Source organism: Xiphophorus maculatus, chromosome 13 (genome assembly GCF_002775205.1).
Source record: "Xiphophorus maculatus strain JP 163 A chromosome 13, X_maculatus-5.0-male, whole genome shotgun sequence".
NCBI lineage: Eukaryota > Metazoa > Chordata > Actinopteri > Cyprinodontiformes > Poeciliidae > Xiphophorus > Xiphophorus maculatus.
Window position 1 is genome coordinate 25,947,861 of NC_036455.1, and position 69,557 is coordinate 26,017,417.

At 42.6% G+C, this 69,557-nt stretch overlaps 5 protein-coding genes across 11 annotated transcripts; 2 read left to right on the forward strand and 3 right to left on the reverse strand.

Annotated features, from left to right (window-relative positions):
- Positions 1-377: 377 nt before the first annotated feature.
- Positions 378-21,704, reverse strand: asns (asparagine synthetase (glutamine-hydrolyzing)). 3 transcript variants are annotated; one of them, XM_023345472.1, is made up of 12 exons: positions 21,617-21,704; positions 20,497-20,752; positions 19,029-19,266; positions 18,757-18,942; positions 18,585-18,686; positions 4,531-4,658; positions 4,270-4,396; positions 3,385-3,491; positions 2,342-2,442; positions 1,849-1,930; positions 1,608-1,763; positions 378-993 (listed from the first exon to the last, which is right to left on the reverse strand). In XM_023345472.1, exons 2-12 carry the CDS (start codon positions 20,743-20,745, stop codon positions 784-786), a joined length of 1,686 nt encoding a protein of 561 aa, XP_023201240.1. In that variant the 5' UTR covers positions 20,746-20,752; positions 21,617-21,704; the 3' UTR covers positions 378-783. The 3 variants fall into 3 exon arrangements, with proteins under 3 accessions (XP_023201240.1, XP_023201238.1, XP_023201241.1); XM_023345470.1 differs by lacking the exon at positions 21,617-21,704 and adding an exon at positions 21,207-21,563; XM_023345473.1 differs by lacking the exon at positions 21,617-21,704 and having other exon boundaries at positions 20,574-20,739.
- Positions 21,705-24,854: 3,150 nt separating this feature from the next.
- On the reverse strand, positions 24,855-36,403 carry anln (anillin actin binding protein). Its single transcript, XM_014475464.2, has 23 exons — positions 36,224-36,403; positions 35,151-35,301; positions 34,644-35,075; positions 34,250-34,560; positions 33,590-33,908; positions 32,727-32,929; positions 32,537-32,641; positions 32,185-32,293; positions 31,525-31,823; positions 31,319-31,449; positions 31,093-31,234; positions 30,615-30,750; positions 30,286-30,465; positions 30,057-30,183; positions 29,920-29,968; positions 29,790-29,843; positions 29,396-29,428; positions 29,282-29,300; positions 29,087-29,199; positions 26,795-26,884; positions 26,604-26,711; positions 25,911-26,083; positions 24,855-25,826 (listed from the first exon to the last, which is right to left on the reverse strand). The coding sequence occupies exons 1-23, from the start codon at positions 36,239-36,241 to the stop codon at positions 25,712-25,714; spliced, it is 3,417 nt and encodes a 1,138-aa protein (XP_014330950.1). The 5' UTR covers positions 36,242-36,403; the 3' UTR covers positions 24,855-25,711.
- A 2,668-nt stretch (positions 36,404-39,071) lies between these two features.
- Positions 39,072-43,672, reverse strand: LOC111610386. Its single transcript, XM_023344424.1, has 7 exons — positions 43,399-43,672; positions 41,603-41,953; positions 41,399-41,497; positions 40,930-41,256; positions 40,531-40,863; positions 39,562-39,873; positions 39,072-39,476 (listed from the first exon to the last, which is right to left on the reverse strand). Exons 1-7 carry the CDS (start codon positions 43,649-43,651, stop codon positions 39,397-39,399), a joined length of 1,755 nt encoding a protein of 584 aa, XP_023200192.1. The 5' UTR covers positions 43,652-43,672; the 3' UTR covers positions 39,072-39,396.
- Positions 43,673-43,840: 168 nt separating this feature from the next.
- LOC111610387 lies at positions 43,841-47,635 on the forward strand. Of its 5 annotated transcripts, none has more exons than XM_023344426.1 (6): positions 43,841-43,925; positions 44,015-44,047; positions 45,061-45,096; positions 45,240-45,812; positions 45,890-46,087; positions 46,180-47,632. In XM_023344426.1, the coding sequence occupies exons 1-6, from the start codon at positions 43,916-43,918 to the stop codon at positions 46,365-46,367; spliced, it is 1,038 nt and encodes a 345-aa protein (XP_023200194.1). In that variant the 5' UTR covers positions 43,841-43,915; the 3' UTR covers positions 46,368-47,632. The 5 variants fall into 5 exon arrangements, with proteins under 5 accessions (XP_023200194.1, XP_023200195.1, XP_023200196.1 ...); XM_023344427.1 differs by lacking the exon at positions 43,841-43,925 and having other exon boundaries at positions 43,971-44,047; positions 45,240-45,500; positions 45,570-45,812; positions 46,180-47,629; XM_023344428.1 differs by lacking the exon at positions 43,841-43,925 and having other exon boundaries at positions 43,971-44,047; positions 46,184-47,635.
- A 6,962-nt stretch (positions 47,636-54,597) lies between these two features.
- kiaa0895 (KIAA0895 ortholog) lies at positions 54,598-63,408 on the forward strand. Its single transcript, XM_005816135.2, has 7 exons — positions 54,598-54,850; positions 56,028-56,674; positions 57,344-57,487; positions 58,157-58,289; positions 59,316-59,621; positions 59,707-59,804; positions 61,376-63,408. Exons 1-7 carry the CDS (start codon positions 54,826-54,828, stop codon positions 61,532-61,534), a joined length of 1,512 nt encoding a protein of 503 aa, XP_005816192.1. The 5' UTR covers positions 54,598-54,825; the 3' UTR covers positions 61,535-63,408.
- Positions 63,409-69,557: the final 6,149 nt, after the last annotated feature.

Sequence of the window (69,557 nt, forward strand, 5' to 3'; positions counted from 1 at the left end):
ATTCCAAAAAAAATATTTTTTTTGTAACCCAGTGTCATTATCCCAAAATAACTGATGTTCCTTTAGCCATGCTGAACAGAAGGGAGAGCTCAAACAAATCAGCTCTACTCAGTTTGTTGTATATTATAAAGTAACAGACTACATCGTGCATTTCTGATAAGGAAATATGAAAAAACATTTTAAATGGAGAACATAGTTATAGTGTAACTTTATCTCACTTTACGTTTTGATTCTCTCATAGATCCTTACCCATCTGTTGTCTTCACTTGATGGTTTAGATTGTTTTATGATGTTTCTTAAGTTTTTGAAGCAACTTGTAGAAAGAAATGCTCAGTAAATACCATCATGACAAAGAACCAGAGCCTGACAGAGGACCCTGATGTGATTCATGGAATTTGCTTTTATTTAACAGATCATTAGGCAGGTGGTCAGCTTCAGCTTCCTGTGGTGAACATGAGACAAACCGAATGCTGCAGAGCTGCCAGGAGCTTCACACCAACAGAGGGCGAGTTGGATGATTCTAGGTTCAGATGGACTAACGGAGACCACCACGCTGTTCCTCAGAGCGCTAGCAACAAATTGTAGAAAAATAAACAAAATCTGAAGACTGAAGCTGTCTTAGAGCTTCTACACAGCATCATGGGCTGCTTATACAGCTGTGGACTAAAGGCAGAGACAACGTGGAGTCCCAAATTCAGCTCGGTCTCCAGCTGACCTCTGACCTCTGACAGCCAAAGCAGCCTGACATCTTCATAGGCAGAAACACACAGAAGCTCCGGCCAATCACTGCTGTTTGTCAGGCTTGTAGATGGACAGGGTCCGCGCTGACGGGTCAGTGGCGCTGATCCAACGAGGCATCCAGTAATGGGACAGCCACTGGGCCCGGCCCGGGAAGAACTTCTCAAACACCTGTCTGTAGTAGTAGGCCTCTTTGGTCTTGGGGGGGTTGTGGGGAAAAGTCTGCTCAGACTTCTCCATCTGGCTGTCGTTGACCTGGGGAGCACACAGACCGGTTAGAGTACGGGCCGGCCACAGGTTCAGAAACTACTTCCTGTTGAGAATTCGCTCGCCTCGCAGGCAGTGGATGAGCCTGTTAAATGCTGCTGTAGCTCATATTATTCAGGTTTTTTCAGTTGTTGTGGTTGGTGACAGTGGGCAGGACTGATCTCCTGTAGGGGTCTGTATTACAGGCCTGCTACAGAAGCCTCTGACTGAAGACAGCATGTTGTAATATTACTGTATCCAGAAGAGGAATGTTTGATGTTTTTCACTTTATGAAGCATCCTCCTATGTAGAACAATCTCTAGAGCTCCTACAACAGTCCCCCAAACAGACCCAGTCATTTTAGAACATGTTTGCTTGACATGAGGGGCCACAGAGCAGACAGAACGAAGTGACTAAAGCAGGGATCAGTCAAACAAATCGCAGCAGATTTTATCTCATGAAAATAATGAGAAATGTAAGACAGCAGTGAGTTTAGCAAACATTTCCTTTTCCAGACTATTAAAAACCCAGGCTGGTGATGTGAAGTGAATCTCAACATAAACCTGATGCTGTTCATTAGCTTTAGCCTAGCTCACTGTCAGTGTTGGTAGATTAACACGTACCACAGAGTCCAGATGCTCCTGCAGGTAGGTGTACCAGGACTTCTTCTCAGACGTCATACCGTCACTGAAGGCTTCCTTCCGTCTCCACAGGATCTCATCAGGAATCAAGTTCAGGCCTTTGAAAGAGTCTCTGAGGAGGTGTTTCTCCACTCCGTCCTGCACACACAGGTCAAGCAGCTTCATCAACGCAGCAGCAGAGTGATTCTTCTGCTACACAGAACGGAGCATCTGAGGAACTGACCTTAGGAGTTCTCATCTCCTCAGGAAGGGAAAGGTAGTAGGACGTGAATCTGTGGTCCAAGAAAGGCACTCTGAGCTCCAAACTGAAAAAACAGAGATGTGTTACTATTAACTGTGTTCATTCAACTATTTAGAATTACATGCTAATTACATGCATGTGGCAGAGTCCCTTGAAGAAGTCAGCTGGTAAAGGAGAATCATTCCATTTTATACTAGACAGGCCAAAAAGAGCAGGAGCTTCTTAAAGAGACAGATTGATATTTACAGTATTTTTATAACAACTGAAGGTAGCATAGGAAATACGTAATACTGCCCCTTTAAGCACATCCACTTATTCTCTTTGCCCAGAACCGTAGAGTGTTTGATGGAGACGATTATAACCAGGTGTTCTTACACTGATCGGATGCTATGTTCAGTTAGCATAAAGTCAGCTCATTGTCTATCTAAATGGTTTCAGTGTGGAGTCGTAGCCGGTGGGGGTGTGCAGGTCTTACCCGTGTGCAGCGGTGGTCCGATCAGCACGAAGAACATCGAACAGGTAGAGCTCCTTTAAGAGGCGGACGCTGTCCTCTGCTCCTGCTTTGGCACTTGGAGCCTGGAGGAGGAAAGAGTCCAGTTAGCAAAGACTCAGCTGAATTTGAAATCCTCCCTTCACAGCTCTGCTAGTTACATTGGCTATAAAAAGTATTCACCCCCTTGGATGCTTTACCCTGTTACCTGCTTTTTTATGCTATCATGACAACAAAATCTGGCTTTTGGAGAAAAAAAGAAACAAAACATTTAATGCCAGAGTAAAAACTGATTTCTAAGAAAATAATGGAGAAAAAGTCATTGAAAACTATAAGTCAGAGAATGGATGCAAAAAAAAATCTCTAAAATCCAGAACATCTGCTGGAGTTCAGTTAAATCAAGACACGAAAGAAAGTGGTTCATGTATAAATCTGCTTTGATAGGGTCGTCCTCCCAACCTAAGGACTAGTCTACATGAAGAGATTAGTGAGAGAGGTCACCAGGTTACCATGACTACGCTGAAGGAGCTCCATGCTGCAGCAGCAGAGATGGAGAGACTCTGCAGACAACCAATGGTTCTTCATCAGTCAGAGTTTTATGGGAGAGAGGCGATGAGGAAGTCACTGATGAGAAAAACTCACATCGAGGCTGGACTAGAGTTTGTTTGCCTAAAGGCACGTGGGAATGATTAATTTGTAAAACAATAAAAAGATAAATCATAAAGGCGGTGAATGCTTTTTATAGCTACTGGAGATTCATGCAGTAAATAAAAATACAACTGAGTCACTAATAATACTTCTGGTTACAACATAACATGACTCTGGACTGGATTGTGATGATTTCTATTCAGTGGAACTGAAGTGACTGTTACTTTAGTACAAACATACTGTAAATCACATGTTAAGCATATCTGAGCTGAATGATGAACCTCGCCTGGAACACTTCAGAAATCTCAACATGCAGTTGCTCAGCAGAGAATCAGAGCTGGAGGCTGGTGGTGTAACGGACAGCTTCCTGGAGAACTTACCTTGTGGAAGTAAAGGTAACCCTGAGTCAGCTCATCAGAGCCCTCTCCAGAGAAGATCACCACACTGTCTGTCTTCTCCCTGATGTACTTCGATATCAAGTACATCCCTGCAGCAGAGGAAACAGAACCTTAATCTTAGCAAGTTCACTTTTACTGCTTCAATGCCTTCAAACTTTACAACATTAAGGAGTGGTTGGACAGCAGCAGTAGCCAGCACCCTGTCTGGCTCTCTGACCTCACCGCGTCTCACTGGATTTAAGGTCAATTCAAAAAAGTCGCTCGGTTGGAAAGAGGAATGTGGTGATTGTGAGCACATCAGTCACATCAGAAAACTCTCCAGGCTGCAGAAATGTACAACCACAAGTTATTTTATTAGCAGTCTGGGTGTTGATTCCCCTGCAAACAGAAACCGACTTCCGGCCGATCTGTAGCGGCTTTTTGACTCATTTCTACTGAGGGATGACGAGACGGGCAAAAATAGGAAACAAATCATATTTTGACCGTTTTGAACATACATTGCATAGATATTTATTATTATATATATACAGCTGTGGAAAAAATGAAGAGTCCACTGCACCCTTACCCCAGTGAAAACCTCCAGGTTATTCCACCAAATATTGATTTATGAACTCTTCTTGAGTTAAAACATCAATATTGTTGTTTCTAAATGAATTTGAACCTGTTTTATTTGCATTATTCGATGTCTGAATGGGATGCATCTGTTTTGTTATTTTGACCATTTTCTGCAAATAAATGCTATGTTTTTGCTTGGAAATTCAGAGACATGTTGTCAGTAGTTCATAGAATAAAAGAACGACATTCATTTTACTCAAACAGCTGTTGGTTAAAGTCGGGAGGTTCTGCCTGCTGCCAGCCATCACTCACCAACAGAGGCTCGGACAGTGGTGATGTCATAGGTCTCCAGGTGGAAGATGACCTCCTCCAGAGCTTTGACTCCTTCCTCTGCTGTGAACTCCACCTTGTGGTGCTCACTGCCGATGTGAGCGGCCACCTGACAACACACAGGACAAAACAGAGGCTGACTGGAATCATCAGAATTTAAACAGTCAATAATTGGAGAGTACAAAAAAGTTTCTTCCATGAATCAACTGCAGATGATTTAAGTAGAAAAATTGCTAAGCTGACCTTTTCAGCAGCCATGACATCAGGACTGTCCTCAGAGCCGATGGAAAACGTCTGAATGGAATACGGCAGCTTCTCCTCTTTGGACAGCTTCAGCAGCATGGCCGCAACCAAACTGGAGTCCAGACCGCCTGGCCATCCAACGACACAACAGGAATGATTCCATATGTACCACCATATTGGATCAATAATTCATTCTCTCAAAAGGAAAGAATGGTCAAAAATGTCCATTTTATTACACCATCAGTACTGAGAAAAGTATTTTCTTACAGATTTCTTTCATTTTTGTTGAAATAAAATAAATCTGTCTGAAAACACTACAGTTTCAGGTCATCAAATAAATTTGTACGCAAGACAAACATTACCCGAGTAAAAAAGAAAACCAGTTTTAAAATTAGGATTTTATTCATTAAAAGGGCAAAAAGCTCCAAGCCACCGCAATACTATATGAAAAATCAATTATATCCTAAAGCTAGTAACTTTAGCTAATTGTGCCACTCTTAGTGAGCGTCAACAGCTACCAACTCTAACTGACCATGAGTGGACGAATTCTGACCCACTCTGCTGCTAGCATTGCTTTATTTCAGCAACATTTTAGGTATTTCTAACTGGTTTAAGGTCAGCATGTCAGTCAGACTAGTGAAGACTTGACAAAACCATTCTGTTTTTAGAACCAGTCAGGGGTGGATTTGCTGGTGTGTTTTTGTCCTGCTGGAGAACCCAGAATGCCCTGTGCTGTAGTCCACTTCCTGCGTTTGGAGCGCTCTCTGGTTCGCTTGGTGTTCATATATGCATTCTAACTGCACCAGAGTTCACTTCAACCAAACCCAGACCGACGTTTGTAGGAGAACCAGAGTTAAATTCTTTGGTCCGCATCAGAGTTCGACTACACATTCACACTTTCCCAAATGAACCGGACTTTCTAGACAAACCGCCCAGAGTTTTATTAAAGCGGACTGAACAGGGCTGGTGTTCAGTCATCAACACACTAGAGGTGTGTTGATGATTTCTTGAGACTGGTTTCACATAGATCATATCTGGGTGTGTTTAGTGAGACTGAGACAGCTTTGGGAAGCATTTTCCCTTCATGGATGAAATAATCATTTAAACTACATTTTTAAATGTACAGTCATATTCGATAAATAATATCTCGATTAGTTTCATTTGTCAGGTTAAAAATACCTTAAGGCAGAAATTAAACATACTTTTCATTAAGCCCACATTTCTGTTTGCAAAACTGCCTTATATTACTGGTCAGATGTAAATATTCTAATGTAAAATGTCATGTTTTCATTACTTGTAAGCAGAAAATGATCATCATTAAGAGAAACGTAGGTGTTAAAACATCAGTCTGACTAATCTCTGCATTTCACTTGGTGATGGAGTTACTGAAATAAATGCACTAATGTAATAAAACTCAAAAACAATCAAAAGCAGAAGAAAACCATATTTTTTTCCCAGGACTGGACATGAGGAAGTGTATCTGTGCCTTTAAAACAAATGGAGCCTTCAGTAAGGCTGTGGGGAAAACTGTTCAAGAAGCAAACGTAATCATCTCAATAACACTGGCACTGTGTACAGAAAATACAACAAGCATGTTTCATTATGCATGAGATGAATATGAGGACGTCAGGAGCCACAGAGGCTGAAAACCTGTAACTTCTGACGTCACAAAGGCTGAAGACCTCTGTGACGTCAGAAGTCAAAGAGGCTGAAAACCTCTGTGACTTCTGACGTCAGAGGCTGAAAACTTCTGTGAGGTCAGAAGTCAGAGACTGAAAACCTCTGTGACTTCTGACGTCATAGAGGCTGAAGACCTCTGTGACTTCAGCCTCTGACGTAAAACCTAATGACGTCACACAGGTTTTCAGCCTCTGTGACTCCTGACGTCACAGAGGCTGAAAACTTCTGTGACTTCTGAGGCCACTGAGGCTGAAGACCTGTGTGACTACTGACGTCATAGAGGCTGAAGACCTCTGTGACTTCTGACGTCACAGACGTTTTCAGCCTCTGTAACATTAGAGGTCTTCAGCCTCTGTGACGTCAGATGTCACAGAGGTTTTCAGCCTCTGGGACGTCAGGAGTCACAGAAGCTGAAAATCTCTGACGTCAGGAGGTTTTACGTCAGAGGCAGAAGTCACAGAGGTCTTCAGCCTCTGTGACTCCTTACATCACAGACGTTTTAGGCCTCTGTGACTTCTGACGTCACAGCAGTTTTCAGCCTTTGTGATGTCAAAAGTCACAGAGGCTGAAAACCTCTGTGACATCAGCAGGTTTTACGTCAGAGGCTGAAGTCATAGAGGTCTTCAGCCTCTATGATGCCCGAAGTAACAGAAGTGTTCGGCCTCTGTGACGTCAGAAGACACAGAAGTTTTCAACCTTTGTGACTCCTGAGATCACAGAAGTTGTAAGCCTCTGTGACGTCAGAAGTCACAGACGTTTTCAGCATCTGTGACAGAGGTCTTCAGCAACTGTGACGTCAGAAGTCACAAGTTTTCGGCCTCTGTGACGTCACAGGTCACATAGGTCTTCAGCTTCTATGACGTCAGAAGTCACAGAAGTTTTCAACGTCTGCGACTCCTGAGATCACAGAAGTTGTAAGCCTCTGTGACGTCAGAAGTCACAGATGTTTTCAGCCTCTTTGACTTCTGACGTCACAGAGGTCTTCAGCCTTTGTGACGTCAGAAGTCATAGAGGTCTTCAGCCTCTGTGACGTCAGAAGACATGTTTTCAGCCTCTGTGACGTCAGAAGTCACAGAAGTCTTCAGTCTCTGTGACGTCAGAAGTCACAGAGAATTTCAGACTGTGACTTTTGATGTCACAGAGGTCTTCAGCCTCTGTGGCTCCTGACATCACAGAAGTTTTAAGCGTCTGTGACATCAGAAGTCACAGAGGTCATCGGCCTCAGTGACGTCAGAAGTCGCAGGTCTTAAGTCCTTGTGACGCCAGAAAACATGTTTTCAACCTCTGTGACATCAGGAGGTCTTAAGTCAGAGGCTGAAGTCATAGAGGTCTTAAGCCTCTGTGCCGTCAGAAATCACAGGTCTTCAGCGTCTGTGACGTCAGAAGTCACAGACGTTTTCAGCCTCTGTGACGTCAGAAGGCACATGATTTCAGCCTCTGTGACATCAGAAGACACATGTTTTCAGCCTCTGTGACGTCAGAAGTCACAGAAGTTTTCAGACTGTGTGACTTCTGATGTCACAAAGGTCTTCAGCCTCTGCAACATCAGACGTTACAGAGGTTTTCAGACTGTGTGACTTCAGACGTCACAGAGGTTTTCAGCCTCTGGGACGTCAGGAGTCACAGAAGCTGAAAATCTCTGTGACGTCAGGAGGTTTTACGTCAGAGGCAGAAGTCACAGAGGTCTTCAGCCTCTGTGACTCCTGACGTCACAGACGTTTTCAACCTCTGTGACATCAGAGGTCTTCAGCCTCTGTGACTCCTTACATCACAGAAGTTTAAGGCCTCTGTGACTTCTGACGTCACAGCAGTTTTCAGCCTTTGTGATGTCAAAAGTCACAGAGGCTGAAAACCTGTGTGACGTCAGCAGGTTTTACGTCAGAGGCTGAAGTCATAGAGGTCTTCAGCCTCTATGACGTCAGAAGTCATAGAGGTCTTCAGCCTCTGTGACGTCAGAAGTCACACGTCTTCAGCCTCTGTGACGTCAGAAGTCACAGAAGTTTTCAACCTCTGTGACTCCTGAGATCACAGAAGTTGTAAGCCTCTGTGATGTCAGAAGTCACAGACGTTTTCAGCATCTGTGACATCAGAGGTCTTCAGCAACTGTGACGTCAGAAGTCACAAGTTTTCGGCCTCTGTGACGTCAGAAGTCACAGAAGTCTTCAGCCTCTGTGACGTCAGAGGTCACATGTTTTCAGCCTCAGTGACGTCAGAAGTCACAGGTCTTAAGCCTGTGTGACGCCAGAAGACATGTTTTCAACCTCTGTGACATCAGAAGTCACAGAGGTCTTCAGCCTCTGTGACTCCTGACATCACAGACGTTTTAAGCCTCTGTGACGTCAGGAGGTTTTAAGTCAGAGGCTGAAGTCATAGAGGTCTTAAGCCTCTGTGACGTCAGAAGTCACAGACGTTTTCAGCCTCTGTGACGTCAGAAGACACAGAGTCTTCAGCCTCTGCGACGTCAGAAGTCACATGATTTCAGCCTCTATGACAACAGAAGACACATGTTTCCAGCCTCTGTGACGTCAGAAGACACGTTTTCAGCCTGTGTGACGTCAGAAGTCACAGAGGTCTTCAGCCTCTGTGACATCAGAAGACACATGTTTTCAGCCTCTGTGACGTCAGAAGACACATGTTTTCAGCCTCTGTGACGTCAGATGGCACAGAAGTTTTCAGACTGTGTGACTTCTGATGTCACAGAGGCTGAAAATCTCTGTGACGTCAGGAAGTTTTACGTCAGAGGCTGAAGTCACAGAGGTCTTCAGCCTCTGTGACGTCAGGAGGTTTTAAGTCAGAGGCTGAAGTCATAGAGGTCTTACGCCTCTGTGACGTCAGAAATCACAGGTCTTCAGCGTCTGTGACGTCAGAAGTCACAGACGTTTTCAGCCTCTGTGACGTCAGATGGCACATGTTTCCAGCCTCTGTGACATCAGAAGACACATGTTTTCAGCCTCTGTGACGTCAGAAGTCACAGAAGTTTTCAGACTGTGTGACTTCTGATGTCACAAAGGTCTTCAGCCTCTGCAACATCAGACGTTACAGAGGTTTTCAGACTGTGTGACTTCAGACGTCACAGAGGTTTTCAGCCTCTGGGACGTCAGGAGTCACAGAAGCTGAAAATCTCTGTGACGTCAGGAAGTTTTACGTCAGAGGCAGAAGTCACAGAGGTCTTCAGCCTCTGTGACTCCTGACGTCACAGACGTTTGCAGCCTCTGTGACGTCAGAAGACACAGAGTCTTCAGCCTCTGCGACGTCAGAAGTCACATGTTTCCAGCCTCTGTGACATCAGAAGACGCATGTTTCCAGCCTCTGTGACGTCAGGAGGTTTTAAGTCAGAGGCTGAAGTCATAGAGGTCTTAAGCCTCTGTGACGTCAGAAATCACAGGTCTTCAGCCTCTCTGACATCAGAAGACACAGAGTCTTCAGCCTCTGCGACGTCAGAAGTCACATGTTTTCAGCCTCTGTGACGTCAGAAGTCACAGAGAATTTCAGACTGTGTGACTTCTGATGTCACAGAGGTCTTCAGCCTCTGTGGCTCCTGACATCACAGAGGTTTTAAGCGTCTGTGACATCAGAAGTCACAGAGGTCATCGGCCTCAGTGACGTCAGAAGTCACAGGTCTTAAGCCTGTGTGACGCCAGAAGACATGTTTTCAGCCTCTGTGACGTCAGAAGTCACAGGTCTTAAGCCTGTGTGACGCCAGAAGACATGTTTTCAACCTCTGTGACATCAGAAGTCACAGAGGTCTTCAGCCTCTGTGACTCCTGACATCACAGACGTTTTAAGCCTCTGTGACATCAGGAGGTTTTAAGTCAGAGGCTGAAGTCATAGAGGTCTTAAGCCTCTGTGACGTCAGAAATCACAGACGTTTTCAGCCTCTGTGACGTCAGAAGACACATGTTTTCAGCCTCTGTGACGTCAGAAGTCACAGAGAATTTCAGACTGTGTGACTTCTGATGTCACAGAGGTCTTCAGCCTCTGTGGCTCCTGACATCACAGAGGTTTTAAGCGTCTGTGACATCAGAAGTCACAGAGGTCATCGGCCTCAGTGACGTCAGAAGTCACAGGTCTTAAGCCTGTGTGACGCCAGAAGACATGTTTTCAACCTCTGTGACATCAGAAGTCACAGAAGTCTTCAGCCTCTGTGACATCAGAAGTCACAGAAGTTTTCAGACTGTGTGACTTCTGATGTCACAGAGGTTTTCAGCCTCTGGGACGTCAGGAGTCACAGAAGCTGAAAATCTCTGTGACGTCAGGAGGTTTTACGTCAGAGGCAGAAGTCACAGAGGTCTTCAGCCTCTGTGACTCCTGACGTCACAGACGTTTTCAGCCTCTGTGACATCAGAGGTCTTCAGCCTCTGTGACTCCTGAATCACAGAAGTTTTAGGCCTCTGTGACTTCTGACGTCACAGCAGTTTTCAGCCTTTGTGATGTCAAAAGTCACAGAGGCTGAAAACCTCTGTGACATCAGGAGGTTTTACGTCAGAGGCTGAAGTCATAGAGGTCTTCAGCCTCTATGACGTCAGAAGTAACAGAAGTTTTCAGCCTCTGTGACGTCTGAAGTCTTCAGCTACTGTGACGTCAGAAGTCACAAGTTTTCGGCCTCTGTGACGTCAGAAATCACAGAGGTCTTCAGCATCTATGACGTCAGAAGTCATAGAGGTCTTCAGCCTCTGTGACGTCAGAAGTCACAGAAGTTTTCAACCTCTGTGACTCCTGAGATCACAGAAGTTGTAAGCCTCTGTGACGTCAGAAGTCACAAGTTTTCGGCCTCTGTGACGTCACAGGTCACATAGGTGTTCAACCTCTGTGACGTCAGAAGACACATGTTTTCAGCCTCTGTGACGTCAGAAGTCACAGAAGTCTTCAGCCTCTGTGACGTCAGAGGTCACATGTTTTCAGCCTCTGTGACATCAGACGTCACAGGTCTTAAGCCTGTGTGACGCCAGAAGACATGTTTTCAACCTCTGTGACATCAGAAGTCACAGAGGTCTTCAGCCTCTGTGACTCCTGACATCACAGACGTTTTAAGCCTCTGTGACGTCAGGAGGTTTTAAGTCAGAGGCTGAAGTCATAGAGGTCTTAAGCCTCTGTGACGTCAGAAGACACAGAGGTCTTCAGCTTCTCTGACATCAGAAGACACAGAGTCTTCAGCCTCTGTGACATCAGAAGACACATGTTTTCAGCCTCTGCGACGTCAGAAGTCACAGAGAATTTCAAACTGTATGACTTCTGATGTCACAGAGGTCTTCAGCCTCTGTGGCTCCTGACATCACAGAGGTTTTAAGCGTCTGTGACATCAGAAGTCACAGAGGTCATCGGCCTCAGTGACGTCAGAAGTCACAGGTCTTAAGCCTGTGTGACGCCAGAAGACATGTTTTCAACCTCTGTGACATCAGAAGTCACAGAAGTCTTCAGCCTCTGTGACATCAGAAGTCACAGAAGTTTTCAGACTGTGTGACTTCAGATGTCACAGAGGTCTTCAGTCTCTGCAACATCAGACGTTACAGAGGTTTTCAGACTGTGTGACTTCAGACGTCACAGAGGTTTTCAGCCTCTGGGACGTCAGGAGTCACAGAAGCTGAAAATCTCTGTGACGTCAGGAGGTTTTACGTCAGAGGCAGAAGTCACAGAGGTCTTCAGCCTCTGTGACTCCTGACGTCACAGACGTTTTCAGCCTCTGTGACATCAGAGGTCTTCAGCCTCTGTGACTCCTGACATCACAGAAGTTTTAGGCCTCTGTGACTTCTGACGTCACAGCAGTTTTCAGCCTTTGTGATGTCAAAAGTCACAGAGGCTGAAAACCTCTGTGACATCAGGAGGTTTTACGTCAGAGGCAGAAGTCATAGAGGTCTTCAGCCTCTATGACGTCAGAAGTCATAGAGGTCTTCAGCCTCTGTGGCTCCTGACTTCACAGAAGTTTTAAGCGTCTGTGACATCAGAAGTCACAGAGGTCATCGGCCTCAGTGACGTCAGAAGTCACAGGTCTAAAGCCTGTGTGACGCCAGAAGACATGTTTTCAACCTCTGTGACATCAGAAGTCACAGACCTTTTAAGCCTCTGTGACGTCAGGAGGTTTTAAGTCAGAGGCTGAAGTCATAGAGGTCTTAAGCCTCTGTGACGTCAGAAATCACAGGTCTTCAGCCTCTGTGACGTCAGAAGACACATGTTTTCAGCCTCTGTGACGTCAGAAGACACAGAGGTCTTCAGCCTCTGTGACGTCAGAAGTCACAGAGGTCTTCAGCCTCTGTGGCTCCTGACTTCACAGAAGTTTTAAGCGTCTGTGACATCAGAAGTCACAGAGGTCATCGGCCTCAGTGACGTCAGAAGTCACAGGTCTAAAGCCTGTGTGACGCCAGAAGACATGTTTTCAACCTCTGTGACATCAGAAGTCACAGACGTTTTAAGCCTCTGTGACGTCAGAAGACACATGTTTTCAGCCTCTGTGACGTCAGAAGTCACAGAGAATTTCAGACTGTGTGACTTCTGATGTCACAGAGGTCTTCAGCCTCTGTGACTCCTGACGTCACAGACGTTTGCAGCCTCTGTGACGTCAGAAGACACAGAGTCTTCAGCCTCTGCGACGTCAGAAGTCACATGTTTCCAGCCTCTGTGACATCAGAAGACGCATGTTTGCAGCCTCTGTGACGTCAGGAGGTTTTAAGTCAGAGGCTGAAGTCATAGAGGTCTTAAGCCTCTGTGACGTCAGAAATCACATGTTTTCAGCCTCTGTGACGTCAGAAGTCACAGAGAATTTCAGACTGTGTGACTTCTGATGTCACAGAGGTCTTCAGCCTCTGTGGCTCCTGACATCACAGAGGTTTTAAGCGTCTGTGACATCAGAAGTCACAGAGGTCATCGGCCTCAGTGACGTCAGAAGTCACAGGTCTAAAGCCTGTGTGACGCCAGAAGACATGTTTTCAACCTCTGTGACATCAGAAGTCACAGACCTTTTAAGCCTCTGTGACATCAGAAGTCACAGACGTTTTAAGCCTCTGTGACGTCAGGAGGTTTTAAGTCAGAGGCTGAAGTCATAGAGGTCTTAAGCCTCTGTGACGTCAGAAATCACAGGTCTTCAGCCTCTGTGACGTCAGAAGACACATGTTTTCAGCCCTGTGACGTCAGAAGACACATGTTTTCAGCCTCTGTGACGTCAGAAGTCACAGAGAATTTCAGACTGTGTGACTTCTAATGTCACAGAGGTTTTAAGCATCTGTGACATCAGAAGTCACAGAGGTCATCGGCCTCAGTGACGTCAGAAGTCACAGGTCTTAAGCCTGTGTGACGCCAGAAGACATGTTTTCAACCTCTGTGACATCAGAAGTCACAGAAGTCTTCAGCCTCTGTGACATCAGAAGACACATGTTTTCAGCCTCTGTGACGTCAGAAGTCACAGAAGTTTTCAGACTGTGTGACTTCTGATGTCACAGAGGTCTTCAGCCTCTGCAACATCAGACGTTACAGAGGTTTTCAGACTGTGTGACGTCAGAAGTCACAGAGGTTTTCAGTTTTTGTGACGTCAGAAGTCACAGAGGTTTTCAGCCTCTGGGACGTCAGGAGTCACAGAAGTTTTCAGACTGTGTGACTTCTGATGTCACAGAGGTCTTCAGTCTCTGCTACATCAGACGTTACAGAGGTTTTCAGACTGTGTGACTTCAGACGTCACAGACGTTTTCAGCCTCTGGGACGTCAGGAGTCACAGAAGCTGAAAATCTCTGTGACGTCAGGAGGTTTTACGTTAGAGGCAGAAGTCACAGAGGTCTTCAGCCTCTGTGACTCCTGACGTCACAGACGTTTTCAGCCTCTGTGACATCAGAGGTCTTCAGCCTCTGTGACTCCTGACATCACAGAAGTTTTAGGCCTCTGTGATGTCAAAAGTCACAGAGGCTGAAAACCTCTGTGACATCAGGAGGTTTTACGTCAGAGGCTGAAGTCATAGAGGTCTTCAGCCTCTATGACATCAGAAGTCACATGTTTTCAGCCTCAGTGACGTCAGAAGTCACAGAGGTCTTCAGCCTCTATGACGTCAGAAGTCACATGTTTTCAGCCTCAGTGACGTCAGAAGTCACAGAGGTCATCAGCCTCTGTGACGTCATAAGACATGTTTTCAGCCTCTGTGATCTCAGAAGTCACAAAAGTCTTCAGCCTCTTTGACGTCAGAGGTTACATGTTTCCAGCCTCTGTGACGTCAGAAGTCACAGAGGTCTTCAGCCTCTGTGACGTCAGAAGACACATGTTTTCAGCCTCTGTGACGTGAGAAGTCACAGAGGTTTTCAGACTGTGTTACTTCAGACGTCACAGAGGTTTTCAGCCTCTGGGACGTCAGGAGTCACAGAAGCTGAAAATCTCTGTGACGTCAGGAGGTTTTACGTCAGACGCAGAAGTCACAGAGGTCCTCAGCCTCTATGACGTCAGAAGACACATGATTTCAGCCTCTGTGACGTCAGAAGTCACAGAAGTTTTCAGACTGTGTGACTTCTGATGTCACAGAGGTCCTCAGCCTCTGTGTCTCCTGACATCACAGACGTTTTAAGCCTCAGTGACGTCAGGAGGTTTTACATCAGAGGCTGAAGTCATAGAGGTCTTCAGCCTCTGTGACATCAGAGGTCTTCAGTCTCTGTGACTCCTGACGTCACACAAGTTTTCAGCCTCTGTGACGTCAGAAGTCACAGAGGTTGTCAGACTGTGTGACTCCTGACGTCACAGACGTTTTCAGCCTCTGTGACGTCAGGAGTCACAGAGGCTGAAAACCTCTGTGACGTCAGGAGGTTTTACATCAGAGGCTGAAGTCATAGAGGTCTTCAGCCTCTGTGACGTCAGAAGTCACACGTCTTCAGCCTCTGTTACATCAGAAGTCACAGAGGTCATCAGCCTCAGTGATGTCAGAAGTCACAGACGTTTTCAGCCTCTGTGATGTCAGAAGTCACAGAAGTTTTCAGGATCTGTGACGTCAGAAGTCACAGAAGTTTTCAGCCTCTGTGATGTCAGAAGTCACAGAAGGTTTCAGCCTCTGTGAGGTCAGAAGTAACATGTTTTCAGCCTGTTATGTCAGAAGTCACAGAAGTCTTCAGCCTCTGTGACGTCAGAAGTGACAGAGGTCTTCAGCCTCTGTGACGTCAGAAGTGACATGTCTTAAGCCTGTGTGACGCCAGAAGACATGTTTTCAACCTCTGTGACATCAGAAGTCACAGACGTTTTAAGCCTCTGTGACGTCAGGAGGTTTTAAGTCAGAGGCTGAAGTCATAGAGGTCTTCAGCCTCTGTGACGTCAGAAGTCACATGTTTTCAGCCTCTGTGACGTCAGAAGTCACAGAGAATTTCAGACTGTGTGACTTCTGATGTCACAGAGGTTTTAAGCATCTGTGACATCAGAAGTCACAGAGGTCATCGGCCTCAGTGACGTCAGAAGCCACAGGTCTTAAGCCTGTGTGACGCCAGAAGACATGTTTTCAACCTCTGTGCCATCAGAAGTCACATGTTTTCAGCCTCTGTGACGTCAGAAGTCACAGAAGTTTTCAGACTGTGTGACTTCTGATGTCACAGAGGTTTTCAGTTTTTGTGACATCAGAAGTCACATGTTTTCAGCCTCTGTGACGTCAGGAGTCACAGAAGTTTTCAGACTGTGTGACTTCTGATGTCACAGAGGTCTTCAGCCTCTGCAACATCAGACGTTACAGAGGTTTTCAGACTGTGTGACTTCAGACGTCACAGAAGTTTTCAGCCTCTGGGACGTCAGGAGTCACAGAAGCTGAAAATCTCTGTGACGTCAGGAAGTTTTATGTCAGAGGCAGAAGTCACAGAGGTCTTCAGCCTCTGTGACTCCTGACATCACAGAAGTTTTAGGCCTCTGTGATGTCAAAAGTCACAGAGGCTGAAAACCTCTGAGACATCAGGAGGTTTTACGTCAGAGGCTGAAGTCATAGAGGTCTTCAGCCTCTATGACATCAGAAGTCACAGAAGTTTTCAGCCTCTGTGACGTCAGACGTCACATGTTTTCAGCCTCTGTTACGTCAGAAGTCACAGAGGTCTTCAGTCTCTATGACGTCAGAAGTCACATGTTTTCAGCCTCAGTGACGTCAGAAGTCACATGTCATCAGCCTCTGTGACGTCATAAGACATGTTTTCAGCCTCTGTGATCTCAGAAGCCACAAAAGTCTTCAGCCTCTTTGACGTCAGAAGTTACATGTTTCCAGCCTCTGTGACGTGAGAAGTCACAGAGGTCTTCAGCCTCTGTGACGTCAGAAGACACATGTTTTCAGCCTCTGTGACGTGAGAAGTCACAGAGGTTTTCAGACTGTGTGACTTCAGACGTCACAGAGGTCTTCAGCCTCTGGGACGTCAGGAGTCACAGAAGCTGAAAATCTCTGTGACGTCAGGAGGTTTTACGTCAGACGCAGAAGTCACAGAGGTCCTCAGCCTCTATGACGTCAGAAGACACATGATTTCAGCCTCTGTGACGTCAGAAGTCACAGAAGTTTTCAGGATCTGTGACGTCAGAAGTCACAGACGGTTTCAGCCTCTGTGAGGTCAGAAGTAACATGGTTTCAGCCTGTTATGTCAGAAGTCACAGAAGTCTTCAGCCTCTGTGACGTCAGAAGTGACAGAGGTCTTCAGCCTCTGTGACGTCAGAAGTGACAGAGGTTTTCAGCCTCTGTGACATCAGAAGTCACATGTTTGCAGCCTCTGTGATGTCAGAAGTCACAGAGAATTTCAGACTGTGTGACTTCTGATGTCACAGAGGTCCTCAACCAGTGTCTCCTGACATCACAGAAGTTTTCAGCCTCTGTGACGTCAGAAGTCACAGAGGTCTTCAGCCTCTGTGACGTCAGAAGACATGTTTTCAGCCTCTGTGATGTCAGAAGACACATGTTTTCAGCCTCTGTGATGTCAGAAGACATGTTTTCAGCCTCTGTGATGTCAGAAGTCACAGAGGTCTTCAGCCTCTGTTACGTCAGAAGACACATGTTTTCAGCCTCTGTGATGTCAGAAGACATGTTTTCAGCCTCTGTGATGTCAGAAGTCACAGAGGTCTTCAGCCTCTGTTACGTCAGAAGACACATGTTTTCAGCCTCTGTGATGTCAGAAGACATGTTTTCAGCCTCTGTGATGTCAGAAGTCACAGAGGTCTTCAGCCTCTGTGACGTCAGAAGACATGTTTTCAGCCTCTGTGACGTCAGAAGTCACAGAAGTTTTCAGCCTCAGTGACGTCAGAAGTCACAGAGGTTTACAGACTGCGTGACTTCTGACATCACAGAGGCTGAAGACCTCTGTGACTTCTGATGTCACAGAGGGTGAAAACCTCTGTGACGTCAGAAGTCACACAGTCTGAAGACCTCTGTGATTTCTGATGTCACAGAGGTTGAAAACTTCTGTGACTTCAGCCTCTGACGTCAGGAGTTTTCAGCCTCTGAAGTCAGGAGTCACAGAAGCTGAAGTCACTCTGAAGTCTCTGTGACTCCTGAACTTAAACTTTCATGTTCAACTAATGGTTATTTTAGTTATAATTCTGATTACCATCTTAAAAAATATATTTTTTCATTTAAGACCTTTTTATGCAATCAGAAATACACTGAAATATACAAATAAGGAATTAATTCAAATCCTTTTTAAATATGAAACATTAATTTTATTTCCTAAATAGCATGCTTGATCAGCGGTAGCAAAGGATGCATCTGCAGCTGAAAATTATCTCTAACATCAACATTTGAAAAGCTGTGTCCTTTGTGCTTGACTTAACGTTAATGCGGTGTAGAGTTGAAAATGTGTTTTAGTGTGAGATAATTTTTTTGACTGAATTTGAACCAGGTGAAGCTAAAACTGCCACTTGATGAGTTTTGGGCAGAACGTATTTACAGACAGTTTTTCTTATCTCAAATACAAAATGTATATGTTTTTGTACATTTTGTCTTGAGTACTGTTCTGAGAATGTTGTTCTTTTATCGAATAAATTTTTTGAGTCTGTATACTCCAGTTAATGATTAATCAGTTACTAAATTAGTTGACAATCACTTCAATAACTGATTAATCACAATTAACCCCATTAAGTATTTCAGATCCTAATATTTGCGACTGTTTATTGTTAGCATTTAATTTATAAAAGGTTTTAGTTTTGTCTTCTGATTTATAGCACTAAATCAGAAAAAAGCGCAATGTGACTTGATGTAACGAGTAACGCGATGGTTTTGTACAAATGTAGTGAAGTAGAAAGTACACTTATTGTAAAATGTAGTGGAGTAAAAGTCAAAAGCATCCTTGATTAAATCTACCTAAGTAAAGTACAGATACATGAAAATTGTACTTAGGTACAGTAACGAAGTACTTGTACTTCGCTACTTCCCACCACGGCCATTTTCTGATTCAAACGGCAGCAGCTACCTGACAGCAGACAACCGATGCGTCTGTGGGCCATAAGGCGTTTCCTCACAGCGTTTTCAAACAGACTTCTGATGTTGCGTTTCACCGTTTCCTCCCCAAAATCTGGAACAACACATTGGTTTGGTTATAGATAGTATGACAGAAGCTGAACTCGGTAGAGGAAGTTTCTCACCTGAAGACAGTCCTCCCACCGTGTCGTACAGGGCGTGCGCCGGCTCTCTGGTACAGCAGTGAAACTGCTCAAACTGAACCGACTGAACTTTGCCAATAAGTTTCAAGTCAAAGACCTCAAAGTGGCCAGGGAGGAAGGGAACGATGCTGGCAGCGGTTTCCATAGAGTGGGTGATCTCTACAAGGCCTACGATCAGAAGTACAAGTTAACTCATGTTCACCGAGACAACCTCACTAGTTAGTTTGGGTAGCTGTTCTAAGCTAACCCAGGACCTTTGGCCTCTGAGCAGACTGCAAGGAAGCCATCGTCGGTGAGGAACTTAAAGAGCGGCCGGACGCCGTACGTGTCTCTCCCCAGGTGGACTTTTCTGTTGGCCGTGTCCAGCAGGATGAAAGCAAATACTCCATCCAGGAGAGAAGCCATCTTCTGGACTCCAAAGCGGTCGTACAGATGGAGCAGAACCTCACCGTCTACTTTAGTCTGATAATCAAAGTCAAACTTTGTCTTCAGCTGAAAGGACAAAAAGCAGTGGCAGAGTTTGTGATTTACCCTCACCGAAACCATCTGCAACTGTTAAAAATACATATAACAACATACAAATGCCAGAAGTATAACTTTAAAAACATCCTATTCTTAGCAAGCCAACAGACCAGTCTGGGTCCATTAGCTTGTTAGACCAAGGCATGAGAATCATTAACCACTACTTTACAGGCTAATGGTGGGGTACTTCACCATTAGCTTGCATACTTCATATGCATACAACACATGCATATGTGTTGGACTGTACAGCTGATTGGTCTTAAAAACTCTTTCCAAGTCTCTACTAATTACACTAGTAAACAACCAAAACATTGTCTGGGGTTTTTCATCTGTTTTAGGGCCGTGTTGATGAGCTGAATCCAAAAATAACATTGCTTTTACTCAATCAGGTCAATTTTCTGAACTATGGAAAAACATAAGCATCAAAATGCAGGACTTGTTCTCACATCTGGATAAGTTTCCTGAGAATCTGATCAATGAGTGACGAGCAGGAGGAGAGATTCCATCAGGACAGGAAAGAGACAGAGAATTTTACACAAGGAAGACGTGATGTTCAATTCACATGTACTTACCCTTATCAGTGTTTATTATTCAATTTACAAGTTTATATTTAATTAATAAACTGATAGAAAACTTTTTTCCCTAAAAACTTTTTTTGAACAATATTAACAGAAATTAACTGACAATGTCACAAAAATGTAACCAGTTTAGTCAGAAGATCAGATTTCTCTAAAATCAAATTAGAATAAAAATCTGACCTGATTGAGAAAAATGGATGTCATTTTCAGATTCAGTGGTGCCAAATAGTCCTAATTCAGTTGAAAAATAAAAATAAATAAATCAGACAACTTCCAAAACATTGTTTTTTGTAACCCAGTGTTATTCTTGAACTAACCTGAAGGCTGCATGAAGCCTGGAGGTTTACAGCTACCGAGTTTGCAGATATAAATAAAATAAATAAATAAATCCCTCTGTGCCTCAGGATGAGCTGGTTTTATGTTCTAATCAGTTTGTTACAATTCCACCAACAATGACTGTAGTATAATTAGTAGCAATGAACCCTAGAAGCTACTGAGAGATCGGTGGAGAGCAAACTCTGCTACTGCAAAGTTCTGTTCTCTGTTCTCAGATTCCATGGTGTTGGTTGGTTTGTAATGCTTGGTTTTTATAAAACCCAGATCAGTTTCACAGCTGTCTTACTGCTTGGTGGTTGTAAATCTCTCCGTTGTAGCAGAGCCACAGGTAAGGGAACTTCTTGACTCGAAGCGGCTGCATACCATACAGCTGGTCCACAATGGCCAGTCGGTGGAAGCCGAAGCAGCAGTTGGTGAAACCGTTGACATTTTCAAAGCGGAAAGCATCGGGGCCCCTGTGAGCGATCTTCATAGCACACGTGCACTGAGCCGACAGACACTCATCACTGCCAAACAAAGCCCAGATGCCACACATCTTCAGCCTGCAGAGGAAAGAAGGAAAAACAGGAGAATGTTAAAGAGATCTTGACTCTCTAACTCTGAGCCGTCCTAAAGGAATCCAACACTGAGAAGGAAGAGTTTCATTACTTCACATTTTTGAACCCAACAACTGCAAAAGAAACCTTTTGAACCACAGACAGCTATGCATTTTTTTATCAATCTGAAGATTTGTATTGATAACATCCATCAATTATCAATATCTGCTTCTTCAGGCTAGGTGTGGGCAACTCCAGGCCTGGAGGGCCGGTCTCCTGCAACTTTTAGATGCATCTCTACTTCAACACACCTGAGTCAAATAATGAAGTCATTAGCAGGATTCTGGAGAACTTGACTTCACTTAGGAGGTGATTCAGCTGTTGGATTCAAGTGTGTTGGATCAAGGAGACATCTAAGAGTTGCAGGACACCGGCCCTAGAGGACCAGGATTGCCCCCACCTGATAGGGGATAGTGCCCATCTCCAGCGGTCACTGGGCGAGAGGCAGAGCATGTTGAGACTTTATCACCAGGAAACACAACCAGGACGACGTAGAGAGATCAATCAACACATGCAGCTGCTCCATTCATGAACCCGCTGCTAACCAGCTGCAGCTTCCTCATAATGCAGCATCCCGTCTGCCTGCATCACTATCTTCTTCGTCCTCCTCTTCGTCGTCTCGCAGCGGCGAATTGAACGGCAGCAGGCTCTGCCTGTAACGGCTTCAGTTCACACATTCACCAAACTAAACCTAAACTCTTGACGCCCCGCTCCAGATCTGCATCATACAGAAGCTACTCATACCGGCTGCAGAGATTCAGCTCAGAGGAATCTCTATATCATTAACAGCAGAGAGGAGAGGGAACATACCGCTCACTTTACCACGATCCAAAACTATCTTCTGACGCTTCCTCGCAGCGATGGAACGATGACAAGCCGCTGCTGCCGAAGCGACAGGAGGCGCACATGGCATTGTGGGTTGACTCTTCAAAATAAAAGTGCATAAGCGACGAGAAAGATGGAACTGGGATTACATGTCAAACTTGACGACAAAACCGATCAAGTTAGAGGAACTAGATAAAAAGTCAGCTGTGAAGTGAGTGAGTTTCTCTCTAACTCAGACGGATCCAGGGCTTAAGGTTCTCGGATGGTGTTTTATTGTGAAATCCATCTCGTATCGCAAGCACCATGCAACAAAAAGTTATGTTGCATCACCTGAAAATGTATCTTTTTTTTTTTTTTTACACAATCTCTCTGAGAACATGGTGACATGTTAGCATGTACCCTGACGCAGGGAGTTTCCGCAGGTCCCTTCATCACGGGGCGGTACCGACCGGGGTTCTGTCTCTGTACCCGTTGGTCCAGCTGGTGCCTGTCTCTCCCCTCATGACGAAAGAGGGAGACAAACTCAATCTGTCTCAGGGCAGCTCAGAGGCACACTGGGCAAACACACACAACTCCCAGTCTGACCAGTTAACCTACCTTAAACTCAGCTTCAACTGAAACATAGCAGTTTACTGCTGGCTTTACATCACAAACACTGTTCCAAAGGGAACCATCCTCCTGAGACCCAGCAATACATTTTTGTCCTCTGTGGAGCACATAGGTTTTTTGTTCATAACTCTGAAACCATACATGCCGCTGTGTTAAATCCTATTGGTCCTTAGAGAGGACATCCTGGGCATCGAAATGTGTTCATATTTGCCCAAGAGAGTCCCGATGTCCTCTCCAAAGGACATACTCTAAAAAATAAATAAAAATATGTTTTGAAATTTTTTCAATTGTAGTGATGTTTTTTCACTCCAAAGAGTCATATAGTGTAAAAAAAAAAAGAAATTCAAAAACTTTTTTTTCTCTGGGTCTCAGGATTATATTAAGAGCAGAAATTAGAAACACTAAAGCAAGTTACAAATTAACATGCGCTAAAATTACTGCTCCTCATTGAGATCCCAACGTGATAATTAGCGATCATTAATGGATCAATAACCCACCTTCATCACAAATGCAGAAAAGTATTAATGTAACTCAGGAATAATTCCTGCCAACTGCTCCACTATATTGTCCTACAGACTCCTTTAGCTGCTTAACAAGGCGCCTCATAATTGCAGCTCTGAATGCTGCAAAAAACACTGAAAGCTATTTACCAATGAACTGTTTCCTCTGATCATCCTTGAGATGTTTCTACAGGTAAAATGGAGCCACCTGTGGTGAACTCAGTTGACTGGATTGATTTGGAAAGGATCACATCCGTCTATGTAAGGTCCCACAGTTGACCGTGCAGGTCAAAGGTCAAACACCAAGTATGAAATCAAAGGAATTGTCTGTAGACCTCATTCACTGGATTGTCTTGAGGCAGAAATCCAGAGAAAGATCCAGAAACATCTTTGCTGCGTGGAGATCCCAGTGAGCTGAACGGAGGAGGAAGCCAGTAGTCAGCAGGACTCTTCCTGGAGCCACTGCCTTCTGAACTGAGCCATCAGCTCAGAGCAGAAGGGCTTCAGGCAGGGAGGAGACCAAGAACCTGATGGTCACTCTGTCAAAACTCCACTCTGTGTCCTCTGACCCCAACCCAGGGTTTCCCTTTATGTATCATAAGCCAGGTGAAATGAGAATATTTCTTTGTGAACAAAGCATTATGTGTGGCATGAGCGTTTACATGTCAATACACTGACTCTGTGCTGATAAAGTTTAAGGATGTGACCACCAGTTATTAGCGGGTCAGTGGTCCAGTCCATGTCACACGAGTTTTTGTTTTTTTTAATCTTATTTTATTTTTTGCAATGAGACAATGCATCACACTGTGCTATCAAATGCTTTCAGGAAGAGTTGCAGTGTGCGGCCATGCGTGTATCAGGAAAACTCATCCCAAAAAGCTCAGGCAACCAAAACAGACTTTGTGGCGCTTATTAAAAACTCAATAGACACAAAATGGAAGAGCTACTAAAGCCACATAAATTAATTCTCCCTATTGGTCCCTCAGTATCCAGCAGAGATGCAGTACAGGGGGTTTCATCATGCAGGGCCGGTCCAAAGTTGTATGAAGCCTTAAGCAGAATTTGATTTAGGGGCCCCTTAGAACCACTAACAGCATTTCATCATGGATTTAGGAACATCTGGAACAGGGGCCTACTTTAATTGGCCAACCTTAAAAGCAATCAGTGATAATTGTAGTTCATCACTGATTTGCTCTGTATTTGTTGAGAGCTCAAACCCAAAGCATCAGATTGTAGCTATGGTAACAAACTTGCCAGCTCCTTAAAATCTTGCATTTAAATGTTAAACAATTTAAAATCTATGCTGAAACCATTAAATCAAATTTATCAGCATTGATATTCTTCAATGTTAAATCTCTAAATCTGCTAAAATGTTAACATTTAAGGGCCAGAGGATCTGCAGAGTAGCTGCTTAGTTCATTTATGCCATGGGCCGGTTGTTAATGTGATCAGCATAACATTGGCATTTTTTTTAGATTTACCAACTGCTGGTTTAATTTTGATTTAAAAGAAGAACAAATAATTGACATTCATTTTAGTTTTATTTTTGATTTGTTGGTTTTAGTCAAGCTGCACAGTGGCACAGTTGGTAGAACTGCTGCCTTGCAGCAAGAAGGTCCTGGATTCGATTCCCGGCCCAGGGTCTTTCTGCATGAAGTTTGCCTGTGCATGCTGGGTTCTCTCCAGGTTCTCCGGCTTAAATTGGTCTCTCTAAATTCTCCCTAGGTGTGTGTGCATGCTTGTTTGTCCTGTCTGTCTCAGTGTTGCCCTGCGACAGACTTTTGACCTGTCCAGGGTGACCCCGCCTCGCACCTGAAATGTTCGCCGGAGATAGGCACCAGTACCCCTCTTGACCCCACTAGGGGCAAGGGTGTACAGAAAATGGATGGATGTTTTTAGTCAGTGACATAATTACCCAGTTATATAACGTCTCTCAATACATGAACACAGAGGGCCGCCGGTGGATCACCTTGGCGCCACGACCAGAAGGCTTAGTAAGTTTTCTGGAGGACAGCCTGCCAACCCCTTATGAGAGACAGCAGGTTGCTAAATGAAACTTTTGATATCCACAAACAGCAGAGCCAGAAGCAATAAGACAAAACAAAAGCATTGAATATTGACAAACTTGTCATCATTGTTGACATTGTGAAAAAGACATTTTATCCAATCATATTCAAAAACTCATGATCAGCACCTGAAGGTGCTGTGAAAGGTCTGCTACACACGCTAAATCAGTAAACATGCTAAACCACTGAACAGGAAGAGCACATCGTCATGGATACCAGTCTAACAAGCTGGGAACAAGTCAAATATCCTGCCTAGAATGTAGTCTTCTGAATCTACATGTCAGCTGGCCATCTGTCAGATGGTTAGAAAGATCAACCAATCACATTTGTGCTGGTTGTTCTTCAGTGTAGCATGGTAACAGACCCCGCCCAAAATTTTTCACACAAATAGTCATTTCAAACTACAAAGTGTGGTGTAGAAACTGCATCAAAAATCTGTGCATCTTAATAAATTCCACAAGTCATAAAAGAAAATATATAAAGTATAAAGGTATGAAAAGCATTTCTGTTGGTTTGTGCGGTCATGCAGTATAAAGTGTGATGAAAGTCAAGCAGTTCAGGTCAGTAGTCACCCTGGAGGCTGGTACTGATCAACACATTGTACAGCAGACAGTCTGCATAAAGCAATACAATAAAAACAAGGCTGGTAATGAATATAATGGAATTCAAAGGCCCATCTCCTAAACTAAAACACTGTTCTGAAATGTCTCCAACATATGGCTTTAATAACCTCATCTAGTGGAGGTGATTGGTCATCTCCCATCAAATATCCACACTAAAGCATAAACCACTTCTCTTATTATTTATGTATGTATATATAAATATATATATTGCACACAAGTATTTTTAAGACATCCCAGAGAGCTGAACTGGCTGACTGGGTGGTGGGGGTGGGGTTGCTGTGGTTACAGAGGCTTGTAGCAGGCGGCCGGTTGCCACATCCTCAGATCCACTAGAATCTGGTTCAGCTTCTTCATCCACAGATTTCTCTCATCCTTGGTGTCAGCACTCAACCAGTTTCTGCAAAGGAAACCAAGAATCAGTCAACCAGACATGTTGAGGAAGAACCAGGCACCTGGGGAGGTCAGACTGACAGGAACCTACTTGGTAACACACATGGTGTCCATGCACTGACTGACTAGCGTCTCCTTGTCGTCCTCTCTCTGAGGTCTGACTGTGATGAGCTCAAATGTGTTTGGTCTGGCACAGAACTCTCGGTTAGCTGGCTCCACCTTCTTACTGGTGCAGTTGGCCAGGTTGATGTGACCAATAGGATTCTGGCAGGAGGAGAACAAACCATCAGAACTTTCTGACAGGGAAGCACAATCAACATTTTTTACTCCTGATAACGATACAGAATCCGCCCATACGATACACAAAAACAGTCATGAATTGACTTAAAACGTTTTTTGCTCCCCCGCCTAAAGACAGACATAATGTAATAAATTACAAATGCATTTAATAACTTTGCACCAGTACAGTACACTTAATACACCAACAGCTTCACAAGCTTGGTTAAACATGTAAAAACATCTTTAATTTGTTTCTCAGTGCAATTAGGAGGACAACAGTCGATGTAAATAATAAAATGAAACTGACTAAAACAATAGGCATTTTGTCACAGAGACCCCAACTACAATTTAATTTTTCCAATGTCAGCACTGATACAGGTATTAAAAAATTAGCCCCCCACAGCTCCTAGTGATCAATAAATTATTAATATCATCTCTACTGATCGGTGCATCGCTATCTAATGCCGTTTTTTCACTAAACACAGGAAGTTATGCAGAGTGATACCTTCCGCTTCTCGTCATCAGGATAGGTCCAGTAAGAGATGCAGTATCCTGACAGAACACACCATCTTCTGTGCCACGCTCCAAACCCACTTACATCTTCAAACATGGTCTGCAGAAACAACGACCCGCTGTGATCAGAACTAGAGCGGTACAAGTAGACCTGATGGGTTTCCACTTAGCTCAGCTACTCACCAAGAAGCTCCTCTCCTCCACCTTGGAGCAGCCCACTTCACACTGCATCTGGAGGTGGATGTGGCCCTCCAGAGGGCACAGGAACGGCACCTTCAAAACGGGGACAAGCACAGACGTCAGTCAGCTTAGAAAGGACGCATGGTTGGAAGTGGTCACATAAACAGGTGTGTGACAGTGAGTTGGTAAAGTACTTCAACTATATAACCCAGTAAATGTTTTATTAAAATTCCTTTGTGCACATTTCCACTGTAGGGTACAAAACCAGGCACTTCATGTAAAGGCAGCTAACTGATACAGTAGTGTGTAGGAAACATCTTGAAATAAAGCCTCAACTAAAGGGTCCCAACACAGGGGGGGCTTGAAGTCAACCAACCAATAGCACAACACTGATCCACCTCAGGAAGTGGAAATAAACCTGTAGCTGGAAACCAGGCCATTTTGATTCCAGAATTATAGCAACACAGCAGGACAGAATGCAGGATAGAAAGGTGTGTGAAGTTTGAACTGGGAGATGACTGAAGCAACATTGCAAACTTTAACCAGTTAGAAATGTTTAGCATTCTCCTAACACAGACCTCCTGCTTTGGGCTGGATGTAAAAAGTACCACCTTACAAATTTTCAAGATTATTTTCTTTCATTTTTTTTGTTCTTGGTATATGTATATAGGAACATTTATCCTGACTGTAGTGACATTTTATTTATAGAAACTGCAAATAAACAGCTCTTCAGAACTTCAGGGTGTGATACAAGGTTACTGCTCTTGTTGAACCTGGACCAACTTAAAGGAGATCAGCTCCTTTTTAAGATCTATCAGTAAAACATGGAACAGTGCACATCACTATACTAAATGCTAGTTATTCAAAGCAAAGTTTGAGAAACCTAGGACCTTTTTTTGGTGTGAATTCCCAACAATAGCCATCTTTATGCTTTTTTGGCATTCAGATCTGATTCTAAACTACTTGTGGTTTTAGAACCACAGGTTCAGGTGAAGCAGAATTTAGAGTCTAAAGACCACAAAGTGGAGTGGCCTCCTCTGATTCCTAAAGGAGTGTCCATCCAGCCAGCAAGTAAAAAAGCTAAATGGCGTCATGTTAAAACAACAAACAAAAACCAAACAATGACAAAATCCAATTCCACACTTTAAGTTTGGAAAAATACCAGTCTTGTTTCTTGTAAAACAGACAGGTGTATAAAGGCACAGAGAAAAAACCGACACACGAATAACTGTGATGGGAACTGGAGATGGTTCCTGCAGTGGAAATGTTAGTGATGGAGTCCGAAAAGAACCTTTACTGTGCTCTCCCACCCATCCTGATACACTAACCCCCAAAAACAAGAAGTAAGGAGGAACCTTGTTCTGAAACAAGCCACTGAGCAGTTCCCTTTCACTTCCTTCATATCTGATCTAAAAGAAACAAATCATTCTCTCTTCCTCTGCCGGTCAACACATGCACAGGAAGAGAGAACATATACAGAAACACTGAGGCTCTGTGGGAAGCCTGGGCTCAAGCACGAAGTTTAGAGAATTTAATGCAAAATAAAACTGTTCATAATCATACTAGAGCAGGGTGATAGAGCAATATAATCAATTACATTTTCAGTTTTGAAGATTAAATTTTGGAAACATGATTGTTTGCCCCACCAATGTGTTCCTTGTGTTTCCATAGTGTGATGTCAACACACCCAGGGCCACCATCTTGTTTAAGAAGCCTGTTTTACAGCTTCTGTTTATTTGAACTTTGAATCCAGATCCACTCTAGGATGGAATATTAAGGCCAGGCTAAGATCCATTCATTCATTCATTTTTTTATTAGAAGAATGAAATTATATTACTAAAATACAGGAGTAGTAATATGAGAATTAAGTTGTAATATTACGGGAACTCCTACACACAAATAAAAATTAAAATGAGGAACTTTGGGCATCTTGAAGTTGTACTTTGGTATCGGTTTTTAGGAAATACATCAGCATTAAACTCTCATTAAAGCAAACTTTTTTCTCATAATTTCAAGACATTATTTCTGCTAATATTGCATCTATATTTTGCTTGCATTGCCTTATATTCTCGTAAATTAAAAATTCTTGAAGCCCGTCATTAATACTCCATCATACAACTCACAGAAGGCCACTTTCTGAAAATCTGTACAATTTCTTTAAGAGGAAAAATAGAAAGATTTTTTATTTTTTTTAAAAAAAGATCTGGCATGAAAAAAATATCAGATTTTATTTTTAAGCCACATCGACCAACCTCATGTAAAGCATGAGAAAGGTGTGAGCAGATGTCTCCATACCTTCTCCAGAGGAAACTTGTTTTTCCCGATGGAGGACAGAGTGAGAGTGTGAGACCCGACCAGCACAAAGCTACTGGTGCGTACAGCGTTGGGACCGCCAGGACTGGCCACCACTAAACATAAAGAAACTTTCAGTATCTGAGTCAATGATTACTGACCAATTGTTCTGCTTCTGTCATGCACAGCTATACATACCTGGTGTCTGGGCGCTTTTCTGTAAGAAAATAAAACATTGATAAGTTAAATGCAGATAAATGATGATAGATTTACCTGCCAAGCATCTGAGGGAGCAGGAGGACAAAAACTCACAGTGATGGCCAGGAATCTCTTTGGAGTGATGGCCTGGAACCAGAGGAAGAAACAGTGGTTGGGATATGAAAGCCATTCAGTTCATTTAGATTAGAATGTTCCACTCCACAGGGTGACCACATGAGGTTGAACAGTAACAAAGTGTCCATTCCGACTAGGCCTGTCACAATAACAAACTTTACTGGACGATAAATTGTCCCAGAAGTTATTGCGATAAATGATAATATTGTTGATTTGAGACCATTTTATAGCAATACAATGGGAAAAGCATAATAATGCAAGATGACATTCTAAAGGATTAATGAACTTTAATTGATGAATGGAAGACATTTTAAATATCCAACATAAACAGAAAAAAAACTAATAAATTGAATTATGATTAAATGATTTCTACCTTTGATTTGTTGGGTTTCTTCTTCTTCTCACTGCAGATCTCACGTTTTTGTACCTGAAGGAATCCATGGCCAATCCATTAGCAACCAATATGAAGTATGAAGTTTCACAAGCAATAAAATGACACATACCAAACAGTAGACTTCCAAGTCTATTTTGAAGTCACTGGAGACATCAGACCTGAAGATGCCCAAAGAGAAGGAAATGTGATTAAAACAGGAAGGACTTCCTTTATGATCTTCCTACAGAAACCATCAGTGGGACTGACAGGGTGAACTTGGTGGGGAAGGTGAGTGTGTCTCCACTGAGGCCGCGGTGAGTGCTGGCTAACGGAGTGGCCACCATGTTCTCAGCTCCAGAGCGTATCATGATGAAAAATGAATGTTTAGTTGAGTCTGGCAGGGGAAATGCACAAAAAGCAGTGAAACTTTTAAACATCACAATAATCTATATAATAGGCAGACCGTGAGTGAGCAGATACAACGCTGCATTCTTACCAGGTTTGTTAGCAGTGGAACAAACAAAGTCTGCCTTAAGGGGAAGGCGGAGCTCCTGCAGGGTGATGGAGCCCTTGGAAGCAGATACATCAGCTGGTTCTGGAGGACAAGTTTTCTTCTGCCCTGCTGATTCTCCTTTCAGACGGTCCAGCTCTGCCTTCAAGACTTCTCTTTTCTCCGCTTAGAAAGTCAAAGGAAGGAAGAAAGTCAGGGATTCTTTTAAGAGGACTAAGTGATGATGACAGCTTTCACTTTCAGGTCACCTATATGATCTTTAACTAAAAGTAAAAAGTGAAACGACATGACAGTCAGAGTGTAGGTGAACTGACTTGCTAGGAGCAGCAGCCTCTCTGCCTCAGCCTCCACCTGCGAGCCTTTGCCATGCTCTTCATCAGTGCAGCAGTTGAGGGCCTGGCTGGCCTGATGGATCACAGTCTGCTGCAGGTTCACCTCACTTGTCAACATCTAGACAACAAAAAACAGCTCTAAGCAAACAGAGAACTTCTTTCTGGTGGAAATACTGGGTCATTCAGTATTTAAAAGAAGAACTCCCTGATTTAAGAAGATTCAAAAATCTGCAGACTTGGACTGTTTAAAACATTTAAAGTATAATTAACCCCCATATCAACTTTTTTGCTGATAAACGAAGTAGGCTATTTAAGCTTCCATCTTTAGATTTCTGAGCAAATTGTGACATTTCATGTAAATTACTGAGGGACGAGGTTATTCTCTCTCTCGGAGGTTAGTTAAACTTTAATGAGTATATGTTGCAGGCAGAATGAATCCGTCTGGGTTCCAGCTGCGTACCTTCATCCTCTGCTTCATGCTGAAGAGACTTGCTGCTCTGGGCTCCTCTGTTCTCTTAGAAACATCTTCCTTTCTCACAATAACCTGCTTCACTGCAGGTCTCTCTGGTTCCTTCACTCGAATGGATCTGTATGCATCAATGCTACACACACACAGCTCCCAGATTTAGTTTAAGGCTCCCCTTCCTCCAGTCTGCCAACAGTTGGGGTAACCTCTGTGTTCCTACCTATAAGGCAGCCTGTGGTCTTCGTCTGAGGAGTCGTTCCGTACCACGGTGGTTCTCTGGAACTTTCCAGGACTGCAGCTGTTCTCTGGGGTGTTGTTCTTCACCAGGAAGGAGCTGGCTGGAGTTGAGGTCTGGAGACAGCAGGGGGAGACAGTAAGCACCTCCCATCAGCTGGAGGCATCAGAAAGCTGCAGCATCATTCTCACCATGAGTCTTTTGTCTGGACTCTTCACTACAGCAGCTACAGTCTCTGCCAGAGGGGTCAGCAGGGACATGGAGGAGATATTTAAAGCATCTTCCTCCTCATCTTCTTGATCCTCACTCTGCTCCAGGATTCCGTCAAACAGCTCATTAATAACAGCTGAATTGATGGAGTGGTCCACATTCATCTCCCTCTCCTTGACCACTTCCTCCTCCTCCTCACTTAGCTTCTCTCCAGGCTGGCTGACCCCCCTCATGGGGCTGGAGGTCGAGACTGGAGGCGTCAGTGTGATTCCAGGACGGACTGTTAAATGGAACATGTTCTATTTCAAACCAAACTTTAAAACAAATAGTTCAGATTGTTTTTTAAATGTAGTTATTTTAACTAGTTATACTTGGATTCTTAGCATCTTGAATTTGTTGAAATGCAGAATGTAATCATGGTGGAGCCAAAAGAAAAGCCAATTACATGCCAAAATAACTCCGACTGCAAGCAACTCTTCACATTTACATCAGCAACACATTTCTACCATAGTAGGTCACAACTACGACCATCCAGGTTTAAATATAACCGTCAATAATTTCCAGAAATCATCTCATGAGATAAAAAGGAAGGGTGAACAGAATGATGTCAGATAACACCAAGACACGGGCTCAGTCAGCACCTGGAGGACTCTGGCTGGGTGTCGTCACTTCCTCACTAAATGGTGCAGTGGGTTCATCCTGTGGGTCACATGAGGAAACTTCCCTCTGAGTAGGTTTGACCAGCTGATCCTGCAGAGCACATCATCTGTTAAAGTCCATCCATGTTCATAGAAAGATGGAACTTTAATAATCATGTTGTAGCCTGAATGCTTTTCCTGAGATTTGAAGGATAACAATGACTAGAACTAACTAAAACTTAGACATTTTATGCTAATAAACAATTCACTAAATAAATAAATGAAAACCTGCAGTCAATGCTGTCAGATTTGGACAGTTGGGGACCAACAGAGTATGTGTGTATCTGAAGCCAACCTTGTTGTCAGTGTGTGTCTCGTCTGCCTGTTTGTCCTTGTTTTCCCACACAGTTTTCCCTTTCTGGAATCGGTTGCGGATCTGGGCCAGCTCAGACTCCCGCTCCTGATAACGATACAGGAGGATTTTATTTTATTGTTTTAAAGATGACTTCTCCTTGTTGTTGATGATGTTGTAGCATAAAACCTACCATCTTCTGCTTCTGAGTGAGCTCAGCAGTGGCTGTGTGTGCAGCCTGGGAGGCTCGGAGTCTCTCCTGGACCAGCTTGGTGTTTGGCGTGACTGATGCAGTACTGGGAGCAGACCTGGCTGGAGTGGGAGCTCTGGGTGGAGCGCCCTGCTCTTTGTGCTGCTGGCATCGCTCTCCAAAACGTTCCAGGAAAGATTTCACACCTGTTTGGATATAGATGCACCGTTCTGATACTGATTTATCTGGATAAGTTCTGATATTGACATAACAAAAAAACTACATTGGGTATTGTGACAAAGAGCCTGATCCTTAAGGCAGATTTATTCAGTCTTTGTGCTCTGAGCAACATCCTGCTTTACTATTTATTTTACATTTAGAATTCCTAATTGCACTTTCTGAACCATTTGAAAGGTTTGTTTGTTTTGACCAAGGTAGTCAAACTATTGATTTCATCAGCTTAAGTTTATTTTACATGAGCTGTTTTACTCCTAATTACACTGACTGAACAAATTAAAGTTGTTGTTTTTACATGTTTGACCAAGCTTGTGAAGCTACTAGTGGATATATTGGCTGGCAAAGTTATTACATTTGTAGTTCAGTAAATTTATGTCTGTGTTTAAGTTTTTCTGTATTGTTATTAGCTGATACTAAACCTCAGATATGTGTATTGGTATCTGAAGTGGAAAAAAACCATCTCTAGTTTGGAGTACAGGATATCAAGAGAGGATGGAACTTCTTAGTTTTGATGCATTTGATAAACATGAAAATAAATCAGATTTTTAAATTTTTCACCTCCTAAACACCAATCAAAGCTGATTTAAGCTTGAACCAGAAGATTTGGACCCCTGATGAGTTTGACTCACCTGGACCTCCAGCAGAGACGGGTTCCTGGTGGCCCAGTGAAGGAGACATGGTGGCTCTATCCTGGAGAGCTGGTCTTAGGGGGCTGGCGGTGTGGCCAGGGGTCCTGGGGAACAGCTGGGTCTTTAGTGGATTCTTAGGGGCTGATGTTGCTTCAGAGGATGTCACCTTATGTGGACTGGATGGGAGTGCTTCTTCCTGCTTGGGGTTCTTCAGGGGACTCTGCACAGTCTGAACGGCTGTTTTAGATGCAGAAACTTCAGCCTTTTGAGGGCTTGGAAGAATCATTCTACTGGACTTCACAGCAGATTGTGAAGTATCCTGAAAAAACAACAACAAAAAAACACCCACTAACTATAATAATATAAAAAAACAGCCTAGTCTTTGGAAATTACATATTGTCCAGCTACTGGTGCTAAATGCTAATATGAGATGTTAAAATCAGTCAAATCCTGTTTTCCACTGAAGCCTCAGCCTCTCCTCTGGTTTTAATGAGAAGCTGACTAGAATCAGCTCAAATCAGTGACCAGGGAGAGCTGAAAGCTTCAGAAAAACTGATCAGAAATCAGCCACAGAACTCTAACTGGTGCATCTCTACTTAAAATATATGAAGTAAAGCTTCAGTTTTCAGATTCACTGTGGAGACGTGAAGGTGCAGCTACCTGGTTCCTGCTGCAGGCAGACTTGCTGGCTGCTGCAGCTGAACTGCTCATGGCTGTAGTTTGCTTGGAGCCGGCAGCAGCAACAGCAGCTACTCTGACCGCAGGTCTGGGAACAGGACCAGGATTCCCTTTGGGAATGTGGGCGTGGCTGAGGTCATCCTCCCAGGACCCAATGGTGGCAGCCAGGTTGGCCAACCGGCCTCTCCGCCCAACAGGAGCTTCTGAAGGGGGAAGACTGGCAGGCGGCTGGACTTCTACTAGTCTCTTTGACAAGGTTGTGGGGGTTCTGTCTGGCACTGTGTCAGAAGAGTCTGGAGGAGAAGCAGCAAGGTCAGACTAGTTCCAGATTTAGAACCTGCCATTAATGTGACAAATCTCAGCCAAACACGTTTACCATCATCCCCATCCCAGCACTTCCTCTGCTGCACCAGCCTTTGAAGGCGTGACTTCATGCCAGCAGCAGAGAGAGTCGGGTCTTCCACCTGGTCCGGTTTGTTCCTGGGCTGACCTGAACCAGGGGGCTCTGTTGGTGCTTCACTTGTGCTTGGAGGGTCAGTACCCAGAGTGGCGGTCATGTTCTCTGGCTGTGCAGCTTTCAGCTCCTTAGGCTGACTCTGAACAGGTCGAGTTGAGCTCTGCTCAAGAGAGGAGGACGAGTAAATGCTGGCTGGACCCACAGGGGGTTTTTTGTCTGTCAGAGGGTCTGATGGTACGGGACCCCCAGCTCGGGTCATCACTGGAACCTGGTTCTCCTCATCCAGTGCCAACTGGTTTTCCTCTGAGCACCTGCGCTTGGAAGGGGAGGGCTTAGAGGATATCTGTGGAACTAGAAAGGGATTACAAGGAAATTTCATCAAACACCTTACATAACACCAAGGGCAATCTTAACAAAAGGACTGACCTTTATCAACAGTAGAATCAGCGATGGTGTTATTTGATTCAGTTAGAGGCTCCCTCGGCCTTTTGACCATCTGTCTGTTAGCTGCATTGGGACGCTCTGCTAGCTTCCTCTGCAGATTTTCCCTACGGGCCCGGGTCCGCTCCAAAAGTTTCTAGTTTGACCAACAGAATCAGAAAATCAGACATGCAGTATCCAGATCAGACAAGCATGGCCCACATGATGTTAAGATGTTTCCTTTGTGAATCGGATCAACAGACCTACAAACAACAGTTTTTGGTGGGAATAGAAAAATTAACAGCCAGACAATCAAAACACAAAAAATTCATGCACAGCAAACTCAGGGGTACAATAAACAACCATTAAACGACCTGACTAATTAATTAATATTTCATTTTTCAAAATAGGTTTGGATATAATAAGCATACTTTGGGGTTCAGATCCAAATTGATATTGCTGGATTTCTCACTTACACGCAACCAATAAGACTAAACAATTCTCTCTTCTACACAAAACCCTCCTCTCATTCCCCTTGCCAAGTTTTTCACAACCTGATTTACTGTACTGTGCAAGTCCTAACACATTCCTGAGTGCTGCAGGCCACCACAGCTTCACCAAGCCAACAGCCCTGTGTGGAAAATCTGAAATCACATTCTTCAGGAATGAGCCACGCCTGGTTGTGCCTAACTGTACAAGCCAGTTTATAGGACGCACAAGAAGAAAAAAAAACTCCAACTATCCAAAGTTTACACAGCAACAGTATCAGGAGAAGAGAAAGACTGAACCTCAAAATATTCAAAGATGTAATATGTTTAGACTAATGTTCCATGACTGTTGTTTCTGTTTTTGAGCTCAATAAATAACTTCCAATCGCTAAACTTATAAAACTTAACTACATTTTGCATTACTTATGACTTCTAACCGGTACCAGACAAAGAAACTGCAGTTGACGCATTCCCCTAGCAACTGAACTAATAACACAGCTGCGGGTTAAGTTAGCATTAGCAGGTAACATTAACGCTCCTACTATCCAAAATAGTCTTGCGAAAGAAAGTACATGAAATTTCTCAACTCACCTCAGTAAATGGGTCCATTTCGGACAGTTTGTAACCACTTGAGGAGTACTAACAAAACGGAGTGTTACCAGTTCTATACGCGCCTTGTGTGTAAAGAAATAACCTAACGAAGCAAAACGAGAAGTGCTCAGAAATCTTCTCAGCTCGGCTGCTCTTCCTCGACAAAACAACTTCTGTTCAAATTTGAATTTCAGCGCTGCCTCTACGGCGCATACTCCAAAACTTAAAGAAGCGCCAGACAACCAATCAGATATCACGGGCTGGACATCAGCCTTGATCAGCCAATCACAGCCTAGACGTGTGAAACAAAGGCAGTTTTTTTTTTTTTTTTTTTTTTTTTTTTAAACTTTATTTATTGTAATAAACAACAATACAAATGTACTGTGAACAAATCTCAGGAAGATAACAATAATTTACCAGGGGGAGCATAAAATAAAGCAAGAAGATAAGAAAACGACAATAAATATAAATATGTATAAAGGAAATAGCACAAATTGTGATACGTGTGCCAGATGTCACAGTGCATTAACTTAAAAGATAATCCAAAATTCCAAGTTGATTACAAGCCCGTATTGTTGATTCTGCTTTTTGATTAGTGGAGGATTGAATTGTTGATAAATAATGTTTAAGTTCGATCAAAAAAACTAAAAAATTTGGTTTTTTCTTCAAAAATTTGCATTTATGTAGGTGAAATTTAGCCTTAATAATTAGTAAATTGATAAGGAGACTCTTTACATTCATTCCTCCATTTTGTTGAAATCCAAATAAGACATTTTCCCAATATAAGTGAAAGCCTGCTGAAATTTTGGAATCAACAAAGTTACAAAAATGTTGCCAAAATATTTTAGAATGAGGGCACAACCAGAACAAATGAGTGACCGATTCTGGGCAAACAACACAGAAGGAACAGTTCACCTCAATGTTAGAATTGAATTTCTTTAAATAGACTTTAACGGGGTAGATTCGGTGAATGAGTTTAAAAGAAACTTCCTTTACCTTGTTAGAGAGAAGAAAGAGATTAGGGAGCAGCCAGACAAATTTCCAAGACACAGTAATATGAAAGCGATTCCAATAATGAACGACCACAGGAGTAGAGGTCACGTCCTTCAGAAACAGGGATCTGATTGACTTATTATTGTTACAAGGAAAAGGATTCAAACAAATTTTGCCAACAGGAGAATGTATGGGAGATAAAATGGGAGAGTGATAAACGATTCTCGGCTTCTGCCGAAATAACATACAGATCTTTGTAAAAACGGCACCAAAGACTTTGGCATATTCTCCAGGAGAGACAGGAAAACTGAACTTACAGAGAAATTCTTCATAAGTCAACAACAGACCATCACTGTTGAACAATTGGTCAACCAAAACAATGTTATTATTAAACCAAGAATCAAAAAATATAGTTTTCCTCTTATATAGAATGTCCTTATTATTCCAAATAAAGTATCGGTGAGGAGAGAAGTTATGCTTGTAGATGAGTAACCATGATAAAAGAGCCTGCCGATGAAAATTAGAGAGTTTAATTGGTAGTTTCGTTATATCAAAATTACAAATTAGAAAGAACTTTAGACCACCGAATTTGGAAAAAATATGAAAGGGTATAGTATTCCAGAAAGACGCTGGAGAATTAAAAAAATTACGGATCCAATTTATTTTAAAAGTATTATTTAAGATAGAGAAAGATAAGCAGTTAAGTCCTCCGTTTTCATATGAATTCATTAGAGTAGATTTTTTAATATAGTGAGTCTTATTTTTCCATATGAAGTTGAATAGCAGTTTGTCAATTTCCTTCTCATTTTTATTGTCAATGTCTAATGACTGTGCAGCATAAATTAGTCTGGAGAGGCCTTCAGCCTTTGTAAGCAGAATACGGCCACGCAAAGAAAGATCCCTAACTAACCATTGATTAAGTCTTTTTTTAGTCTTTTGAATTAGTGGGTCGAAGTTTAGGGAGCTTCTTTTTATTTGATCCTTCGTGATGTTTATACCTAAATAAATAACCTCATTCTTAACTGGTATAGCTTCAATTGAAGCTATAGAACAGTCCTTAATGGCCATTATCTCACATTTTTTAAGGTTAAGAGAAAGACCTGAAGCTTTGGAGAAAGTACCAATCTCCTTAATAGCTAAAGAGATTTGGCTCTGGTCTTTTAAAAATAAAGTAGTGTCATCTGCCAGTTGTGTTAAAGTAACCACTCTATCAGCAACAGTGATCCCTTTTAAAGGACCAGTTTTAATATGATCGGCCATTAGTTGAGCCACTAAAAGGAACAAATATGGGGAAACGGGACAGCCTTGTCTGATTCCTCTGCAGAGGTTGAATCTAGGAGAGGAGCCGTTTCTTAATTTGATGGAGCTGTTGCTGTTCTGATATAAAGTTTTAACAACAGAAGTAAAGAATTTCCCAAACCCAAATTTATTTAGACTCTGAAAAATAAACTCATATTCGACCGTATCAAAAGCTTTATAAAAGTCTAGAAATAAAATAAAACCATTATCACAAACAAGATCAGGATAATCTAAAATACAAAGGCAGTTTACAGTCCTATATTTGTCACGAGGCTGTCACAGCGTGCTTATATATATATCTATCTATATATATATATATATATATATATATATATATATATATATATATATATATATATATATATATATATATATATATATATATATATATATATATATATATATATATATATATAGATATATATATATATATATATATATATATATATATATATATATATATATATATATATATAAAACCAGAATCAAAACCAGGTTTCATCTTTAGTTCAAAATTTTTATTTTCTTTTCTAAAAAATAAAAAAAAATTGTAAAAATAAAAAACTATTTTCCTTTTACTTGTTTTTATTTCATGTAAAAAAATAAATAAAAAAATCCTGAAAACCCATCAAAAATAAAAAGCAGAGGTACAGGGTCCTGCGTCCTATCCAATCCGATGGGCTCTGTCCAGGGGACTGATGCTGTCAGGAGACAACATGTCTCTGGAGACAGAGGTCAGAGGTCAACCGCACTGTCCCTTCAGAGACTGGATCAGATTCTCAGAGAGCTGGAGGAGTTCAACTGAGGACGTCCTGCTGTCTTCCTGCTGAGGACAACGTCCTCATGTCCCTCCTGTCCCACTGGTGGACGCTGGTGACCGATTAGCTGGTCGGACGGTCCAGCAGAGGACAGTGTTCATTGGATGTCCCACTGATGTCCACAGCTGGTCCCTGGCTGCTGCCTGCAGAGGGACAGAGGACAATGAGGTCAGAGGTCAGACCAGTTCCCTGTTGGCCTGGTATCAAACGGTTCTGGTTCTGACTCACCGCTGACTCTCAGCGTGATGGTCTTGGTCCTCTTGATGTCCTGGGTCTGGACCCTGCAGATGTACGTCCCGCTGTCCCGCTCCGTTGGGTTCTTCAGGATCAGGCTTAGGTCGCCGACCTCTGACCCGGTCTCCGTCCGGTCTCTGTAGAGCTGGTTCTGGTTCTCGGGCCAGTCCAAACCAACCCGATGGACAGTCAACAGCGGTTCCGGTTCGGTGCGGCTCCACTCCACCTCGGTACCGGGAGGAACCCCCGAGGTTCTGAAGGGCAACTTGACCGAGTCCGCTCCCTGATCCACCAATACCTCACAGTCTGAGACAGAACCAACAGAACCATAAAAACCATCAGAACTAACAGAACCAAAACCAACAGAATCAGAAGCAACAGATCAGAGGTTCTACTGGTCTGAAACCAGAACCTGATTCTGGTTCGACTGAAAGTAAAATAATAAATAACATCAGTAGCATCTGGACCAGCAGATGGTTTGGTTCTGCTGGACCCAAATCGCTCCACTGGAAGGTTCTGTAATGAGTTTGATTAGGCAGAATAACGAACAGGAACCGTTTGACTTGATAAAGAGGTAAATATTTATTTATTCTTATGGATTTTTAAACGTTTTAACTTGATAATAACCATGAGAACTGGCATAAGGCCCAAGACCGTTTAGCTACTAATCACACCCCCCCCATGGGGTTCAGGTACAGGACACCGCCAATTTGTTCTATGGACCCACCACTGGCTTCCTGATGACGTCACCAGCAGCTGCAGTTCGTGCTGCAGCAGAACCTCCAGTCAAAGTTCTGCCAGAAGAACCAAAAGGTTCTGATCAGACAATCCGAACATCTGGACCCACCGGAACTCTAGAACCTCAGGACCAGATGGACACAACCCGTTCCCACTGACCTTTGACCTTCAGATAAACCTATTCCCACTGACCTCTGACCTGCAGGTTAACCCGTTCGTACTGACCTTTGACCTGGAGGTGGACCTGTTTCCTCAGCAGGATGTCTCCATCCTTACTGTGGACGCTGCAGGTGAAGGTCCTGCTGTCTCCGTCTGTTGGATATCTCAGAGTCAGGCTCAGGTCTCCGGATATGAGCAGATTCTGGTTCATCTCTGTTCTGGCTCTGTAGGAAGGACACTGCTCCTCGGGCCGGTCAGAACTGCTTTGGTACAGGTGGACCTTGCGGGTCCAGACCCGGTGGTAGCTCCACTCCACTACGGCATCTACTGGCAGTGGATTCGGGGCTCTGCAGGGCAGCAGGACAGACTCCACCCCCGAGTCCACCTCCACCTGAGGGACTGAGAGGACAGAGCGTCTTCAGCGTCTCAGAGTCTGGAGGACCTACTGTGGGCCGACCCACTGACCTTTGACCTGGAGCTCCACCTTCTTCTCCAGCAGGACCGCACTTGTCCTGCTGAACACCGTGCAGGTGAAGGTGCCGCTGTCCCGCTCCATAGGGTGTCTGAGCATCAGACACAGCAGGACGCCTTTCTTTAGCCTCTTCCTGATCTGGGTCCGGTCTGTGTAGACCCAGTGCTGCTCCTCGGGCCGGTCGGAACCGCTCTGGTACACGTGGACCTGCCGGCCCCTGCTGTCTGTCCACTCCACCAGGGAGTCCTCAGGGAAGCTGTCGATGGAGATACAGGGCAGCAGGACAGACTGCGCCCCTGATTTCACCTCCACCTGTTGGACTGAAAGGACAGCAGAGTACAAGATGAGCTGGATGGACAGCAGAACCGGACAGGTCTTCCGGACTGTTGAGTCCCTTAACTTGAAGCAGCTGAAAGTTTTGGACCAAATTGTCTGGTCCAAAAGTCAGATATTTGGACCGACCATTCTTCAGAAATTTTTTGAGACGCAGCAGCAGGCCGGCGATGGCAGCAGCAGTGACAGTCAGCAGAACCAGCAGAACCGTGAGCCAGACAGGAACTCCTGAGGACGAGACGAGAACGTGATGATGGATGCTCCAACCGTCTTCTCCAGCTTTGCTGATGGACCGTCATGAGAACCATCTGTAAGGTTCTGGTCTGGACTCACCTACTTCTCTCAGGACCTCCAGTGGAACCTGGGTTCTGGTTGAATTCCCCCCCACCCTGTTGATGGTGCAGGTGTAAATGCTGCTGTCAGTCAGGGTCGGCCTCGTCAGGCTCAGGCTCAGGTCTCCGGTCCGCAGGGCATCCTCCTCCATGGAGGTTCTGCCTCTGTAGCGTTGGTTCTGGTTCTGAAGGTCTTCGCCTCGCTGGCTGTGCAGGTGAACGGTGGACGGGTTCAGGTCTTCCCGGATCCACACCACCAGGTCTCTGTCCACATCAGGGAACCTACTGGAGCATGGCAGCACAACAGAATCCGCCCCCTCCAGAACCTGGACACCTGAGGCCTGAGGAGAACCTGCAGGACACAAGAGACACGGGTCAGAAACAAGGTCCACATTGGGTCAGAGTGGAGCTACAGCTGAGAATCCCTGAGGTTCTCTTGAATCTCTATAGATCGTCCTGGAGCTTCACTCAGACTCCAGATAGTCGCAAGATTGCCATCCCTGGAATCCAACCGGGCCTGTAGAACCAGTTCACTGGAACCCAGAGACCCTCCAGGTCCAATCGGGACTGTAGAACAGGTTCACTAGAACCAGAGACCTTACAGATCCAACTGGGATCTTAGAACCAGTTCCCTGGAATCCAGAGATCCCCCAGGTCTGACAAAGACCGTAAATTGGACTCTGTATTATCTGTAACTATGCCTGAGATTTCATTGTCCAGTTTTCCGATCGTCTACATTTCTGATGATAAATTCCTTCATTTCCCACAATCCCACTGGATCCTAGCAGGTTTAGTGAGCTAGTTGGGCGCATAGCCTTTCTGTCAGAGCAGCCAAGAGTCTCGCTCAGCCTTCTGTAACTGACTGCAGAGACTCTCAACCTTCTCGGCTTGGTGAAAGAAACAGTATGATGTTTTGAGAGATTCAGGTCGTTAATGTCTCCTGGTTTCAAACTGGGACCCAGTCCAGAACTCTCAGTTTCAAACAATCTTCTACCTGGACGATTTAATATGGCTGGTTCTGACCCACCTGGTACCCCAGCCTCATAGGTCTGGACAAATCTGGTTCCCTTATGATCCAACATCACTTCCTCTATTTCTTATTGTGTCTCTGCTTTGTCTTCACAAAGATGGCCGCTGGTCCTGATTAAGGTTATGCTGGAGGTTTCTTCCTGTTACAGGATAGTGTTTGCTCTCCACTGTCGCCCCCTGCTGTTCACGAGGAGTGATGCTCCATGTTCTACTGGGTTTCCTCAAACTTTTTTTTAACTGATTTGAATGATTAATTAAACACACTGTACTGATTGCTGGTATTATTTTTCTCATTTTCTTCTTTAAACATCAGAACTTCTACATAACGTCATTTATATTTGTAAATATAGATTGGCATTTATTGACACTTTAGAATATTAAATCTGGTGTTTTGATCAGTAGCTTATTTATAGAAAACTCCTTTACTTTATGAGTTATTTCCTGGATGGTTATTTTTACTTTTACTTCAGTAAAAACATTTTAAAGTGGCATCTACAGAGTTAGAGGAGAATTTCTGGGGACTCTGCACACCTGAATATAAATAATAATCTATGACTGATGACTGCATTTTCTAATAATGCTCAGTAGAAAATGTCCTGGTTTCATGGAGTGAGACACGGCAGTGAGCTTTAACTGCTGTTGTCCCACCTGTTGTCCCACCTGTGCTCAGGAATGTCACCTGAACCAGTCAGACTGCAGCTGCTCCTTCAGAAGTTGTCGCTACTGTTTGTCTCAGACAGAAACCCGACTGAGTTCGGTTGATCTTACCGAGCAGCAGGATGACCGTCAGTCCTCCCGTCTTCAGGAAGTCCAACATGACCACGATCTGTGGTTCTGGATGGTTCTGGTTGGTTTTGGACGACCCAGAGACGGACGGCTTCAGACTGAACTTCAATCTGGCGGGCGGAGCTTCAAGCTTTGAACTTCCAGTGAAGAAGAAAGAGGAAATAGCTTCACTTTGCTGGCCCAGAAGCTGGCAGGAGAACCAGTCCAACCAGAACCAAACATGGAAACGCAGCATTCAGCTTCTATTCAGTTTCTTTAAGGCTAAAAACCCAGCTGGTTAGAGTTTGATTAATAAATGGAACACTGTTCCACATATCTGATGGTTTTGGTAATGTTGACAGATGATAAAGTTTGTTATTCATAATTAATTTCTGTTTGATGTTTTTAGGATGTGAAACATTTTGATCTGCGGTGTTTTTGACATGCAGATGTGACATGTAACTCGGCTGCTGTCTCCGTCTCAGCTTCCTGTTCAGGCATCAGATGATGTCATTAGGTGATGTCATCAGGTGATGCTCAGTAACATCAGCAGCAGGAAGTAATGAAGTTGAAGACATCACTGTTGATCAGATTAACATTCAGATGTTCATCCTTCCAGACATGAGGACTCCGTCTGTCTGCTTGGCGATTGGTGAGTCCCACTTTGCACACCTTCACCACCACCACCATCTTCATCATCATCATGATTATCACCACCATCATCAGCTCCAGGTTCTCTGTAGGCTGCAGGCTTCAAAGCGGTCAGAGATCTGAGCATTTATCATTATAATGTTTTTATGGTTCTGTATATTTGATGGTTTAAATCAGAACCCAAATCCTTACTGCAGACTTGTGGCCCTCAGTCCAGATCTTGATCCAGAAAACAGACAGAAACCCGTTATGGATCCGTTCTGGGTTTTCAGGTCTGAAGAGCCAAAGCTCCATCAGTTTGGTTTGAACTGCTAAAGATGTGACAACGATCTGTTGATGGGCTTTAACTTGGCTAGACAGCTGCAGGTTACAAGTCAAGTGAGCGGGCTGCTAATTTTGGGTTAGCTTTGCATACTAATAGTTCACCAGGAAAAGAAAGATGGAGGATTAAAACTGTCAGACTGTCAGTTTATGGTTCACTGCTGATGGATTTATGTATTCTACGTCCAACAATACTAACTGGGTTAGGTACTGTTGGATCTGGCTCTGTTCAGCTCAGTGGAAACTTCTGATTCAGATCAAAGAAATGAAGAAGAAAACTTGCGCAGTGACCTGTTTTAATCACCATGGAAACCACTGCTGGACGTCCATCTTGTCCTCCGTTATCTGATGGTGGTTTGATTTCTGCTGATTGCAGCTTTTTCACCGAGATGTCTGATTTGAATCGGACCTGCACCAGATTCTGGTTTCCGGTCCCTCAACGTGTTTATGATCCAAATGACGAGCAATGACTGCAAGATTCTGAAGGTCCTGAAAGGTTCTGGATGGTTCTGAAAGGTTCTGGAACTCCATCAAAATTTGAGGTTCTTCTATCTAACGTTCAACTCTTGCAGTTCTCTCACATCAGACTCCAATAATTCTCTGACCGGTGGAAGCTCCAAATCCTAAAGTTCTTCTTTCCACCAAACATTCTGTAGCTCAGAGCAACAGCTAACCGTCTCTCTGAACTTCCAGGTCTTCTGCTGACAGTTGGACCGACCGTCTCTGCAGGTAAGACCAGAGAAGAAGACCAGGAGGACCTGAAGTCCCTCCGGACATAAAAACAGCTGTCCAATCTGTCCCTCTGTCCCTCTATCCATCCCTCCTTCTGTCCTTCTGTCCCTCTCTCCATCTGTCCCTCCGTCTATCCCCAGTGTCTCTGAGGGTGAGTCCAGACCTGCAGCAGTTCTTCAGGGACCAGTCAGTGAATCTCAGCTGTGAGGACCCGTTAGACTCTGTTGGTTTGGTGGTGAAGAAGATGACAGGAGGTCCATCAGCGTCCTGCGGTGTGGACTTTGGGAGGTTGTCTTCTCCTTCCTCCTGTTGTCTTTGGGCTCACCAGGATTTCTCTGGGTCGTACTGGTGTGAGACCAGAACCGGAGTCTGGAGCGACCGGGTCAACATCACAGCCTCAGGTACAGAACCTCTGATCTGCTCTGAATATTTCAGATGGACTTCAGCTTCACTCCGTTTCTGTTCCTCAGATAAACGTCTGATCCTGCAGATCCCTGCACTTCCTGTACGAACAGGAAGTGATGTCACTCTGAACTGCACAGGAAAGAACCAACGCGCCGTCGCTGCGTACTTCTTCTTCAATGGGCATCTGGTTGGTTCTGATCTCAGAGAGAACCTTGTCCTCCAGAACCTCCAACCGTCTGATGAAGGTTCCTACTGGTGCTCTACTGATGAGTTTGGGTCGTCCCTTAAGAGCCTGCTGAGGGTCAGAGGTCAGGACGATGGCATCACGTCCTGTCTAAAGCCACATGCCGATGATGAAAGATCTGATCCAGGATTTTTCCTGCAGGTTCTCCAACCCCAAATACCTTTTGGTCCTCTCCTGCCGTCCACCAGTCCTCCCTGTCTCCTCCATCCAACTCCTCCATCCTCATCCCAGTCCTATCAACAGCAGGTTCTCTAGTTTCTCTGGTTCTGGTCGTTTTGCTGTTTCTGCTGGTTCTACTGGTTCTGGTGGTGTCTCTGGGTCCATGGAAACATCAGGAAGGTGAGCTGTCCGCCCATCATGTCCATGTTCCACCAGTGATGAAGACCTGATTCTGCCTCTTAACCTGTCCTCTCTGTCTGTCTCTTGTCCAGGCAGGAAGCAGCAATGTCTTCCAGGTGGCGCCACCTCAACCCAGGTCGTCTTCAGACCTTCAGCCAATGGGATTCCATTCAGACGTTCACATGACTGTCCCGTCCAATCAGAGATGACCTCCTGCAGATACAGCTGCAGTCCCTCTGGTGAAGCTCAGGTGTTTGGTTCCTCAGGTTTTCATATCTAATAATAAATCTGTTCTGATATCCATCCAGAGATGTTTCTGGATGGTTTATAAACCAGTTTAAGACTCATTTACTGATTGAATGAACACAAAGAAATAAAAGAAAAATGAATGAAAAATGAGTTTGTTTTTATTCCATTCAAACTGTTGAAGAAAAAGAGGAGAAGGAACCATAAATAGCCTGGACTTTTATATAGGCCATCACAGCTCAGCGCTGCTCTGAACATGTGGCGAAGGCAGGAAATCTGAGGGCAGGAATTAGGTGAGGTCACATGTTGACATGTCAGTGTGATGAGCTCTGGCCTGCGTGAGCTTTATGTGGAAGTTATTCCTCCTGCATGGTCAGATTATGAGGTTTGGCCACGCCCACATGCTGTGGTGCAGCCAAAAGATTTTTGATCACTTTTGACCTCAAGACTGCTGAGTGATTCTGAAGTCTGCATATCAAAAGTTATAGGAGAAGTTCACTCAGATATGACGTATAAACAAAGACAAAATGGCAGCTTTGATACAAAATGGTTGACTTCCTGTGGGGTTATCCAAGACTCCAAGAGATTTTATTAGGTGGTCCTGATAAGATACACATGTAGCAAATTTCATACTCCTTGGTCTGATGTTTTAATGCTCCTAGGAGGTGCTGTGGAGGTATTAAGCCACGCCCACCAAATATTTGGCTCAATATCTTTTGGGAGCTCGGCCGTGATTGATCATATTGAATTTTATGCAATCTAGATATCTGAACTACAGTTCAAGTAAGTTTATGTTAACCGAGTCAAGATGGTGAAATATGGACCTGTTTTCAGGGGGCTGGGCCTGAGTGATCTATTTGACCATTGAGTCTTGTCAATGAACTGGTGAGGACCAGTCAAAGCAGGTTTCATGTTTTTGAGCCTTTCTGAGAAGTATTAATGGGAACGTTTACTTTTTTAGTGTGTAGTCAAAGTTCAAGTCCAGGCCACGCCCCTTCAACATGCACAAGAAGTCACAATTTTGGTAACTTTAGATCCTCCATGTCTTTTATAAGCAAAGTCACCAAGTTTGAAATTGATTGATCAAAATCTCTAGGAAGAGTTTGATCAAATACAGAAGCTAAAGAAAAATCAGAACTTGAATCCAAGATGGCAGACTTCATGTTTTATGTAGAGCATCGGTGCCAAAGAGTTTTCTGTGGGTCTTCGGGAGTTCTATGTGTTACCAAATGTCATAGCTCTATGATAAAGTGGGCTCAAAGCTGAGGTTGCCAGGAGGCTCTGCTGAGATATTTCTGTTTCCAAAGCACTTTAAATATGTCAGTTTAATTCACCAGATGCATGTGTAAAGGAATAATTAGTCAAAGTTTGAGGCCAGGCCATGCCACTTCAACATGCACAAAAAGTAATATGGTAACTTATGTCTTCTGAGCAAACTGACTAGGTTTCCCACCAATCAACCAATCACATAAGAGTTTGATCTAGTAGAGGCTGTTAAAGGCTAAAACAAGGTAAAAACCAATCCGTTTGCAGCAGCTCAGATCTTCTGACATTTACAGATCAGCAGGTCTTCATCATCGTCATCATCATCAGCCCTACAAGCAGCAGGTGGAGTCACGTCCGCGTGAAGAGACGAGGCTGAAGCTTTTCTATCAGACCGACGTTCAGTCATCAATCGGACAAGATGAAGATCTCAGCGGATCGTTTGCTGCTCGGTGAGTCCATCATCCAACCATCATCCATCCATCATCCATCCATTAATCATCCTTCCATCATCCAACCACAACGCAAACATCATCCATCCATCATCAAACCATCATCAGTCCAATAACTCTTGAGAATCTTCAGCAAATGTTCAGTGTTTCAGTAGTCTGATTGGGTTTCACTGGACCCAGTGTCACCAGTAGGAGACCAATGGGTCGAGTGGTTTCATTGGACCCAGTGACACCAGTAGGAGGAGACCAGCAAATGTTCAGTGTTTCAGTAGTCTGATTGGGTTTCACTGGACCCAGTGACACCAGTAGGAGACCAGTGGATCGAGTGGGAAACCAGTGAGAAACCTTGGTGGGTCGGTAGTTTTATAGATTAATAAACTTGCCGATCTTTATGGTAAAGTTCTGGTTCTGGTTCTCTCAGAGTATTAATGCAGAAAGTAGAACACTGACCTGTTTTCCTCTGGAAGTGGGTCGTACTGGAGGAAATCGCCATATGTGATCTGAAGCCACTTCCTGTTGATCGAAGCGGTTCTTCTGACTGGCAGGTCAACATGTGAGGTTCTGCTTAGAGATACGGATCTTCTGACATTTACAGTTCAGGTTATCTGATCGGACAGAACCAGAGCGGTTCGCTCACCGCCTGGTCGGAAGGTTCTGCAGAACTCATCAGAACTTTCCAAGAGTCTATAAGGTTTCCATGAGTAATATGAGATCTGAAAATACTCACAACAATAATCATTTACTTATTCACTAGAAATAAAAAGAGTTGAAGAAACAACTAATAATCTCCTTAAAGTCAGAGTTACATCAACTTCCCTTCATCTGAGATACTAAATATGAACTAAAACTATTTACACTGAAATAGAGGACAATGTCATTAAAAAATTACATATAAACATTAATTTATTACAACCAAACAAATGAATATCACTCAAATTTTTATTTAATCAGAACTTAAAAATGATCTAAGATCTGTTTTATCTTTAAATTTGTATGGAAGAAAGTTATAAAAACTTTAAACAGTATTTGAGCAACATGAATATTAGTTATTGCTGAAAACTTTAGTTTTTGTATAAAGAATAATTTATCTGATATCTCTGCTCCGTTAGAAGTTCTTACTGTGTTTATTATAAAATCAGAATTTCATTTCAGATGTTTTTCGGAAAACCTCTGGACACAATGTAATTATGGAGCTATTATTGATTAATCAGGAAAATTAACATATTTATGAATTATTTAACTTTATATGATACTCTGACGAACTCACACCAAATCACACCGTCAATCAGCATCATCCATTAATAATTTATGCTTGTAGACAGTTTTTATGTTTTCAATGTAACAAATATAAAAAATTTAAATTGAGGATTTTACACTTTTTACTAGTTTTATTAAATTTTTAATGTCCAGATCAGGGCTTTAATTTTAATTGTTTTAAATAAAATATTCAGTGTGAACCGAAACTAATTTCAGCAAAATTGATACAAACATAAATAATATGGAAATAAACTAATTTAACCATGCTTTAGAATATTCGGTCCATATGTGATTATTAAATTGTCTGAAATTAATAATTTATTCACAATATTTCAGTTTACGAGTTAATCTCACTATATTAATTAACATGTTTCTGCTTTTCCACTAAGATTTTAAAATGAATGGAGTCAGGAGACATTTTTAAACGGCGGTGATTAGAAAATAAAAGCCAACTTCTACTTTCATTAAATTTATCTATAGAAACTAATAAATCAGATGTGAACAAAGAATGTCATTATGCTAATAAGCATATTTTACTAAAGCCGTATTATTTACAATCTGAAATTGGAAAAAACACATGGCGCTGTAGTTGTAGCTAAAAATAGATTTTTCAGAAATAGATCTATGAAAAATAGAAATTAACAGACATTAATAAAAGAGATGACAGAAATAGAATAAAAGGATGTAAATAAATTATTTAAAAATGTATTTAAAAGGAAGTTTACATCAGAGGTAAATACAAGGAATCCTGAAACACTCATTTTGATTTTATTAATAAATTATGTAAGGACAGGGAGTAATAAAATGATCATTACCTACCATGGGGTTGTATGGGGCTCAAATTATTAGACAATAAAATCTAATTAGTATTTTATACTCTAAATGTGTTTTTCTCCAGATTAAACTCGTCCTAACAGTCTTTTGTACAGCAACGATGACAAAATGTAATGTTGACTGCATTTCTAAGACTTTGTGCTTCTGTGTTTTAATGATACAAAAGCTCTTTGATATGTCTTGTTGATTGATTGATCATAAAACATAAATATGGAACTCTTGGAGACTTGCAGTGAAATCTGAGGAAACTTTGCTCAGTGAAGTAATGGCCCCTGACCTCTGACCTTTGTTTCAGGTGCATCTCTGCTGCTGCTGCTGGTTTCTGCACCGACAGATTCTGCAGGTGAGTTCAGGACAGTTAGACAATCTGATGTAGACCAGCCTGTCCATCTGTCCCTCCTTCTGTCCCCAGTGTCTCTGAGGGTGAGTCCAGACTTGCAGCAGTTCTTCGGGGACCAGACGGTGAATCTCAGCTGTGAAGACCAGTTGGACTCTGACGGTTTGGTGGTGAAGAAGAAGAAGACCGGAGGTCCATCAGCGTCCTGTGGAGAAGACTTTGGGAGATTGTCTTCTCCTTTCTGTTTACTGAATGAATACAAGAACTTCTCTGGGTCCTACTGGTGTGAGACCAAAACTGGAGACCGAAGCGACTTGATCAACATCATCGTCTCAGGTACAGAGCCTTGGCCTCCTTCTGAACTCGGACTATCGAGGATTATCCAAGTGGGCTGGCGGTGGTTAGGATTAGTGGTAGGAATGTGCGATAAACAGCATAACCGGTAGAAATGTGGCCTACGATAGAGATGTGTAGTCTACCAGCCAAACACGGCAATGCTTGTTGATGACGTAACCGGCCGGCATCAAAACAAAGGGAGAGGAAAGCAGCATGGTTTAACGCAAGGGTAGGGCTGTTAAAAAAAGCAAGTACAAAAGACATCAATTATCTGGACCTGGTTCAGGTTAAACCCCACACAGTCTTACTATGCTCAGAAGGAGTGCTGCAGTCAGCGTGGAAACTGTCTGCGCACTGGAAACACAAACAGGAACGGATCTGCACGCTTGTGTCCCACGGGATCCTCTGGGACGCGCACGGGGTAAAGCTCGATGAGTCCAATGGATCCTGTTTCTAATAACATCTTAGTGCGTTCGCACAGGGCGCCAAACGGGCTAGGACCACCTCTGCTCATAGCATCAGACTGTAGCCATGGTAACACAACAATCAAACTATGAAGATTATTGTTTGCACTTTTACAAAGTAATCTTGTCAGTTAAAGCTTAAATTTAAAAGTTAAACAATTAAAAAAGTTCAATTTATCTCTGCCAAAACTGTTAAAGTAGTTAGCATTCCCAGTAAACATATTAAAATTTTGGATTTGTTAAAATTCAAGACCCTGAAGGTCTGGGATCTTAAGCAGCTGCTTAGTGTGCTTTGCCTTGAGCCGGCTTTGTCATCATGTCAAACATCACCTGTCAGTCACTGACACTATGAGCAACATTAATCAGTCCATATCAGTAGCAAAAGCAAAGTATGAATCCAAATGACGACCAAAGAAAGCTGAGAGCTAAAATAGAAAGCCCTGAGTAACAAACCTCTGACCTGTCTGGTTCTTCCTCTAGTTCTGTTTCTCCGCCAGACATGAAGGTTCAGATAAAACGGCTTACAGCAGCTTTAGAGAGGTTGAATTCCTATATTTTCTTAACTGCAAACTGTTTTAGCTTTTATGGCTGTTAAATATTATTTACACAGCATTTAAAATATCAGCAGTAAAGATGTCCTGCATAGACTCTCACAGCTAACAACTCAGTTCAGGCAATAGAGTTCAGTTTTCTAGTTAAACACAGAGCAGGCAGAGAGCCAGTGATGAAAGTTTGAATGAATTAATGACTAAACTTATAGACTCAAAGAGGTGAGGCAGGAAACACAGGAAACAGTTACATAAAGCAGACAAGTAAAACGAAGGGACCGGTGAGGAACCAGTGAGACCAGGTTATATACTGGGAGAGATTGCTGGAGTAGCAGCGCGGAGCTGATTGGCTAACAGGGTGCAGCTGTGAGGGGAGGAGCAGCAGGCAGACTGAGGGAGAAGCACAAATAAACCAAACTACAAACCCAGAAAAGCCAAAACAACCCAACATCCCAACAACGGTTTATCTGATATGTTATGAATGAACACATTTATATTGTTGCTGTTAATAGAATTTATTACTGAAGGGTTTATTGCTCATTAGAATTTCAGCTGGTCAGTTGATCCAGTTTGTCCTTTTCCTCCACCGTCCGACTTCAGCTTCACTCTGTTTCTGTTCCTCAGATAAACGTCTGATCCTGCAGATCCCTGCACTTCCTGTAGGAACAGGAAGTGATGTCACTCTGAACTGCACAGGGAAGAACCAACGCGCTGTCCATGCGTACTTCTTCTTCAACGGGAATCTGGTCGGTTCTGATCTCAGAGAGAACCTTGTCCTCCAGAACCTCCAACCGTCTGACGAAGGTTCCTACAGGTGCTCTACTGATGAGTTCGGGTCGTCTCTTCCGAGCCTGCTGAGGGTCAGAGGTCAGGACAATGAGATCATGTCCGGACTCATCTACAGGCACCGTAGATGAGTCAGACTGACTGATGGGTGTCTGCTGCAGGTCGTCCTCCTCCGACTGCCTCCAGAACCACCAGAGCCTCGTCCAGCTGTGGTCCTCTGGTCCAGATCAGTCCTCCTCCTCCTCCACCTGTCAGCTCCATTGTCTTCATCCCTCTGATGGCTGCTGGGGCCTCTGTGGTCCCACTGGCTCTGCTGGTTCTGGTTCTGGTTCTGGGTCTGTGGCTGTGGAGGAAACAATCAGGTAGGAGATCCTTCTGGGTCCAGCAGGTGATCCGGTCCACTTAACCCGGTCCAGCTGATTCATGAAGGGACAATCCTCACTGATGAAGCTCCGGTGGAGTCCAGAACCCGGTTCTGTTGACCCCCTGTTTGTCCCCTCGTCTCCTTGTCATCTCTGCAGGAAGGAACCGTTCTTCTTCTGCTGCTGCTGCTGTCCCTGATGTGACCTACGCTCAGGTCAACTTCAGGAAATCAACCAATCGGGTTCCGTCCCAGTGGACAAGTGTCCGTCCCCATGACAACGAGGAGGACTTTGGCTTCCCGCCATACTGTGACCCAATCACAGGCTAGTCCTGGTTGGAGCAGCTAATCAGGATGAAGAAGGAAAGCAGTTTGGGTCAACGATCTGTAACCATTTCCTGAGTTTGGACCCAAACTGATGGGTTGTGTAGAACGGGTCGGAGCGGTTCTAATGATAAAAATGTTTCCTGCTGATTTGGCTAATTTTCTCAGTTTTGTTCTTGTTTTGCTTGTTTGATCTTTTATTGCTTTATTTCTTACATTTGATCAGTTTTATGTTCATTTATCTGAAACTTGTTGCAGATCAATGATTGTAGTTTTCAGCCATAAATAAAAATGATTGAACTCTGGTTCTAAAGTTAAAGTCAGAGTCCGAGTCCTTCATCATTGGTCGGGTCCAGACTCGGCCTGTTCCTCTGAGCCCCAGAGATCAGGAAGTGAAGGAGCCTCTGTCTCTGCCCAGTAGGAGGCAGCAGAGCTCCAGGTAGGAACCGCCTCTGGAGGAACCAGCAGCAGAAGGATCAGGTGAAGGTTTTACAAGTCCTAAGTCTTTATTGGCATCTGTCACGTTCTAAGTCTGAACCTGAGAGTTTCAGGTCATTTCCTGTTTCATCAATGCTGCAGTGAAGCATTAAATTCAAATTTAAATTAAATTCAAATTTAAAAATTCTTTATTAATCCCAAAGGGAAATTAAATGTTGGTGTAACTCTTTAATTCCTCAAAGAGTTATTGTAGACGGTGATGGCTGTTCTGCAGCGGTCTGTACTGCACTGAGTCCAGAACAGAAGAAAACTCACCCATCAGTCATCAGCGACTACAGAGCTGTAGCCCTGACATTCCACCACATGAAGGTCCTGGAGAGACTCCTGTTGGCCCACCTGAATAAGCAGACAAGAATATATTAAGACCCCCTGCAGTTTACTTATTGCAGTGGAATTGGGGTTGATCATGTCATCATACACCTGCTTCAGCAAACCCACTGTCATGAAACTGTCTTGGGAAGGCAGTGTCTTCAGTCAGAGGGTTCTTCAGATTTAGTGCAAAACTGACCGCTGCAGAAGAGCTCTCTGGGTGTTGTAGTTTTTTTTTAACTAGAGTAGATTACAGATGCGGAAGGTAGTGAAAAGTTAGGTGGAATCGCCCTTTAGCCACTTCCCGAATCGCAAGCTGGAATCGGAAACTAACTTCAGCTTCGTAACCAGAACCAAACTTCATGATCTGCTGGGTTCTGACCTCTGGTGACGGTTATGTTAACTATAAACGAAAGTGATCTCCTAGAAGGACTACAATTCCCATGATCGCAGGACGTACGTCGCCCGACGTCGCAAATGATACCATGGAAACCACTCAGCCACAGCAGAGCAGCTGAGTGCGTTACCTCCTCTGTCACCGAGTGACTGCTGCTCGGTGTAGAAGGGAGATCAACTCGACTGCAGTTCTTGTTGGAAAAAAATATAATTCCACTCGTGACGCGTGGTTTCCCGTGTTTTGTTTTTGGTGGCCTTTAGCTGGGTTACTGGGTTAATTCCGCTGACTGTTACACCACCGCTTTCGAATATCTTACGTTGAAGAAGATGTTGGAGTCAATTAAAGTTACAGGTAATGTAATAAGTGTTTCGTAACCGCTACGCATGAATAAAATGCGTGGTATATATAGTTGCGGTAACCTGAAAGCAGCTGTAGTCTAGTCATTACTTCTGGTTCGAGCTGTTTTAATCCACACGTGCGTTAGCTTGAAGATTCACTACACCGACAGGCTTTGATTGGCTTAGTCAGCTGATAATCGGTTGCTTGAATGGAAGAAATCGTTTATCTTAAAGTGTAATTTTTTATTGAAAAAAATCTGTTTTTCAATAAATTACTGCGATGATTAAAAAAATAATTAATGCACACGTTGGAATTTAGTGTGGCCTTTCTGTACTTTCTCATGATGCTATACATACAGTACATATACCATCATCACTATTGTTAAAGTTATTAGCCATCAACACGCTTCTGGTATGCTACTTGCTAGATATTTGACTTCTAAATCTGTAGAATTCATTCATTTAAATTTATTGATGTGAGTTTTGGCATGGAACTCACCCATTTTCAGCAGGGGTTGAGGTCATAGTGCTGGTTTCTGGGATACTTCTCAGCAGCTCATTCTGCTGGGTCAGAGAGCTGAGCTGTGAGGGAATGGTGGTGATGAGGCAGCTGGAACCAGTGAAGCTGCTCCTGGTGTCTCAGTGTGCAGCTGACCGCTGCAGAAGATCTTCTGGGTGTTGTAGTTTTTTTTTTTTTTTTTTTTTTTAACTAGAGTAGATTAAAGATGCGGAAGGTAGTGAAAAGTTAGGTGGAATCGCCCTTTAGACCCAACGCAGCGCGCTCCCTCTGGTTGTATCCGAATCGTCTTTGCAGAGCCTTTCTTTCTGTACTGCCAGCCTCTGCAAGCATAACGGGAATCAATTCCAGTGAAAAGTCAGGACGCTGACTCCTGATCCCGAAAAGCCCATAGCTGTGCTGTCCTGACTGAGCAGCAGCAGTCAGGAGGTCTGACCACAGATTAAATGTGTTCTGTTGCTGCCTGAGGTGTAACAAAGTGTGTTCTTACCAGACTGGAAGTCATGTTTTCAGCGCTTTTTGTCGCTTCATCTCCTTAGAACTGATCTAATTTTATCTTTCCTTGATAAGAGGATTAGTCTGTCTAGTTTGCACTGGCTTCACATCAGAGTGATGCTGAACAGGCATGACTCAGAATAATCTGCCTCCTTTTCTGCTCTCTCTCCTCTTGCAGAACAACTTCACTGGCCAGAGGTGGATTTGTCTAAAAAGTCCATCTTCAACTCTGCTGACAGGGTGGTGAGTCCATCCCAGGTGTGCTTTGCAACCATTCCTTCCCCTGTTCTCGAGGACCTCCTGCTGCAAGCCGAAGAGAAGGAGAAGAAACAAAAGGAGAAGGAGTTCCAGTGCAGGAGGCCGAAGTCTTCGATGAAAGGTGGGCTGGAGCTTAGCAAAAGAAATCGCGTGATCCTGGCTCAGAAACAGACCCGTAGTCCAGATGGGGATGAGAAGCCCGTCCAGACAAACTGTGTCCACTCAGACAGCAACTGCAATCTTCTGAAGCCGACTCTGAGCCTCACAGTGGTTGGTTGCAAGATGGGACTGACCCCCCGCACAGTTTCACTGCTCAGGAAAACCCCCAGCTTTAACGCCTATCGTCCTGCGCTCTCATCCCCCTACAATGCAACCGCCTCCCGGGAGGTGGAAAACACCAAGAAGCTCTGCGTCTTCACCGCCATCAAGCCGTGCAATGTTGACAGAGAGAAGGACAAGTTCTTCAAGTCTGATTTCAGCTACAACCCCCAGTTTGAGTACAGCAACCCTGTCTCTGCAGGTTTCCTGGCGCGCTATAATCACGCCTCCAATCAGTTCTTAGCTCAGGTAAGGCTGCATTTCCTGCTGCAGACATCTAGTTTGATTTCTGTGGTGCTTTGTTGGAAAGTGGAAGGAAAATGAGAAGTATGTGTTTGTATTCAGCCCCTCTGACCCTCTTCTGGGGATCTCTCTCTCTATGTCTATACAGACATTTTTTGTTGATTCTTTGCAAAACGACTGAAGCTCAGGTTGGATGAAGGGGCAGTATTCTCTTTTCTCCAGACACATAGTTCCATTTAATAGCACAAGCAAGTAAAACTGTTACCTTCAGTTGTCAAAAATTATATAAATGAAATTTAACTTTGTAATTTATTGTCTTGAAATTGGGCCTCTGTCTTGCTGTCTCAATGTCACCGTTTCAGATGAAGTCTAGTCAAAGCCTGTAGTCTTAGGTCTTCTGTAGCTTCTAATAGGCTTTCTTCCAGATTTGTCCTTCAAACAGACCATCTTCTGTGCTCCCAGTTATTGACCTGTTGACTACATTGTGATTCAACTAGGAATAAAACTTCAAAACTACAAGTCTTAAGAAAGATGTCAACAAGGGGAAAATTAAAAATCGCAGGCATGAAAATGTGGTCGCTGAATACCTTTATGGATCCATGTTTTGCTTCTGGGGGAAAGCTGTTAACCTTTAGGATTTCAAAAATCATATTGGTTGAGCCTCTTCTGTTGCAGGCAGTGAACATCATGGAGCTGGCCTTGAAGAGATACGGCAGCTATGAGATGTTTGAGCAAGTCACCGGTGGGAACCTGCTTCCCAGGAGTCGAATCTGGATCAACGTGAAGAGATACATGGAGAAGGAAGGCTGTGTGGGCGAGGTAGGAGGAGAGCAGGCTGCTCACTTCTCTGATTCTGACTCCAGTTTGGATCCAAACTGGCTGAATTCTCTGAGAGAAGGCTGTTTGGTGTTGGATTTCTCCCTGGCCTTGCTCGGCCTGCAAAGTCTTTGCTTTGTTTGAGTGCATTAATATTACAGTACAACACAAAACAGATCACACCACTGAAGTTAGTCCAGGGGAAAAGATTTCAGATTTGTCCACTTTCCCAAGATCATCCCTCAGTTTGCGTTTCTGAAGCAGAATTCATGGAATTAAACTAATTTATGTGGATCATATGTTCATAATCCACTGCTGAACACTGTTCACATAGAAACATAACCAGGGCCTGATGAAAGAAAATGTTGACCCCTGGACCAGAGCCTCTTTTGGTGCCCACACAAGTTGCATTTCTATTTTATTTTGTATTTATTTCCTCAATAGTAAATATAAACAGTTCATGTAACAATGAAAAGAAATTCTGAATGACAAGGAGCAGAAAGAAGAGTAGCCTTATGACATCTGCCCCCTGTCCGTGTACAGAGAATGTGGACAGCGATTCAACTCAGAAGACAATTTCAGACATAATTCAAATGCATAAAATATACATAATAAACTATCAGCTTATTCAGTGCTATATCGCTTCATCATAATGATTTGTTCTGCTGACAGATTGTAGTCCAGGTGACAGATGACTTGCTGTCCAGAGCCTCGATGACGATGGTGAACGGTCAGCCCACTATGACCATCAACACGTCCAGCGCGCGGGAGCACTGGCTGGAGGGCATGTTGAGGCATGAGATCGGTGGGTGCAGTGGCTCTGACACACATCCTCTATCTGCTTCCTCTGGTTCTCATCATACGAGGATAAGTAGAAAATCAAACGTGCAACAGTTCCTTTCTGAGAGTTTGTAATATGACACATTGCAGAAGTATTCACACCCCCTTCTGTAACATTTAGTTTCATTACAACTCCTGAATTTTGGATCTCATCAGTAACATTATGTTGTGCATTTGTTTGTAGCTTTCATTACTCTGGTTCCCCTTAGTAAAATTTAATTCAGAAATACTTTATTTGTCCCAAAGAGAAATTAAATGATGTTCGATGATGATATTTTTTCACATCATCATCGAATGATATGAACTACTCGGATGTAACTCATATCAGTCAAGTATACTGTAGGAGTGGTTGTGTACGGTGATGCTGTGGGCAGGAGGGATCTCTGGTTGCAGTCCGTCTTGCAACAAATCTGAAGAGGCCTCTGACTGAAGACTGTTACTATGACGAAATTCCACAGTAGAATGTCCTGGATGACACCATCAGTCAGTGATAGCTCTGCTAGTCAATCTCATTTGCTTTTGCCACTCCTCCTTTAAATCTCTCTCTGGCCATATGGTCAGAAATCTGGAATTCTCTTATTTGATTCTTGATTGTTATTGACAGAAGAGATGGTTGGACTTCCTCCTTTTGTCTCTACTCTCCTCCTTTTCAGCTCCTCTGGGATTTGGGTCCCAGATGAGGCCAAATCTCAAGGTCAGCAATGCTGAGTGTTTAAAATGCTAATCGATGCTCTAGTTTGTAAAAAAAAAAACAAGTTTATTGCCACAGTTCCGCATTAAATAACTTTCCAAAAATAAAGAAAAGGAGGAGCAAAAACTCCTTCCAGCTGCACAGCATTCAAAACCAGAGGGAATAATTGTCCAAACCTGCAACGCCTAGACCAAAAAACGATGAGTAAAGGTCAAGAAAAGAAGATTAATAATGGCAGAAATAAATTCAGGTTGAATTCTAACTCAACTACAGTTGTGTGAAGTGTTCTCTTTGTCTCAGGCACTCATTACTTCCGAGGCCTCAACAACTGCCAGCAGCCGTGGGGCAGCAGCACGGGGAGGAGGAAGCACAACCTGAAGCCTCTGAACCCAACAGAGGAGGGCCTGGCCAGCATCCACAGCGTTCTGTTTAGGAAGGACCCCACTCTGTGGCGCGCCGCGCTGCTCTATTATACCGTCTATCAGGCCAGACACACGTCCTTCACTCAGCTCTTCCGCAACCTGGGACGCTTTGTTCAGGACCCACACACACGCTGGGACTACTGCGTCCGTGCCAAGAGAGGCCAGACCAACACAGCCCAGCCAGGTATGTGAAACCAGCTGACCTGACATGCTCAGGACTGGTCTCTGAAAAAAACTTGACTGGTCTTTTCTGAACTCTAATCCTGAAGGATGCTTCAGTAAAGACCAGGTTTATCTGGAGGGCATACTGCAGATCCTGAGATACAGAGACAAGATTAACTTCCCAATGCTGATGGCTCTGGGAAAGGTGAGCAATCTGAAGTCTACTGCTCTAAGTTTTGGAATATATTATGATCCCCAGGTTCAAACCTTCTCTGGCAAAAAGTTCTTTTGTCACAAAGAACCAGATTTGAGTCCATCAATCTGATTTAGACTAGTCTGGAAAAGACCAGCCCCCTGTGCTACACTGTTTGCTTCGTACAGAGCAAGTAGGACTCTGCTAATGAGAAACGATTGGTTGCTGGAGGCATGGACTCTGTTGAAGGTCAAGTGTAAGGTTTGGTGGAGGGAGGATTATGGTGACGGCCTGTTTCTCAGGAGTTGAGCTCCTTGGTTCAGAAAAGAACCAAGGAGGCATTTTTGCTCTTGGTTTTGTGGGAACAATTTGAGGACTACATCCTCCTGTTCCGACATGACTGAGCACCAATTCATAGAGTAAGGTCCATAAAAACATGGATGAGAAGATTTGATTTAGAACAACTTGACTTGTATGCACAGAGTCCAACGCCAGTGTTTGACCTCATATTTGCTCTTCTGAAACAATGGTGAACAAATCCCAAGAAACATTCCTAAATGTTGTGCAAAGCCTCCCTAGAACTGCAGAGGGTGAACCAACATCAACCCTGTGTGTTGAATGGATGTCACTATAGGGCAGTATTATATAAAATTGACTTTTTGAGCGTTCTATCATGTTATAATATAATTCCCTTATAAAAAAACATAGTGTGTTGCTTTGATTTTTTTTTCATGCATGTTTGATGAATCCTTGAATCTCTCCTGATGGAGGTGAATAAGCTACTTCTCTCACAAAGCTCCACCTGTTTACCCAAAGCTCCTGTTCAGAGCTGCAGTCCCAAGTCCATGAGAACGGCTGTAAAAAGCATAATAGATGAGCATTGTTGTGTTGAAACAAAGCGTCTGAACGAACAGGAGCTTCTTAAAGACACAGAAGCCCAATTTAAAGGCATCAAAATCGCAAAGTCAAATTTCTTCGTCAAATTTCTTCGTGTTTGATATGGACAGTGTTTTTATAACAACACTGTACATTGTACATTTGATTGTATTACAAAATGGCACTATGTGGCTGGAAAATACACAATACTCCCATCTAAACTTCATGTGTGTGTGAAGACACACATGAAGGGCTTAAGATGGTAAAGCAGCAGATTTGTTGAGAACTGTTGTAAAAAGCTGAATACCTTCTTTGTGCTCCTTTATAGCCGTATTCTTTTTTAGCTCTTTGGCTCTTTTAGATCCTGTCATTTCTCCTCCAGTTCATCATCAGTGAACTGTATCTGTAGAGAGCTATCCTTCGTGACACGCCGTCACATTAAACGAGGCGTCTGTGCTCAGGATGGCTGCATATCTGACTTCTACAAAAGCAAAGAGATTACATAACCACCTCCATGGAGGAACACGCCACGCTCTCCTGCTTCAAAGGACCCAATGCAATAATGATGAAACAATACATGTTATGTAAGAAGTAATGTCTGAAAGTTCTCTGTTGTTTTTTTTTGTGAGGAAGGTAAACATGTATCCGATCAGAGCAGCCGTGCTGCCGGTCTGAAGAGGTTTAACTTGAGTCTCTGCTGCCTTCAGGTGTCGTTTGAAGACGTGGATCGTCTGACACCTCTGGCTCAGATGGAGAAGGTCCGCATCCCACATTTCATGCAGGACCAGGAGAAATATGCTGAGCAGCTGACAAAGATTATGGTGGTCAATCAGCTGACAGATGAAGAGCTGAAGACCCTCATCTAACCCAGTCTTCCTCATCTTCCTCATCTTCCTCCTCAGTCCCCCAATAAAAGCTGCTGTGCTCAGCTCCTGCCTGCATGCATCACATCACTAACGCAGCCCTCATGCATGGTAGCACAGCTGTGAATTGTGCAGTGCTGTGGTGTTAAATTCTAAGACTGATCAGTCAGTTCAGGTTCTTAATGCTGAGTCAGCGTTGGCCTGTCCAGTCCTCCCTGATGAGGAACACGAACCCTCTAAAGAAACCTCACTGGTGTTGTCTTCAGGTTTTGTTTTATCACTGTACGTTTTATGCCAATACAGACAGACTGCAGTATCAATACCAAACAGACTTTTACTCTGACCTGTATTGAGTTTGGTGCCAAGTTTGTTTTTTCCCTCCTTTTTGTTAAAGCTGCCTTGTAGAAGTTGGACTTTCCAAACCCTCTGTGCTGTCTTTCAGAGCCGATCTATTTTGGCCAAATCTAGTTCTTTATTCATAATCAAACTCTGAAAACCTTATCAGTTCAGATCAGTTTTATAATAATTTAAGATGTGATCAGCTTATTTTCTGTGGGTTACTGTGCAGGAAAGGACAGACATTTAAGAAATAATTAAATCTTTGTTATAACGCATTCAAACCACTCCCTCTCCAGTCCCACAGCTCAGAATAAAAGCTTCTTATATTCATCAGTTTCAGAAGATGTTTTGCTCCCACTCTGTCTTCATGGTGTTGTTCAGGAAGAGAAACCTCACAGATGGATTCTATTGGTGAAAACTGGAGCTGTTTTAATCCTCACCATTTCTTCTCCAGACAAACTAATATCCACATGTCCCAAACGGTCCACAGGACATCAGACCCAACGGCTCCATCCTTGTACTTCCTGCAGAATTCCAGTTTGTCCTTTTTGTTTTTCTCAAACAGAAGTAACTTCTTGCTGTTCTCGTTACCACATGTTGTCGCAAAGTCTTCACCTCACTGCGCATGCCCTCAAACCCATCTGCTGCCAGTGTTGAGCAAGCTCTGCTCTGGTGTCGTCACCACTTCTTCCTGGACACGTTTTGACACCCCAGAGCTTCTTCAGCATAGTCGAAACTCTTGTTGAAGTTTGTGATCATGCTGAAAACTGCCAGCTGCCATATTTTTAGCAGCCGCTCCTCGACCATCTAATGCAGAGAAGAGCAGCCTCTTCCATCCTTGGAATAAAGTCAGCTCATTATTTGGTGCCTGAGCAAAACCAAAGCAGGTTTTTGGCCAAATCTGCTGAAGCTAATTAATATCTTCTAATTTAATATATATGCATACTCTGATTACTCTGCATCTGAAGTGGCAAATGAACAAACGTTTTTTTTTTTTGTTGTTTTTTTTTTGCTTAATTACAAATTAAGCAGAGACGTCCATTTTTCAGACAGTGTTGGGTTTAAACAAGCCCAAATTATATTGAAGTGCCCATTAGGTTAGACTGAAAAGAACAGTTTTTTTTTTAGAAAAGGCTAATATTAAGATTTTAAATATCCACGCAAAATAACATTTTCCTTCTCTTGATCTGTCGCATGAGATCTGTCCCTTTTGCAAAGACAGACACCGTTCCCTGTAGTGACTCTGTTAGGTTAGAAACAGCTTTTGCTGGAGAGAAAGATGAGAAGCTGAAGTGATGTTCCAGGCCTCGTTGCAGCCACACCTGCTGCTGGAGAGGAACTCATTCTGAAGTAAACATTATTTTTAAGACTGTTTATGATAAATGTCTCCCTGAAGATTGCCATGAACTCACTTTCTGACCTGTAGTCTACCTTTTTATCACTACCTGTATGAGCTGCTAGAGTTGGTTTAAGCTAAGCTAACTATTTATTAGAATGTTCTGTTTGGATGTGTTTATGAAAGATTCTTTCAATAAAGAAGACAAAAAAATTCCCAGTGTTTTTATCATTTGTACAGCAGAAATGATCAAGCTTCTCACTGAAGTCTGTTTTCTGTCAATTATTTGTTTGAATTTTTATTGTAGAAAATGTGCTCTTCCATTGAGCATGTTATTACTATTATTTATTTGTATTACTACAGATAATAATTGTAAAAGTAAAAACAATAAGACAATCAAACATCTGGGTCGGAATGGGACTACCGTACTTTGTTTCATTGGCAATAAGGAATCTGTGAGCAAGTTAAATTTATTATTAGAGCACATTTGAGCAACAAGACAGTTCAACATGTTTCATTCCATAAAACAACACAATAACAAGCAGTGAAATAACAGTATTTTGTTAAAGGCTATCATCAAATATACATCAAATATATTAATCAATGTTCTAGATATTATTAATTAAACTCAACTCCAAACATGTGGGTTTTTAGCCTCCGTTTAAAGGAACTTAGTGTTTCAGTTGTTTTGCAGTTTTCTGAAAATTTGTTCCAGATATCTGGTGCATAGAAGCTGAATGCTGCTTCTCCATGTTTGGTTCTGATGCAGAGCAGAACCAGAAGACCTGAGAGGACTGGAGGGTTGATACAACAACAGCAGATCCTTAATATAAACTGCTCAGTGATTTATAAACTAACAACAGTATTTCAAAGTCTATTCTCTCAGTGGAAGGACTTTAGAACTAGAAGATGTGCTCTATCTTCCTGGTTTTATTCAGAACCCCAGCAGCAGATCTGATGCAGCTGGAGGATTGATTTTTTTAGTCAGCTCTGTAAAGACGCTGTTGCAGTAATCAATGCGACTAAAGATTAACACATCATGAATGAGTTTCTCTAGTATCACTAAGAACTGTTTTAATTTTTTTTGCCAAACAACTGACTAAGATGTTGTAATCACTGTTAAGTAAAGAAATAGGATTCCAATTATCCAAAATCAATGCATCCTTCTGAGGTTTTGGGATTAGAGTAATTAGACTTTGAGAAAGTGATGGGGGGAATCTTTCATTCCTAATGCTTTCAATAAATACAGAATGTAAAAATGGAGTGAGTTCTTCTGAGAACGTCTTATAAAGTTCTGATGTAAGTCCATCTGTACCAGGGGATTTATTTGATTTAAGACTATTAATAGCTTCTTTAATTTCATCAGGTGTGATTGGAGAGTCACATAATATTTTGTTTTTGTCACCAATTGTTTCTATACTACTTACGGAGTTAAAGAAATAATTATGTTCCTCAGGAGAATGTCTAGACTCGTACAATGATTTGTAAAACGTTTCACATATATTGGCAATCATTTTGGGGTCATCAATAATTGTGCCATTTGAATTAAGTTTAGTAATACCATTTTTTGTTTGTCTTTGCTTTTCAAGTTTGAAGAAGTAGCTAGAGTTTTGTTCCCCCTCTTCTAACCATTTGGCCCGTGAACGTATAAAAGCTCCTTTTGCTTTATTAATATAAATTTGATCAAGTTTAAGCTGAAGGGTTTGTAACTTGGCTCTCTGTTGTTCAGATAGATTTTCAGGAAGAGTAGATGATAATGAAATCAACTCAGAGACCAAGCATGTTTTCTCCTTTATGCTATTTTTTATTCTATTTGCCCCAGCTTTACTTAAGATCTTTCTTAATTCATATTTTAAAAGCTCCCAGTAATGTCCATAATTATTTTCAAATTGTGCTAGTTTTAAGAACTCTGCAATTTTGTTTTTAATTGATAAACAGACAAATTCGTCGTTAAGAAGGGAGTTATTCATCTTCCAATATGCAGGGTTCCTTTTAGTAGTTCTATTAGGGGAAATACAAACCTCTAACAAAATGCCTTTATGATCAGTAAGAGGTGCTTGAATAATCTCAGCTTTGCAATTTGAATGTTGTAAGTAGTCAGATATTAGCCAAAAATCAATTCTTGAGTGTTGCGAACCAGCTTTGTTTTTCCATGTAAAGATTTTTGTGTTTGGATTATTTAGCCTCCAAATATCTATTAAACTTCATTCATTCATAAAGTCAACAATCTGAGAATTTATTCTTTGCCTGCTAGGTCAACCTCATCATTCACAGTAATGTTGAAATCTAAAATTATCTTCATATCGTTAAATTTTTTAACAAGAGCATCAATACTGGAGTTCAAAGTTTCAAACAGCATGACATTTTCCTTGGCGTCGTTATAACCATAAATGTTACCAATAAGAAAGAAAGAATTATCACATTTGATAACTGTGAGAATATAGTGTCCAGCTGGGTCAGTTTCAGTGAAGATGGTGCTTTTATTAAATTTGTGTTTCAAAGTTAATGTACCTGCTGCACGGTGAGCTCCATGGGCCATCCACAAATCTTCTCCCCACTGAGCTTTCCAATTTTATAGTCACTATCAATGGAATGAGTCTCTTGAAGCAAACAAGAATCAGCACCACATTTTTTGCAAATAGAAATAAAGCTTTTCTTTTAGTGATATCCCTCAGTCCTCGAGCATTAACTGAGAAGAACTTTAACATAGTAATAAACAAACAAGACAAGTGTGTGAGTTTTAGTCGAACTTAACTGGGAACATAGAAATTTTCCCAATAGGTTGAATGGGATCCGACAAAACAGTTATTCAATTTCCTCGTCCTCCTACAAAGTACGTGACCTTCTTATCCTTGCGGGCTTGTTGGATTACTGGCCACAGCCAGTTCCGTTTCTCGCGATCTTCCACAGAAAGATCTTCTTTGAACAGGAGATTTCTTTGCTTCAAGTAGCCAGAATTCTTTGCCATTTTCCAGATCATGTTGCGGAAATGCTGCATAGAGAATTGGATAACGATATCTCTAGGGCAGGGGTGTCAAACTCCAGTCCTCAAGGGCCGGTGTCCTCCAACTTTTAGATGTGCCTCTGCTGCACCACACCTGAATAGAATAATTAGGTCATTAGCAAGGCTGGGAGAACTGATCTACACAAGGAGGAGGTAATTAAGCCATTTCATTCCAGTGTTTTGTACCTGTGGCACATCTAAAAGCTGTAGGACAGCGGCCCTCGAGGACTGGAGTTTGACACCTGTGCTCTAGGGTGTGACTTGGTTGGATGTTTTCTACCTAGCCGATATACTGAATCAATCACCTCCAGAATCTTCTCTTTGTAGTTTGGGATTATATTCTGACAGACCTCCACCACCTTGAGCCTTACATCCTGCGTCCCTTCTTCGGGCATGCCGCGGAGCCGCAGATTCCACCGCTTCTTCTCGCGTGTTAGATCCAGGACTTTGTTTTCCAGTGCTTGAATCTTTTCCTCAGCTTTGCTGACTCGGCTGACCGTGGTGTGCTGTGTGCTTTTAATATCTTGTATGTCAGCGGAGAGAAAATTAATAGTAGACTTCAAGTCATCGATGGATTTCCCGATAGATATCCCTAGCTCCTCGATAGCTAGCTTTAGCACCGCTATCACGTTCTCTGCTCCATTTTACCTTTCTTGGTAGACGGTGACTTCGTAGGAGTAAAAACTAAATGACCTTCAGTTTTGCGTTTTGTTGTAGAGGATGAAGACATTACAAATATATCTGTTCCGACAGGAGAAGAATAAAGTTGGAGGAAAGTTCCGAATAACGTCTAAACGCCAGCCGCCATCTTGGCTCTCCACTCTCAGTCCTTTTTTTTTTTTTTTTTTTTTTTTTTTTTTTTTTTTATTGCAAACAAAGAACATATATGAACAACATAGAACAATAATAGTTACAAACAGATACAACATAAACGGGCTTTACAGAACATAGAACAATTATTTTACAATGTCAAAATCAAATCGGTGCTCGAGGGTTGCAGTTCTTTAAGGGCAGTAATAATTTGAATGGCTTTAGCATTTGAGCTGATTTTTAAGGATTCTAAATAGATATTAATAGAAGATAATAAAATCTGGAAATTAGGTTTTTGTTGTAAATGTTTGGAGGTGTGAATATGATATTTACCATAAATAATAAAAAAGTTGACAACATATAAAAATTCTGTTTTGACAAGTTCACATTTCTCCATCCCAAACAAAATATCCTTATTTGTTAAAGTAATATTGAGATTTTTTTGATGAAAAAAAATTGACATATCTCTCCAGAATATTTTGGTATAATTACAATCCCAAAAAAGATGAACAAGCTTTTCCTCATTATTTTTACAAAAAGTACACATAGGGTCCAAATCCCATTTATATCTTTTTATCAAAAATGCTTTAACAGGATAAACATTGTGAATAATTTTATAAGAAATTTCTCTTACTTTATTGTTTATTAAGTATTTTTTTAGAAGTATCCAAGTCCACTTCCAATTTATATTTTCAAAAATGCTGGACCAATAAAATATACAAGCTGGTGAAAAAACAACATCTCGTAATAGAATCTTTCTTAACATTTTGTTGGTTGTTTTCTTACTTAAAAAAGGGCAATCATAATCAACATAAATGGAGTTTGGATCAAAATTTGGCACTGAGTGAATTGGATCTGGAGGTAAAGATGATAAAAGCTTTAATGACCCACTGGGGATTGCGTCAAACACCACAGCATATTCTTTAGGGGAGACAGGAAATTGGAAATGTAACATAAAATCAGAATAAGACAATAGATGACCATTTAGATTTAATAATTGGCTTACAAGTAATATTCCCCTATCAAACCATTTTCTATAAAAGATTGTCTTATTTTTGTATTTAATGTCTTCATTATTCCAGATATAGTATTTGTGGGGAGAAAAATTGTGTTTGTACAAAAGTGACCAGCTTAAGAGCATTTGTTTATGAAACATAGATAGTTTTAGGGGTATTTTGGGTATACTGTAATTGCACCTAAGAAGAAAGGGTAATCCTCCAATTTTGTCAAAGTTGTAAATGGGAATAGCATTCCATATAGAGTTTGGGTTTTTTAGAAGATTTTTTAAATATTTAATTTTAAATGAATTGTTTAAAGATGTGAAATCAAGGGCTTCAATTCCACCTTTTTCAACTTTATTCATTAGAATATTTTTTTTGATAAGATGGCATTTCTTTTTCCATATAAAATTAAAGTTTATTTTATTAATATTGGTACTGATTTGTTTGGGAACATCAAGAGCAAGGGCCGGATAAACGAGTCTAGAAATGCCTTCAGCTTTGACTAATAATGAACGTCCTAAAAGAGAGAGATCTCGCTGGAGCCATAGATTAAATCTTTGTTCAACAATTTTAATTATAGGGTTAAAATTGTCTATTGACCTTATATTTTGATCTTTAATTATTGTGATTCCAAGATATTTAACTTTGTCTTTTATAGGAATATTGAGGAATGTGCCTTTTAAATTAGATTTAATGGAAAGTAATTCACATTTATTTAGATTTAGAGTTAAACCAGAAGCTTTGGAGAAGGTGTTGATGATTTCAATAGAGTTTTTTATTTCACATCTATTCTTTAAAAAAAGTGCAGTGTCATCGGCAAGCTGGGAAATTATGATGTTTCTGTTTGCAACATTAATCCCTGTAATTTGTTCCTTGATTTTAACTGAAAGAATTTGCATGGCCAGAATGAATAGATATGGGGAGACTGGACACCCTTGTCTGAGGCCTCTTTTCAAATAAAATCTTTTAGAGCAGCCATGTGATAATTTTACGGATGCATTACAATTCCTATATAACATTTGACAACTTTTAATTAAGATTTGTCCGTATCCAAATACTTCTAATGCTTTAAATAAAAATGTATGTTCAACTGTGTCAAAGGCTTTAAAAAAATCTAGAAACAATATGAGACCGTCCCCCTCTATTAAATCTGAGTAGTCTAGCAGATCCAAGATAAGCCTAATATTATTAGTTATATGTCTACCTGGTATGAATCCAGACTGAGTTTCATCAACCACTTCTTCAAGAGTATTCTTAATTTTTGTAGCAATACAACCTGCAATAATTTTATAGTCATTTTGTAGTAATGTAATTGGTCGCCAGTTATCTAGAAGAAGTTTGTCTTTTTGTGGTTTAGGGATCAGTGTAATCAGACCTTGGGTCATTGTTGGTGGAAGTGATCCAGAATCCAAACTTTCAAGATAAACTTGATGTAAAAATGGCGATAGCTGTTCTGAAAACTTTTTATAAAATTCTGCATTGAGGCCATCAGTACCTGGTGATTTATTTAGTTTTAATTTATTGATGGACTTTTGG

Bases quoted from the DNA above. Each gene is read 5' to 3' on its own strand.
- LOC111610387 (XM_023344425.1), top strand. From the start codon at position 43,999: ATGTTCATCCTTCCAGACATGAGGACTCCGTCTGTCTGCTTGGCGATT. The intron at 45,097-45,239 runs GTAAGACCAGAG...GTCTATCCCCAG, and splicing joins TGGACCGACCGTCTCTGCAG to TGTCTCTGAGGGTGAGTCCA. The intron at 46,088-46,179 runs GTGAGCTGTCCG...TCTCTTGTCCAG, and splicing joins TCCATGGAAACATCAGGAAG to GCAGGAAGCAGCAATGTCTT.
- LOC111610386 (XM_023344424.1), bottom strand. From the start codon at position 43,651: ATGCTGCGTTTCCATGTTTGGTTCTGGTTGGACTGGTTCTCCTGCCAG. The intron at 41,954-43,398 runs GTAAGATCAACC...TGTGTCCTGCAG, and splicing joins GACGGTCATCCTGCTGCTCG to GTTCTCCTCAGGCCTCAGGT. The intron at 39,477-39,561 runs GTGAGTCAGAAC...GTCCCTCTGCAG, and splicing joins CATCACGCTGAGAGTCAGCG to GCAGCAGCCAGGGACCAGCT.
- kiaa0895 (XM_005816135.2), top strand. From the start codon at position 54,826: ATGTTGGAGTCAATTAAAGTTACAG. The intron at 54,851-56,027 runs GTAATGTAATAA...CTCCTCTTGCAG, and splicing joins GGAGTCAATTAAAGTTACAG to AACAACTTCACTGGCCAGAG. The intron at 59,622-59,706 runs GTATGTGAAACC...CTAATCCTGAAG, and splicing joins GACCAACACAGCCCAGCCAG to GATGCTTCAGTAAAGACCAG.
- anln (XM_014475464.2), bottom strand. The intron at 32,294-32,536 runs GTTGGCTTCAGA...TGTGCTCTGCAG, and splicing joins AGACACACACTGACAACAAG to GATCAGCTGGTCAAACCTAC. The intron at 25,827-25,910 runs GTAGGTTCCTGT...TTTCCTTTGCAG, and splicing joins GACACCATGTGTGTTACCAA to AAACTGGTTGAGTGCTGACA.
- asns (XM_023345470.1), bottom strand. From the start codon at position 21,259: ATGCTCTGCCTCTCGCCCAGTGACCGCTGGAGATGGGCACTATCCCCT. The intron at 18,687-18,756 runs GTGAGAAACTTC...GTGTTGTTCCAG, and splicing joins GGTGGGAGGACTGTCTTCAG to ATTTTGGGGAGGAAACGGTG. The intron at 2,443-3,384 runs GTAAGTTCTCCA...TTCCTCCTCCAG, and splicing joins GTTACCTTTACTTCCACAAG to GCTCCAAGTGCCAAAGCAGG.